General features: G+C 36.3%; 7 protein-coding genes across 7 annotated transcripts; 6 read left to right on the top strand and 1 right to left on the bottom strand.

Annotated features, from left to right (window-relative positions):
- The first annotated feature begins 1,054 nt into the window (after nucleotides 1–1,054).
- LOC141722291 (G-type lectin S-receptor-like serine/threonine-protein kinase At4g27290) lies at nucleotides 1,055–4,433 on the top strand. The gene is made up of 7 exons (XM_074525036.1): nucleotides 1,055–2,276; nucleotides 2,363–2,476; nucleotides 2,616–2,833; nucleotides 3,100–3,310; nucleotides 3,421–3,658; nucleotides 3,764–3,911; nucleotides 4,027–4,433. Exons 1-7 carry the CDS (start codon nucleotides 1,070–1,072, stop codon nucleotides 4,321–4,323), a joined length of 2,433 nt encoding a protein of 810 aa, XP_074381137.1. The 5' UTR covers nucleotides 1,055–1,069; the 3' UTR covers nucleotides 4,324–4,433.
- A 516-nt stretch (nucleotides 4,434–4,949) lies between these two features.
- Nucleotides 4,950–8,400, top strand: LOC141671911 (G-type lectin S-receptor-like serine/threonine-protein kinase At4g27290). The gene is made up of 6 exons (XM_074478354.1): nucleotides 4,950–6,401; nucleotides 6,586–6,803; nucleotides 7,052–7,262; nucleotides 7,381–7,618; nucleotides 7,716–7,863; nucleotides 7,986–8,400. The coding sequence occupies exons 1-6, from the start codon at nucleotides 5,021–5,023 to the stop codon at nucleotides 8,280–8,282; spliced, it is 2,493 nt and encodes an 830-aa protein (XP_074334455.1). The 5' UTR covers nucleotides 4,950–5,020; the 3' UTR covers nucleotides 8,283–8,400.
- A 3,089-nt stretch (nucleotides 8,401–11,489) lies between these two features.
- Nucleotides 11,490–15,043, top strand: LOC141671904 (G-type lectin S-receptor-like serine/threonine-protein kinase At4g27290). Its single transcript, XM_074478344.1, has 7 exons — nucleotides 11,490–12,875; nucleotides 12,957–13,073; nucleotides 13,211–13,428; nucleotides 13,633–13,843; nucleotides 13,963–14,200; nucleotides 14,313–14,460; nucleotides 14,557–15,043. The coding sequence occupies exons 1-7, from the start codon at nucleotides 11,603–11,605 to the stop codon at nucleotides 14,851–14,853; spliced, it is 2,502 nt and encodes an 833-aa protein (XP_074334445.1). The 5' UTR covers nucleotides 11,490–11,602; the 3' UTR covers nucleotides 14,854–15,043.
- Nucleotides 15,044–30,570: 15,527 nt separating this feature from the next.
- On the top strand, nucleotides 30,571–31,566 carry LOC141711956 (uncharacterized). Its single transcript, XM_074514694.1, has one exon. The coding sequence runs from the start codon at nucleotides 30,571–30,573 to the stop codon at nucleotides 31,564–31,566; it is 996 nt and encodes a 331-aa protein (XP_074370795.1).
- A 760-nt stretch (nucleotides 31,567–32,326) lies between these two features.
- LOC141711948 (uncharacterized) lies at nucleotides 32,327–32,707 on the top strand. Its single transcript, XM_074514684.1, has one exon. The coding sequence runs from the start codon at nucleotides 32,327–32,329 to the stop codon at nucleotides 32,705–32,707; it is 381 nt and encodes a 126-aa protein (XP_074370785.1).
- Nucleotides 32,708–39,925: 7,218 nt separating this feature from the next.
- LOC141671898 (uncharacterized) lies at nucleotides 39,926–43,330 on the top strand. The gene is made up of 4 exons (XM_074478332.1): nucleotides 39,926–41,779; nucleotides 42,115–42,226; nucleotides 42,799–42,906; nucleotides 43,001–43,330. The coding sequence occupies exons 1-2, from the start codon at nucleotides 40,186–40,188 to the stop codon at nucleotides 42,117–42,119; spliced, it is 1,599 nt and encodes a 532-aa protein (XP_074334433.1). The 5' UTR covers nucleotides 39,926–40,185; the 3' UTR covers nucleotides 42,120–42,226; nucleotides 42,799–42,906; nucleotides 43,001–43,330.
- A 1,869-nt stretch (nucleotides 43,331–45,199) lies between these two features.
- Nucleotides 45,200–50,467, bottom strand: LOC141671890 (uncharacterized). Its single transcript, XM_074478322.1, has 5 exons — nucleotides 48,739–50,467; nucleotides 48,578–48,654; nucleotides 48,137–48,248; nucleotides 47,829–47,945; nucleotides 45,200–45,663 (listed from the first exon to the last, which is right to left on the bottom strand). The coding sequence occupies exons 1-5, from the start codon at nucleotides 50,182–50,184 to the stop codon at nucleotides 45,319–45,321; spliced, it is 2,097 nt and encodes a 698-aa protein (XP_074334423.1). The 5' UTR covers nucleotides 50,185–50,467; the 3' UTR covers nucleotides 45,200–45,318.
- Nucleotides 50,468–60,948: the final 10,481 nt, after the last annotated feature.

Here is a 60,948-nt window from a genome sequence, read left to right as displayed (position 1 = left end):
AATAATACTCATAATTATTATTATTATAATATAATACAAGCGTAATTCCTCGGTCGTTACAGGGCCGCTTCAAAGGAGAATTGCGAGACACAATTCTTTAGAAACTTCTGCAGAACCAGGACGATGTTCCATGGCCAAAATGGACATACTCATGAGAGCTGAACGAGTCAGAAACGATATAGTGATAAGTATATCATCGTTTACATAAACGGTCGAACAGTTCAAGGACAAGCACGTCTACTGTCTACCAGTAAAGTCGGTATGCTTACTCGAGCGAAGGTTCAAGGAGCATTCTCTACCTATCGTATGCTATATCTGATCGAAGAAACTATCACCAAGTCAAACTCCATGTCTGTCTGTCTGTCTGGTGTGTGCTACTAAGATCACCAATCTCACCCATGTGGGGGATTGTTGGAAAATATGGGTATAAGTCCCATATTGGTAAGTCATATTTTTGAGTATTATGACTAAAAGATGTGTGAGATATGATGATATTCTCTTAATAATGGAAATTATTATTTTCCATTATAATTTGGCTCAAATATTATGGCATAAATTAATTTGATTTTGTTTCAGATTAATTGATATGGTGTATGTCTTGATATATTTAATCTGATTTTGTTTCAGATTATTTATGGAATAGAGTAGCTTGCAAGTATTACACCGATTCCATAATTAATGATATTTAATTATGGAAAAGAGTAGCGCACAAGTCTATCTACACCTATATAAACACCTCTAAGGCGTTAGGGTTAGACACACCAAAAACATATTCGCCTCTAAACACAAATATCTCTTTCTCGGTGATAGTTTCGTGCCCGTTCAAGCTCGCTGAAGGTGCTCGTTATCCGTAACGCCGCCGCTACCTCGTTTTATCCTGGGAGGCTATCGACTCGCACATACGGTGAGAGGCGAAATAGCTTTAAGGAGACAGTTTCAACTAGACTCGAGGATCTCTCTTCTGTTTATATCTTTTCTTCCTCCGTTTGATTTCGTTTACTCATGCACACACTTGTTTGATTATTTGTATTAATCGCAGATTGTTTTTTTTCAGCTGTGGATAATTGTTATGTTTCTTTATGTTTTCAGCAATCTAAAGGCTACAGTTGGATTGGACACCTTATATTCAAATCAACCTCTCAGTCAAGACGCTGAAGAAACTTTAATCTCTAATGAAAGCAAATTTGAACTAGGATTTTTCTCCCTAGGCGATTCAACTAATTCTTATGTTGGTATATGGTACTACGGCATCCCAGGTGATAAAACAATAGTTTGGGTTGCCAACAGAAGACCCATCCCACAATTTCATAGATCCTATATATCCATAGAAGCTGGCATTTTGTGTGTGCATTCCTACGATCGGAGGAATCCGGAGAGCGATTTTTTTATCTGGACTGCAAATAGTACTTATGCTAATGCCACTAAAGCGGTACTTCACGACAATGGAAATTTGGTTTTAAGTGATGGATTGAGTGTCATATGGCAAAGCTTTGACTATCCAACAGATACTTGGCTACCTGGTGCAAAACTTGGAAATATTAGGAGCTCGATCCTCACTTGTTGGAAGAGTCCTGGTGACCCAGCTCCTGGAATCTATTCTTTTGGGATGGAGATGGATCCAAGAGGCAGTCCTGAACTTTTTATCTGGAAGAATTCAATACAAATACTTTGGAGGAGTGGCGTTTGGAATGGCTCCGACTTTTTTTCTCTTTCAAATGGTCAGAGGAATTTCAGTTACGTTAAAAATGAACAAGCTAAATATTTTACTTATCATATTTCTACATCCCTCACTAGCAGATATGTCATGACTAACAAGGGACGGATCAATCAGTTTGTAAGAACAAAAAATCAAAACTGGAAATTAATTGGCTTCATACCTGCAGACAGTTGTTATAGTTTTGGTTTCTGCGGTCCAAATGGAGTTTGCAACATGCATTCAATCCCTCCTTGCCGTTGTTTGGACGGTTTTATCACCCGTTCACCACAACAGTGGCAGTCTGCTAATTTTTCTGGTGGATGTATCAGGAATCATCCTTTGCCGTGTCCCAAAAATGATTTTTTAAATACCTCTATACTTTCGATGCCTGCAAGTTCACAACCTTTAGATACGGAGACTGATCAAATCTGTCGGTTTAATTGTCTGAGCAACTGCTCATGCAATGCTTATGCTTTCAATGCTGGCAAATGTTCATTATGGAAAGGTGATCTACTGGATTTACACGAAATAGTAGGTGGCCGGAAGTCTCAAGGAAATCTATATATCAGAATTTCTCCACGTAAGAGTAAAAGTAAACTGTAAAGTGATTCAGTACCTTTTTTTTTCTAACAACTTACCTATCGGTTCTTCTCTTGTAATCTGAAGATAAAAAGCTGTCAAATGTTCTGCTGGCGGTGTTCATTACCATTCCACTTCTCATCTGCATTTTATTGGCTTATATATTGTGGCGTGTCTGGAGAAGAAAACATAATAAAAAAGGTAAACGTTAGACTTGTTTTTGAATTCTAAGTCTCAGGCTTGTCTTTTACTAAACTGAAATTAGTATTATCCATATTTTTCTACTTTCTACTTACATGCTTTTACTCACTAGTATTTCTGTACTGCTCAAATATTCCAGAGGCGGGGGAAACAGGTGAGAATCTATTGCATCTTAATTTGGAAATCAGCAGCAGACAGAACAGAGACAGTGATAGCATCACCACTAGTAGTCCACTAGGAGGAGAGAATAAAGTTTCTAACTTGCCACATTTCAGCTTTTCAAGCATATCTGCCGCTACAGATAATTTTTCTTGTGCAAACAAGCTCGGAGAGGGTGGCTTTGGACCTGTTTATAAGGTAAATCCTGAAGTTTTAAAAACTAGAGTCTATACAAAGAGGTTTCAGTAAGCACTTTCCATAAAAAGAGAAATGGGGGAGAAAGAAAAGAAAAGATCATGCCTTGAAACCATAATCGAATTAAAACAATTCATGAATTTTGAGTTATCAGGGGAAGTCAAGGGTTTCATTCATCAAAATCTATCTTACATATATTTCCAGTAAGTACTACTTTAGTGGCATTTGCGGCTGTTGACATGCACTAAATGGTAAACGCGGTCTTCCAGGGTAACTTATTTGGAGGGAAATCAGTAGCAGTTAAACGACTTTCTGAAAGGTCTGGACAAGGGCTGGAAGAGTTGAGGAATGAAATAGTTCTAATTGCTAGACTCCAACACAGAAATCTTGTTAGACTCTTGGGATGTTGTATTGATCAAGACGAGAAGATTCTAATTTACGAGTACATGTCCAACAAAAGTTTGGATCATTTTATTTTTGGTTAGTGGTCAGCATATTCTGTGGTTACATTTCCAGTTTATATAACCTTCAGTCAGATATGAACTTTTACATTCTGTTTTATTATTTGACATATATATGAATGATGAAAGATCCTAGTAAACAAGGTCTGCTTGACTGGAGAAGACGTGTTCACATAATTGATGGCATCACACAAGGACTTCTTTATCTTCATCAACATTCAAGATTACGAATAGTTCATAGAGACCTCAAGGCTGGTAACATTTTGTTGGATGATGAACTGAATCCTAAGATATCTGATTTCGGAATGGCAAGAATATTTGGGGGGAATGAACTGCAAGCAAACACCAGCCGGATTGTGGGAACTTAGTATGTAAAAAGTTGCACATCTACACTATTTGACACCTACCTTATTATATTCCAAATGTACCTAGTACTTTGAGTAATGTTTTTCTTTAATGGTATCAAATCCAGCGGTTATATGTCCCCCGAGTATGCCATGGAGGGATCCTTTTCGATAAAGTCTGATGTATTTGCCTTTGGTGTCTTGCTACTGGAGATCATAAGTGGGAAAAAGAACACTGGTTTCCGTGACTCTGGCTGCGTTAGTCTTCTTGGATATGTAGGTTTGCTCTTATTTCTATGGTTATGTCCAAAACAAGGCATCATTTTGTATGAGTGCGTGTGTATTATTAATATGTAGCTTTTAAGCAGTCTTACTATGGTACAATGTACAGGCATGGGAGTTGTGGAAAGCAGACAGGATTCTCGAGTTGGTGGATTCAAATCTCAGCATTCCTTCTCCCTTTGTGCCAGTTAGATTCATTCATGTCGGCTTCTTGTGTGTTCAAGAAAGTCCTGGAGACAGACCAACCATGTCTGATGTTTTAAATATGTTCAGCAATGAGCACATTCAGTTGGTTTCTCCTAAACCCCCTGCTTTTACATCTGGTGGTAGCTTAGGCTCCGAGATAGACAAAGCCAGCAGTTTTTCAGTGAATTATTTAACAGCTTCAATGATGGATGGTCGCTGATGTTCCCTGTATGTGATTCATAAACCATAATTTCTGATTCCTTTTTAATTAGAACGTCGATGGTACATCAATTCGTGGAAAAATCCTAGTATGTTCAACAGTTTTTTAGTTTATGGTCTACACCACGCTTCCGAAATTTAAAAATAGGAGGAAAATAGATTAATGACAAAGTAAAACAACTACAATTTTACTCAGTTTCACACTGCCAAGTTTTTTCAAGGCAAAAACAGAGACAAGAGGAGCACATTTGTCAAATTATACCCAATTAACATTATCTAAAGGAACCTGCTCAAGTGCTCATGTTAACATGAACTTTTACAAGATCTATCATAGCTCCAATCGGTAAAGTGCTTAAGATTATTCGGATTCCCGGCTAGACGTACTTGAAATATTCCCCGAATCCTAATCATGTTAAAAAATTTCAACATGAATGAATTGTTAGAACTACAGTCAGAGTAACGTTCGAACTTGTACTAAATGGTTGACTGCAGATCAGGACTTGGCCTTGTCCACGCCAAAATTTTCCAACATTTGAATATCATGAACCCCACATAAATCAATTACTAGTACTAACTTGTTGAACTTTCAAAGATGTGGAATTTTCATGCATTCAAGTAATGCCTTGTTTTGAGTGGAAAAACTTGTACTTTGCTCACTGATTTAAGTTCAACAAATTTATTAAACATCAAAAACAATTATGACTCAACTTTTTAAAAAGATAGTTTCGGCTATCAAACCAGATTCATTTCAGCTGCTAATCATTGTTGTGTTATTTTATAGTTTCAACAATTTAAAGATTAGCACTGGGCTAGACACCTTATCACCAGGTCAACCTCTCTATGGGAACCAGACGTTAATCTCCCAGGGACGTAATTTTGAATTGGGATTTTTCTCCCCAGGTAATTCAACTAATTCTTATGTTGGTATATGGTACTATGGCAGTCCAGATGATAAAACAGTAGTTTGGGTTGCGAACAGAGAGTCGCCTATTCGACAAATTTCTAACAACTCCAGATTAGTACTTTCTGAAGATGGCAGTTTGATACTATACAGTGGTTTCGATCTACTCTGGACTACAAATAGTTCTGTTGCCAATAAGGGCCTACTACTCGACGAAGGAAATTTCATTTTAAGTGACGGATTGAGTGTTGTATGGCAAAGCTTTGACTATCCAACAGATACTTGGCTACCTGGTGCAAAACTTGGAAATAATAAGAGTTTGATCCTCACTTCTTGGAAGACTAGCGATGACCCAGCACCGGGAATCTTTTCTTTTGGAATGAATTCAAGTGGTAATCCCGAATTTTTTATCTGGAAAAATTCACAAAAAATACTTTGGAGGAGTGGAGTTTGGAACGGCTTAGAGTTTGATTCTTTTCCAACTGATCAGACGAATTTCAGGTACACCGGAAATGATCAAGAAAAATATTTTACTTATAATGTTTCTATATTCCTTACTAGCAGATATGTCATGACTTATGATGGAAGGATCAATCAGTGGGTGAGAACGGAAAATCAAAACTGGAGAATATATTCGTCCCAACCTGCAGATTATTGTGAAATATTTGGTCAATGTGGTCCAAATGGAGTTTGCAACATAAATATGGCCCCTGCTTGCGGTTGTTTGAATGGTTTTCTCCCTCGTTTGCTAGATCATTGGCTGGCTGCTAACTGGTCTGGTGGATGTATCAGGTCTAAGCCCCTGCAGTGTTCTAGTATCGAATTTTCTAATACATCTGGAGTTTCAATGCCTGCCAATTCAGTATCTTCGAATTTAGAGAGTGATCAAATTTGTCGGTATGCATGTCTGGCCAACTGCAAATGCAATGCTTATGCTTATAATGATGGCAAATGTTCAATATGGATTGGTGATCTACTGGATACACGAGAAACAGTTGGTGACCGAAATTCTCAAACAAATCTATATATAAGATCTTCTGAGGTTCTTCTCTTACAATCTAAAGATAAAAAGCAGGCAAACGTTCTGGTGGCAGTGTTCATTATCATTCCACTTTTCATCTGCATATCATTGACTTATATATTGTGGCGTGTCTGGAGAAGAAAACATAATAAAAAAGGTAAACGTTATAGTTGTTTTTGAATATTAAGGGGGTGTTTATAGCTGATTATCTTACAGAAATAAGAACAGGCCCTAACTCTTGTGCTTGTTTTTCAGATCACTGAATTTTATTGTACTTCCAAATGACATGCTTGCCTTTCCTTAAAAATTTACTGACTAGTATTTCCGCACTGCTAATACAGAGCCAGGGGAAAGAAGTGAGAATCTATTATATCTTAATTTGGAAATTAGCAGCAAGCAGAATGCAGATAGCGATAGCATCACCACTAGCAGTCCACCTGGAAGTGAGAGGAAAGTTTTCAACTTGCCACAGTTCAGCTTTTCAAGCATATCAGCCGCCACAAACAACTTCTCCCCTGTAAACAAGCTCGGAGAGGGTGGGTTTGGACCTGTTTACAAGGTAATTCCTACATTTTAGAAAACGAGAATCTATACAAAGAGGTTTCAGTAAGCTGTTTCCACAAAAGATCATGTCTTGAAACCGCAATCTTATTTCAACAATTTATTAACTCGACTTTATCAGGGGAGTTAAGGTTCAAATGTTTAAAATCTGTCTTTCATATATCTTGAATATTATTGTAATAGCATCTATGCCTGTAGACATACATGAAGTTTATCGTCCACTAACAGCTAAACACGGTCTTTTAGGGTAACTTGTTGGGAGGGAAATCAGTAGCAGTCAAACGACTTTCTAAAAGGTCTGGACAAGGGCTGGAAGAGTTGAGAAATGAAACAGTTCTAATTGCTAAACTCCAACACAGGAATCTTGTTAGGCTCTTGGGATGTTGTATTGATCAAGACGAGAAGATTCTAATTTACGAGTACATGTCCAACAAAAGTTTGGATCATTTTATTTTTGGTTAGTGATTAGCGAATTCTTTGGTTCTATTTCCAGTATATTTATTTTATCTTCAATTTGATGTGAACTTTATATTCAATTCCTGGTTTTTTATCTGATTATAAAAGCATTATGGCAGATCCTAGTAAACAAAGTCTACTTGACTGGAGAAGACGTGTTCACATAATAGATGGCATCACTCAAGGACTTCTTTATCTTCATCAACATTCAAGATTACGCATAATTCATAGGGACTTGAAGGCTAGTAACATTTTGTTGGATGATGAACTAAATCCTAAGATATCTGATTTCGGAATGGCAAGAATATTTGGGGGGGATGAACTGCAAGCAAATACGAACCGGATTGTGGGAACTTAGTAAGTAAAAAGTTGCACATCTATTCTATATAAGACCTACATCACTATTCCTACTAGTTCAACTAACATTTTTCCTTAATGGACGTATCAAATCCAGCGGTTATATGTCCCCAGAGTATGCCATGGAAGGATTATTTTCGATAAAGTCTGATGTCTTTGCCTTTGGGGTCTTGCTACTGGAGATCATAAGTGGAAGAAAGAACACTGGTTTCCGTAACTCTGATTGCCTTAGTCTTCTTGGATATGTAGGTTTACACGTATTCCTTTTGTTTTGTCTGAAACAATAGATCAACAAGAGATCATTATGTGTTTGAGCATTATTATTAAGTAAATTTTAAGTAGTCTTACTATTTAACATACTCTTTAGGCGTGGGAGTTATGGAAAGCGGACAAGGTTCTTGAGTTGGTGGACTCAAATCTCGATATCCCGTCTTCCTTTTTGCCACTGAGATTCATTCAAGTCGGTCTCTTATGTGTTCAAGAAAGTCCTGCAGACAGACCAACCATGTCTGATGTTTTACTCATGTTCAGCAGTGAGCACATTCAGCTGGTTTCTCCTAAACGCCCTGCTTTTACATCTGGTGGTAGCTTAGGCTCTGGAATAGACAAAGGTGCCAATTTTACAATGAATAATTTAACAGCTTCAGTGATAGATGGTCGCTGATGTTCCCTGTATGTATTTATAAACCATAATTTCTATTTTTCTGATACATCAATTCGTGGGAAAAGTCCTAGTTTGTACAGCAGTTTTTAAGATTATGATCTACACCTGGCTTCCGAAATTTAAATAGGAGAAAAGTAGATGAAGAAAAGGTACATTAACTAAGTTAACTACAATTTACTCATCAGTTTTATATTGTCAAGTCTTTTCAAGACAAAAACAGAGAAGAGGAGCACATTTGTCGAATTATACGTTTGACAGTAGGCAAAAAGTTTTCTTCGGCATACGAACTTTACTTCCTTTTTTTTATAGCCTGTGAACTTTTAAAAACTAAGCAACAACCCTAAACTTGATTGTCATTGTACCTATATCTATCTATGTTAAGAATAAATCATGTAACGAAGGGGACTCCTATTTGTACAAATGATACCTCGAAATTTGAACTAGCATGAAAAAAATAACGATCTTTTTTTTATCTTTTGAGTTTCGCTGGATCGGTTGCTCGAGATCTTTAATCTTTACCCGACCTGATGAAAAAAATGGGATCACTTTTTATGCACTCGTTGAGAATGATTTGATCTAGTTCTTGATCTATTATAAGTAAAAGGCCCTCTGGTGGGATTCTAGCGAACATAAAAAGATTACATTCAGTTCGATAATAATTGAGTGACATTGCTTTTTCGGTCCGAACCAAGAAATCCTTAAATATGATGCAAAACGGATCTTGTTCTATGCTTGATCGGAGATCTCTCGGGAAAGGGGTTTAAAAGGTACCTAGTTGACGGAAGTGTAACGGGTCCAAACATAAATATATTTAGCTAGGTGTAATTCGGGCCGCTCGAATCGAGTTTCGAGCCGGGCGTAATTCGAGCCGAGATTAATTGAGTCAAGCCTGGTTGAGCCAGCTCGTTTAATTAATGAAGTATAAACCTCTACCCGAACTCGACTCGTTTAATTTTACGAGTCAAGTCGAGCCGCCTCCTTTAATTTTACACTTTATTTAACTTAAACCTCTAACCGAAATTAGCTCATTTAATTTCACGAATCAAACCGACTCATTTAATTAAATAAGCCGGAATCTTTGCCGGAAGGCACAGAAACCGGGTCGAGTTCACTTATCGTGACTCAAATTACAGCCCTAAGCCTATGACATAGACCGATACATGGACAGATTGGTATATGCCGCAACTCTTTCCAAACAAAATTAGATCTTTTTTGCCATATATCAATAGAACCAAACTCTAATTCAACTAAAAACATACAGAACTACAGTCTCTGTCAAGTAGAGCTGGCCAAATGGGCGGGTTTGAACCGCTCATTCGGGACCGGCTCGTACGGAAACCGTAAAATATTCGGCCCGATTCGGGCCGGTTCAAACCCGCACAACCCGCCAAATGAAACGAACCGAATACGAATTTAGTTCTAAAAAACCGGGACCGACACTAACCCGCACAGGAGCTGCATGCACTATGCAGACCGCACAGCCCGCACAGGCCCGCGGGTTAGTGCCTATAAGCTGGAAAATCAGGTACTACAAAAACATGTGCAAACATGATTCATGCAATATAAAATGACAAGTAAAAATTGGAAGACCATACACAAACTGGATGCAAAATTACCCAAATGTAATTTTATTTAAAGTTTTAATATTATTTGATTTGTAATTTTTTAATGTTTGATGTGGTTTATTCCGTTTTTTTAGAGATAAGTCCTCTCATATCATTTGTAATTTTTTTAAATTAATAAAATTTATAAGAGGTACCGTCCTCTTTTTAACCAAAAAGTTAAAATAATAAAATTAACTGATTACAATTATAATATTTCGAATAAATTATGTGACATAATAGAAAATAATGTTACATTTTATTAATTATTTTTTAATAAACATTAAATTTCGAATTTTATATAGTAAAAAATATTTATTATACAATTTCAATACATGAATTTAAATTAGAATACAATTCGAATATTAGCATTGAAAATTAAAATACAATAGCACCATTTTAAACAAACAGAGTCTGACACAACATGACACAACTCCACTCAAATTATGCAACACTGAACCGCGTGCCAGCCCGGCCCGTGAACCGCCTGACACGCACACAAACTCAGTGCCGAATCCGGGTTACCTTCTGACAGCTCAAACCAGCCCGGCCCGATTCGTTCGCCTTCTAGTGCCGGTTCAGTGTTGATATTTCTCGGTCCCAGCCCGCTACAAATCCGGCCCGGCACGCACGACCCGCACGGATGGCCACCTCTACTGTCAAGGTTAGTTTCTTATCCACTATGAGTTGCATGGTTCCATATCCTAGATTAAAGTGTTTCGACTGTAGACTGTAGTATCACTTTTTCTTTGTTTATGTTGTTGGGGTTTCTATATAAGTTATATATTATTTTTTTGTATTGTTTGTTTCAAAAAATGGTGGAACTTTTTATATTTTTCTTGTTTACTAGTACAATGTTCCACTTTCAAGTTTTGAAAACTCTATGATTTCATTTATGTTACGGTTGGTTATTTGATTTTAGGATTTATTCTGCAGGGTGGGTGACAAATTTTGTGAAATTAGTTATTTATCATGGAGAGAAGTTGATTATATGGAATGGCAACAAAGAAAAATCCCGGTTATGGGGATAATCATTTTGACTTGGATCATTTGTCATCGATAAATGTCAAATCTTATACAAAAGATTTGAGTTACATAAACGTGGACAAGGTTTGGACAAATAATATACTTTCAGGAGTTGTCAATTGTTATTTTGATTGATCTTTCTTTTTTCAGCTGAGTTGTTTTAAGTCTATTTATCCCTTAAATGTGTTGTATATACTAAATCGAAAACTATGGTGGAACTTTTTACTTCCACAGATTCTTAGAGTACTAATAACAATTCTGGGCACATCCAGTGATGCAAGTTCATTTCTTGTTGCTTACCATTGTATGTTGGATTCTAGGATGTTCAGGTGCATGTATGCACAGAGAAGAGTCACATTTTCCACGTCAGATATCTCTGTCCAGGTGTCGCTCTATGTAGTTATTTTAAAATAATTGAAATTTTAGGTGAATAGGATAATATTCGAACTTGTACTAGCAAATGGTTGACTGACTCCTTGCCCTTCTCCAAAATGCATATCAGGACTTGGCCTTGTCCATGCCAAAATTTTCCAAATTATGAATATTAAGAACCCTACATAAATAATTGCTAGTACTCCTACATTGTTGAACTTTCAAAGATGTGGAATCCTCATGCATTCAAATAATGCCTTGTTGTGGAAAAACTTGTATTCTGCTTTCTGTTTCAAGTTCATCAAAAAAAATTAATTAGTTATGCCTCGACTATTTAAGAAGATGGTTCCTGGTACCAAACCAGATTTGTTTCATTTGCGGATAATTGTTATGTTTCTTTATTTATTCAGCAATTTAAAGGTTATCACTGGATTGGACACCTTGTCACCAGGTCAACCTCTCTATGCAAACCAGACTTTAATCTCCCAGGGACGCAAGTTTGAACTGGGATTCTTCTCCCCAGGTAATTCAACTAGTTCTTATGTTGGTATATGGTACTATGGCATTCCAGGTGATAAAACAGTAGTTTGGGTTGCGAACAGAGAGTACCCTGTTCGACAAATTTCTGACAACTCCAGATTAGTACTAGCTGTAGATGGCAGTTTGACAGTATACAGTGGTTCCAATGAAAGAATCTGGGTTAGCAATAGGTTTTCTGGCGATCAAGGTGCAGTTTATAAAGGTGTACTTCTTGATAATGGAAATTTCATTTTAAATGATGGATTGAGTGTTAAATGGCAAAGCTTTGACTATCCAACAGATACTTGGCTACCTGGTGGGAAACTTGGAAAAGATAAGAGCTTGATCCTCACTTCTTGGAAGAATCCCAGTGACCCAGCTCCGGGGATCTATTCTTTTATGATGGATCCAAGAGGCAATCTTGAACTTAATATTTGGGAAAATTCATTACAGATACTTTGGAGGAGTGGAGTTTGGAATGGCTACGACTTTAATTCTTTTCGAACTGGCAAGACCAATTTTAGCTACATGACGGATGATCAAGCTCCATATTTTACTTACTATCGTTCTATAGTCCCAACTAGCAGATTTGTCATGACTTATGGGGGGCAGATGAATCATTGGGGGACAGTGAACAATCAAAACTGGACATTATATTCATCCCAACCTGCAGATAGTTGTAATAGGTTCGGTGTTTGTGGTCCGAATGGAGTTTGCAACATGCTTTCAATTCCTCCTTGCAATTGTTTAAACGGTTTTATCCCTGTTTCGCCAGGAAAGTGGCAGTCAGCTGATTGGTCAGATGGATGTACAAGGATTAAGCCCCTGAAGTGTTCCAATATGTTTTTAAATACCTCTGGAATGTCGAGGCCTGCAAATCCACTGTCTTCGAATGTGAAGAATGATCAAGTTTGTCGGTTTGCATGTCTAGCCAACTGCTCATGCAATGCTTATGCTTACAATGATGGCATATGTCTATTATGGACCGGTGATCTACTAAATACACAAGTAATAGGGAGTAACCAAATTTCTCAAGGAATTCTGTATGTCAAATCTTCTGAGGTTCTCTCAACAAGTAAGAGTAACTGTAAATTGTATAGTAAATTCAGTATCGTTCTATTTTAAGAACTTACTTATTGGTTCTTCTTATAATCAGGGGATAAAAAGCAGTCAAATGTTCCGGTAGCAGTATTCATCACCATTCCACTTGTCATCTGCATCTCATTGACTTGTATATTGTGGCGTGTCTGGAGAAAAAAACATAATAAAAAAGGTAAACGTTAAAGTTATTTTTGAATTCTATATCTAATTGCATGTCTTTCATTTTACTGACTATAAAAATATTTCTACTTCCAAATTACATGCTTGCCTACCAATTTACTGACTCTCTCTACTGCTGAAATATTACAGAGGCGGGGGAGACAAGCGAGAATCTATTATATCTTAACTTGGAAATTAGCAGCAAGCAAAATGCAGATAGCGATGGTATCACTACTAGTAGCACAGAAGGAAGTGAGCAGAAAGTTTTTAACTTGCCACACTTCAGCTTTTCAAGCATATCTGCTGCCACAAACAGCTTCTCCTCTGCAAACAAGCTTGGAGAGGGTGGATTCGGACCTGTTTACAAGGTAATTCCTAAATTTTTAAATAACAAGTAAAGAGGTTTAAGTCAGCAGTTTCCACAAAAGATTATTTCTTACAGCCGCGGTCTTATTTTAACAATTCATAACTTGAGTTTATCGGGGAGAGTCAAGGGTGTCAATGATCAGGATACTATATTTAAAGAATTTATGCCTCTAATTGTGCATTTAAAGCTAAATGCCGTCTGACAGGGTAACTTGTTGGGAGGGAAATCAGTTGCCGTTAAAAGACTGTCTAAAAGGTCTGGACAAGGGCTGCAGGAGTTGAGAAATGAAACAGTTTTAATTGCTAAACTCCAACACAGGAATCTTGTTAGACTCTTGGGATGTTGTATTGAACAAGACGAGAAGATTCTAGTTTACGAGTACATGTCCAACAAAAGTTTGGATCATTTTATTTTTGGTTAGTGGTCAGCATATTCTCTGGTTATATATCCAGTATATTTATTCTTCAATTTGATATGAACTTTTCTATTCTATTCCTTTTTCTCTATTTGACATATATATATGCATTATGGCAAGATCCTAGTAAACAAGGTCTGCTGGACTGGAGAAGACGTATTCACATAATAGATGGCATTGCGCAAGGACTTCTTTATCTTCATCAACATTCAAGATTACGCATAATTCATAGAGACCTGAAGGCTAGTAACATTTTGTTGGATGATGAACTGAATTCTAAGATATCTGACTTTGGAATGGCAAGAATATTTGGGGGGGATGAACTGCAAGCAAATACCAACCGCATTGTTGGAACTTAGTATGTAAAATGTTGCATATCTATCTATATAACACCTGCATTACTATTTTTTGACTAAACCTACTACTCTATTCTCTAAGTAATGTGTTTTCCTTGATGGCATCAAATTCAGCGGTTATATGTCCCCAGAGTACGCCATGGAAGGACTATTTTCGATAAAGTCTGATGTCTTTGCCTTTGGTGTCTTGCTACTAGAGATCATTAGCGGGAAAAAGAACACTGGTTTCCGTAACTCTGATTGCCTTAGTCTTCTTGGATATGTAGGTTTGCTCTTAATTCTATGTTTATGTATGGGTTAGTGCATTATTAACTCGTAACTTTGAAGTAGTAGTTTTACTATTTAACATACTCTTTAGGCGTGGGAGTTGTGGAAAGCGGACAGGGTTCTGGAGTTGGTGGACTCAAATCTCGACATCCCTTCTTCCTTTTTGCCACAGAGATTCATTTATGTCGGCCTCTTGTGTGTTCAAGAAAGTCCTGCAGACAGACCAACCATGTCTGATGTTTTAAATATGTTCAGCAATGAGCACATTCAGCTGGTTTCTCCTAAACGCCCTGCTTTTACATCTGGTGGTAGCTTAGGCTCTGGGATAGACAGAGGTGGCAATTTTACAATGAATAATCTAACAGCTTCAGTGATGGATGGTCGCTGATGTTCCCTGTATGTCATTCATAAACCATAATTTCTGATTCCTTTTTAATTATAATGTCGATGGTACATCAATTCGTGCAAAAATCCTAGTCTGTACAACTGTTCTTAGATTATGATCTACAAGCCATGCTTCTAAAAATTTAGAATAGGAGGAAAGTAGATGAAGAAAAAGTAAATAAACTACAACGTTACTCAATTTTAGATTGTCAAGATTTTTCTAGACAAAATGAGCAATTTTTTTAAATTCCAAAATTGGGAAGCAAGTGGATGAAATCGTGGAAGGAACTTTGGCATGTCAAAGAAAACTCATGGTTTATAGGAGTAGCATTATTGAGTCTCTTCACCTTCTCTTGTTTAGTGTCTACCTGAAATCTCTTTTCAGATGTTTATTTAGATTCTTGAATTATCATCATGTCATGAACTATGATACATTGATACTTGAAAAAACTACCCACAACATTAGGCTAATACGACTCATTTGTGATAGATTCTTCTCCCAAACAAAATTCATTTCTGTAATATAGAAGAAAATTAAGTAAAATCTCTATCAGAGTTTGATGTCATCTGTTCTTTCTAATCGCAATTTTTTTTTCTTTCAATACATATGAATGGGACATGAAACCATTTTTGTCAAACAAACAAAATCCTCCGTCTAAAAACATCTCTATGTTCTTTGATTTTGCTTGCTTATCAAACTTGATGATACTGCATATTCATCATCAAATACACGGTATTGTCAAAAGCTCTTGTTCTTGAAATGAGGATGGAAAACGATACTTCATGCCAGGCTCTGTCTCTAATTAAAGTACAGTTGCTTCTTTTGGAATATATATGGTCTGAATAAGCTAAAAGAGAAAACTGTTGGATAAATTAATGTAAAAGAAAGGACACTTACATTTTTGCAGAGAACTTATATCGGGTCTGTTTGCCTGCCGGCCAACTTATAAGTGGCGTATGAGTTCGTAACAATTTATCAAGGAGTGTTTGTCGACCCAACTTATAAGTTGAATTTATAACTTATAAGCCGATAAGTTGAATGTTAGTAATGACGTATTTTTTCCCCACTTATTTTAATTTTTCGCTTATTTATTAACCTCAGTTTTAAATTATATATTTTTAAATATTAACCAAACTTAAAATTCAAGAATTAAAATATATGGTTTTGTACCCATAAACCCCTCGAACTCTGCGAGCGTACCCTTTTACCCTCAAGATATGTATTTTCATACATTTTAGCATTTTTTACCGTAACAATAAAAAGTCAAATGGGTAAAAAAGACATTTGAACTCCGAGTTATACCGTTATAAGGGTTAAAAAGTATATTTTTCATACCTTGAAGGTGAAAATGTACACTGTACTATATTTTAAGGGTTAACTGTTATAGCAGAAAAATCAAGTTCAATTCAATGGCACGACAAGTTTCGATGCATCTTCTTCATATCCGAGTTGTTTTGGTTTGCTGACAAGCTCATTTCCTTGATGGTTTTAATCTGTAGATTTAAGTCAAGGTTATGAATGATCACTCAATGTTATTGCGTGTTAACCAACAAAATTTTAGTTTTGCTTTGCTCTGTGACTAAAAACAACATTCTTGTTTGGACATCCTTTTTTATTATAACCTTTTTATATTTTGGGATCCAAATTTAGGACGAGTAATGTGAAGATTAAGAGTAAATGTTTGTACGGTGTACCTTTTGAAAGAACATCAGATCTTCCCCTTTTATAGGTCAGACATGCATGCATCAGAAAGTTACCAGAAGTTGTGGCATCCTTCAGATGCTTAATGTCCAAAATGTCACTTGAAGCTCCTTTTGCATGCTTTATGATGTCATGGCGACCTATCTGCTCATAATCCCAACTACCATATTGGTATCCCTCACTGAGGAACAGTTCTATATGCCTCACATCCACAATCTGCACCGTGAAGATGTGATATGTAAATCAAAATCAGGACCATTGTAAGTCTTGTGTTTTGGCATGTGACCGTAAATAATCACAATGATAGAAATAAATATCCACTAAAATCATACTCAATCAACATACATCATTAAGTAAGCAAACGACTAGTTATGTCATATAAAGAATTGTAAGCGATTGCAATTATATTGATCTCTTGACTACTTTGTTCCAGATATCAATCGAGCACATGATATTCAAGCGCATGTTTCTAATCTTACACTGGGTCATCGGCCTTACCAATTCTAAGGAGTTCATTTCTTATAAAATTTATGTACACATATATACTTTCTTACCATCACACGTATTCTGGTCGCAAACAGGACATCGAACAAGCTGCAAATCGGAGAACGATTTACAGACTTTAAGTTACATATGTCGTCATTTGAGTAACATATGGTGTGTGTGCACGTGTGTCTGTTACTACACAACAGCAGAAATATTTCAAACTACCAAAAAAAGGGATAATTCAGTTAAAGCATACCGGCTATCCAGATTCCATTCTTAATATTGCTCAATACACAAGAACCCCGTGACTGCAACATTTTCTCTAGTTTCTCATTTCTTGTAAGTCTTGAGGGACATAATAGTTTCTCAGTCAGAAATGCCTCTGACGAGTCAAAGAATCAAAGAAGAATGCTCCAATTCTCATCCGGTCTAAGTTGTTCACTCAGACAAAACAAGGCAAATAGAATGTCAGGTTGTGCATTAACAAAACAAGTTGTATAAAATCAATCAGCCATATAACAAAGGATACACGGTGCATGTATATACTTTTATTGATCTTGTAAAAAATTCGGTACTTCAACTTTTAAAAAACCTTACTCTGATATTTGCTTTTTACTGTATCATGGAAACAAAGAGGGGAAGATCGGATGTTCTTATTATATCCTTTCTTATTATGACTTTTTTCTGCTGTAACAGTTTGCCCCTAAATTATAGTACGTTCGTATCTTTTCACCCTCAAGGTAAGAGAAATGTATTTTTTAACCCTTATAACAGTACACCTCGGAGGTTAAATATCATTTTTGCCCCTCCGATTATTAACTGTCACGGTAAAAAGGGTTAAAGGGTATGAAAATACATATCTTGGGGTCAAAGGGTATACTCGCAGAGTTCAGGGGTTTATGGGTATAAACATATTAATAACCTTTATTAATAAGCGAAACCACTTTTTAAATGGTACTATTAATTTTGGTTTCACCAAATTTTTGGTACCACCAACTTTTGGTTTCATTTATTTATTCATATCTATCTTATAATTCTATTTTTGTATGTCTTTTAATTCTACTAAACTTTTGATTACACTATTTATTCATGTTATACTTCTACATGTATTATAATTCTATTAATTTTGATTTTATTTTTGTTATTTTATACTTCTACATATCATATGATTCTATTAATTTTGGTTTTAATTTTGTTTCCTTATACTTCTACCTATTAAGTTTGGTTTTATTTTTATTTCACCCTTTTGGGTTTTTTAATTCCCTTATTGCTAATTTAATATATTATACATGTTTGATTTCATCAACGTTTGATTTCACCCTTTTTGAATTTCATTATAACTCTAAATGTATAATTTTTATTTTTCTTTTACTTCGATATATGACTAATAATATATATATATATTATTTCACCCGATTTTTAATTGCAATTCTTATATTAATTTTAACTTAGTAATCTTATTTGCTAGGGGTGTACAAAAAAACCGCTCAACCGTATCGAACCGCTTATCCGCTCGCAATCGAACCGCATTTTACGGATAATCGTGAAACACAGGGTTGGTTGCAGATTTAAATTTTAATAATCACTTATTCAGTGTAAAAGAAGTTTCAAAATTCTCTCTGTAGCTGTTTGTTTTATATACTAGCTTTAACACCTCTCTTATTACTTTATTTAATTTTATTATGTTTCTGGGTAAAAAATGTTCATGTACCACTCTCACCTGGATATCTCTTCAACCAAAAATCAAAGTTCATTAGAAATAACTCACCAAGGGTTATTAGTTATGTTTCATCTGTTAGAGTGTGTTGAATTTTATCAGCTAAGTAAATATTTTTTATTGTCATTAGTGGAATAGTTTGTATTTAATTTTTGAATGTAAACTTATCAATAAACTTAAATTTAAATATTTTAATATTCTGAATTTATTTTTTTGCAAATTATTAATTGTTTTATAACAAGTGGTTGAACCGCAAACCGATCCGCAAAAATTACAAAATCACAACTGCAAATAACGTGGTTAACAGCAACCGCCAATGCGATTGCGGATGACAATTTTCTAACACTGCTCTTCGCGATTTGATCTGACTTTTAACCCAAAACCGATCCGATCCGATCCGAATTGCGTACACCCCTAATATTTGCCATATGACTCAATAGTATATTTTATTGAAATAATAAATATTTTGAAATCGTATAATAATTATAATCATTTTATTATAATCATAACACAAATATCTTACTCAATAGTTTGAGTTGATTTTTTTGAGTAAAAATTAGAAATTTTAGCAAGACACTTATATAATTATGATTTTTAAAAATTATGTAAATAAATTAACTCAACCCGTGCTTCGCACGGATTATCAACTAATATATTTTAAGGGCCAAAAGGTTAATAAGCCTAAGCTAAACGAGAAAACTGTTGGATAAATTAATGTAAAAGAAAAGACACCTATATTTTTGCAGAGAACTTATATTTTTTTCACTTCTATAAATCTCAAGTAAACTAGCCATTATATAGGTTTTAAAACATATTAAAATCAACCACCACTAAAACTAACCACTAATAAGTAATTACATATCCATAATTTACTTCACAACTCCACTATCCCACTATTAAATAATTCTGAAATAATACTTTTTTCTAATAGTTAATATATTACTAAATATTTAAAACATCTAATACTTTAAATACAATTAATTAAACAATATTTGAAAAATAAATCTCACAAAAATAACATAAGTTAAAAAAAGACTAAAAGCACAAGCACTTTTATAACAAGATTTTATGGATTTGATTTGTGTTTATGCACCTGCTCTTCAACAGTAATGTCAAGAAAAATGACTCAGCATCCTGTCCACTGTGTTCAAAGCTTCCGAGAATACCAGATTTAATACATAAACTAGCATAATAGTTTGAGGCACGAGCCTAGGTATATATCGAAATTCGACGTATAGAGTTTTAAATTTTTTTTAAGATTAATAAATAAAATATAATCCCTAATAATTTAATTAAAATGTACCGTTCGGCAATGAACTAACGGGAGTTTCTCCTTTAAGTGGATTTGTTAATGAACCGTTTGTATTTGGTCATACGACTATAAAAGAAGCTGAGACAAAGGTGCGTAAACATGACGAAGCATGCAAAAATAATCATGCCTTTTAGTTTTGACATATTTGGAATATTGACTTCTGATTCTGTTGAGTTTCTTAGGAGAGTGCAGAAGATCATGGATAAAAATTTTATGACTGCAGGCTCGGCTGAATATGGTTTCCGTATGATATATTTTGCAATTCAACGAGATATTGCGGCGCAGTTTGTTACTCGCTTAACTCATACGCTTACTTTTTTTATTCCATTTATTTATTTCAATAAAAAAATTCAAAAAATAGCATTATAGATAGTTTATGTTCAATGAATATTTAGACTCTAAATTGATTATTTAATATGTTACAACTTTTTTTTGTAGGCTTCATGATTCCAATGATAACAAATATCTCGATTTTACATGATCTTTAAGTCAAATAAGTTGTTGTTTTTATTCAAATTTGCGTAGTTCATATATATGAGTGTAATGTGATTTTGCATTTGATGTAGAAGATGTCTCAGCATAATCATAATATATTGTTAAATTATTTACGACGGTGTTTACTTAACAAATATATGCATTAATAACCTTTATTAATAAGCTAAACATCTTTTTAAGTGGTACTTTGGTTTCACTTATTTTTTGTTCCACCACCTTTTGATTTCACTTTTTATGATTCATGTTATAACTCTAAATGTATTATTTTTGTCCTTTTTGATTCCTATATGACTTATAATTACCACCTTTTGTTTTCACTTTTTATGGTTCACGTTATAACTCTTAGTGTATTATTTTTACCCATTTTGATTCATATATGACTTATAATTCCATATATATTATTTTTCCCCGTTATTTTATAAATAAACTTTTAAGTGATACTTTGCTTTTACTTATTTTTTGGTTTTACCACCTTTTGTTTTCACATTTTATGATTCATGTTATAACACTGAGTGTATTATTTTTATAACTCTAAGCGTATTATTTTTATCCTTTTTGATTCCTATATGACTTATAATTTTATATGTATTATTTTTACCCATTTTTAAATTTTATAGTCCATGCTTTATAATTATTTTTTATTGGTTTGAATCATATTTTTAATTATGCTTTAAAATAAATAAGTTCGTAAAATGGCCCAAATAAATACTTTCTGAAAAATATAAATCACGACCAAGTAAATAGGTCATGTGTTTAAATTGTAATGTTTTAATCTGTTGGTAGAATTCCTGTTTAATAAAATGATATGAATATTATAAAAACTGTATTTTGGTTTCACCCCTAGAAAATAATTAAATTGTTCAGACCATAATATGATTACAATTCTATTTTCGTAGAACTCTAAATTATTTCTTGATAGGGTACTTGATTTCATCTTAGTACGGTTACGCCGTATTTTGGTTTCACCCCTATATTTCTCTTTCAGGTAGATTTCTATGTTGTTTTTTAACAAAATATAGATTGGAATCATATTATAATTACGATATTTTTATTTTTCATAGATTTTTTTTTATTTTTTATTAAAATTATAAAATGGTATCCTTTATATATAGTTATTAATAATTAATAAGGAAACCATCTTTTAAGGGTTACTTTGGTTTCACCCCTTTTCGGTTTTACGAACTTTTGATTTCACCCCTTTTTAAATCTTATCATAACTCTAAATATACCATTTTTATTCTTTTTTTGATTCCTCCATGACTTATAATTCTATATGTAATATTTTACCCGTTTTTTGATTCTTATATACCACATATTTATATTATTTTTATATAAATGAAATCGTATATATATTTTAATTTCTAGATTCATACCCACATAATTCTATTTTAGCACCAATTGCAAATTTATACATACATAAAGAATATTTTTATTAGAAAAAAATATGCCACAAACTATATAAAAACACAAATTCAGCTAATAATAAGAAATCTAATATGCAATTACTTAGTAATGTTGATTTAATGTTTTGTTAAATTATCCGTCATCCGTGTCGCTCATTGCTTTGCTAAAGTTTCGATGTAAAATGTTAGTTATGTCTTTTTGAACAAAAGATACATAATAACGTTAATAACGTTGAGTTTGTTGTTCTAATAAGATCTGAGTTAATGAAAACTACATATAATTTAAAAAGAAAAATTACAATAATCGTACAATTTTATTTATTATATATTTTTAATAATAATTTAAAATATCATTATTTAATATTGATATTTTGATCTCGGCCCGTGCTTCGCACAGGTTATCAACTAGTATCTACTAATATCTCTATATGAGATATATATTTTAGAATATGTTATTGTGTGTGATAGGGTTGGTGTTATACTACATATTATTTCTACTATAAAGACTAATGTAGCAATATTTTAGTCATTGTCATTTTTTTGGGTATGATTTCAACCCTTTTTCATATACATATTCAGTAATCGTATATATTGGCTTGATGTGCCAAACTATTATAAATCAATAAAATATTCATAAATATTAGTGCGTATACAAGTTTCATTCATATATTATAATTTCAAATATGAAAATATAAATTAGAATATCAAATTTGCTCTTTAATAATTTGTCTGTATTAAAAAATTACATACATATAGTTTAAATTATAATATTATTATATATTTTGTTTTAACAAAGTAAAAATAGAAAAAAAAATTGGTCGAGTACAACTCCCATAATTTACCTGATCGTGCGATAATCGGGTCAATTCCACGATAAATCACCATAAATCAATCTTAAAATTTTGATATATTATTTATTAACCTCGTCTTATAAAGGTCTCAAATACATTAATACATGTGGATGTAAATTGATACAAACCTCTTATTTCGTTGATATAATTTTCTCATCAATCAAATAAACAAACAATCTAAATATGCTAATTGAAAATGGTTTAAATATCAAAGTGGTCACTTAACTGAAGACAATATATCAGTTCTCGAGCACATATTTTGAGGTATCTGTTTCATATTTATTACGATTTTAGTGATTCATATGATAATTTTGATGATTAAACTGATATATGGCCTTCAGTTGAGTGACTACTTTGATATTTAACCCATTAAATGTACTTCAATTCGACCGAGATTTGATATATTTGTGAAAAAGAGTCCAAATTTTGTGTTTTTTTAAGATCGAGTAGATTTCGATACTATGTTCGAATTAAGCCAAAATACACCGTCTAAATCAAAAATCGAATTAATTTTTGAATTATGTATATATCTAATACTACGTCACTTATCTCATAATTGTTAAATTATTTAACTTTTACTGTCAATTTGGTTAAATTACTAAAACTTTTAACATTCTGTTTTTTCTAAAAAATATATAACATATACTTTCTAACCATATAAATTTTATTAAATAAACACGCATCAAAAAATTATTTATTTTTCTTTTCACTGTGAACATGAATATTTGACATTGTTAATTAATTTCTATATATACTATCGTAGATTTTAATAAGATATTTATTTTAAAAAATTACATTATTTACTGAATATATTATATCTTAATTTATTTATATTTTTTCGTATAATGACTATATTTATATATTAAATATTGATCAAAGTTATTATCTTAATTACAATTTTAATTATTTAGAAATATATAACTAACTTAATCAATATATATCTGTAATGAAAAACATGACTAAAAATGTTATTTCATGAATTACAATAGAAAACTAAAATTTAAGTCTCTAGCAACACACACATATTAAGTGCTTAATCAAAAATATAAAAGGCATAGTAGCATATTGGAATTGTAGTTTGAGAATTAATGGATAGACCGGGGTTCGATTCTCGCCAACAACATTTTTTTATTATATTTTTATTATAATAGATACAAGGACAAATCAGTCATTTCACTGAGATTAAAAAGTCTCACAATATTATCCCCTTGTTCTCTTATTATATATAGAAGAGATTTTTTGTGCTCAAGAACATCACACTAAAGATATGAAACAATTACACAAGTTTAAAACAACAATCTATCTTCAGCTTTCCGAGAATAATACATCGAGTTTCCGTTAATATTTAAAATTTTTAGTTATCTCGTCATATTATAATTTTAGAATATTTATATAAATAAATAATAATTATAAATTTATAATAAAAATAATAGAATAACTTGTGTGGTCGTATTTTAGTAGGATAAGTAGATTATGTATAGTAATTTAAACGATTTAGTAGTTTAGCAGATATATAATACTATTTATTTATTTTTTAATAATATGATAAGCTGTGGTCGGTTTAGTAGGACAAGTAAACAATGTCTAGTAGTTTAGCGGATATATAACACTATTTATTTATTTATTTAATAACCAATGTTATGCACATTTTCGGTCATAGGCCCTACACAGGTCCCTGTGGGTGCATTGGAGAATTGGGCTCATACATGTGAGCTAGAATTATGCGAGCTGGTCTCTCATATGCGAGCTGGGCTCGCGATATGTGAACTGGGCTCTCACATGTGAGCCGGGCTCGTGACGTGCGAGCTGGGCTAAGGTGCCCATATGCGAGCTGGGTCCGTGAGCCCACATCTTGTGGAAAATAAAATAAGCATCATATTTATTGATTAATAGGAAAAACGGTGCAGGCCGAGGCGACCAGGCCGACCCGCGTTTGATAATTTTGTGTGTAACATGGAAAGTGACTCATAGATGCCGAGTTGCTCGTAAATTTTGGGGCCGACGCGGGGTATTCCTACAATCACGGGAATAAATGCGGAGATGCTGCAAGATTGTAGGAAACCTGTGGAGCCGGTCGAGATTTATGTGACTAATTGGCTGAAGGCCTGACTTATCATGGGCTTGGGCTGCACGGGTCGAAGAACCCTAACCTTAGTCTATGTGACTTGTTCTTCAAGAACTACATGAGGCTTGATCCCTATAAATAGGGTACGTAGGCACTTGTATGAGACATGAGTCAACACTTGATAGAGAATAACAAAACCTTATTCTTTCTTAAGGAGTCAACATACAAGCTCAGCCACCACCATACACAACCTTCCTCCGCCCTCAAACACCACCCTTGATCTTTATTCCGACCAATAACCTCCAAAATACTGTTATACGAAATTCTCCCTATAACATTTGGCGCTAGAAGGAGGAGCCTCGCTTTCATATTAGGGAGAAAAGATGACCAAAGAGAGAAAATTAGTGGTGACACCAAGAAGCGGGGGCAAGAAGAAGGACCAAAACGAGGTCGAGCACACGACCCCAGAGAACCAGGCACCTCCGCCACCAATCGCAACCGTGCACGGGCAGGCGGTCATGACGTATCTCGAAGGGTTGGCCGATCAGATGAACGAGATCAATGCCCGAATTTATAGGGTAGAGAAAAGCTCGGTCTGGAATGCCAAGCGCAAGGTTCGCCGCCTCAAGGACTCTCAGCATAGCTGGAAGGGCGAGGGTCCTAAAAAAAGGCTGATCCATGAGTTTGATGATGTGGTAACCGAGACCAAGCAGAAGAAAGAGGCATCACTAGAAGATGAAGAGATACCCCAGGATCAGGTTAAGCGGGGCAGCCAAATCTCTAAGAGATCGGGGCAGAAGCCAGCTTCGTCCGAGGCAAGGTCGACTAGTGTGCTAGACCGCGTGGACAAGAAGCTAAGTGAACATGACCCCAAGCTTAAATTGGATAATAGCAAGAAAGAGAAAAAAGAGAAGGAGCCTGAAGATCAGAGAACCCTAAAAATAGGGCGTGTAGTGACTCCTCCAGAAAGACGACAACGCACCCCGCCCAGAAGGGAGGGACGATGTAGGCGCATAGACAATCATGTAGAGGAGTCACATGTGCGAGCTGGAAGAAGGGGTCACCATGAGCGACCTCAGGACTCTCACCACTCGAGTAATACAAATGGTGACAAAGAAAGAGAAGTCGTTAGAGTGGGTGACCTAAGGAGGATCCCAGATCGGATGAAGCAAGAGAAGAGGGGACCCCTGCCTTCGACGGCCCCTTCTCTGTTCACGGCTACTATTCGATCATCTCCCTTGCCTCGGGTATTCAGGCACAACCCCGATCTTCTGTTCAACGACGAAGCCGACCCGGCAGAATATCTTATACAATTTAACAGAGATGGAGGTCTATCAGGTGCAAGAGCCAACCCACTGCAGACTCTTTGCAGCATCACTCCGAGGGAGTGCCCAACAATGGTTCTCCAAGTTAGGGCTGGCTAGCATAAGGACATGGCGATAGTTGTAAGACCTGTTCATCCGGAAATTTCAATCCACCCTTCACTACTCACCTCCTGTGGCCACGCTAGCCAACATCAAGCAGAGGGAGGGGGAGCCTCTGGCGGAATACTTTCGCCGGTTCAATAATGAATTTCCCAAGGTGAGAGGTGCTAGCGGCGAGACCATCAAGACTTTCTGATATCGGGGTTGAAAGAGGGGTCAAAATTTTGGAAAAGCCTCCAGGATAGCGAGCCAAGGACCTTAGCAAAATTCATTGAGCAAGCTGTACCCTTTAAGATGGTGGAGAAGTCGATGAGGGAGCTAAAAATCAACAAGAACTATCGAGATAAGAGAGACCGGTCCTCGAGCCCTGATGAGAGTAGGAAGATGTATCAGCGTAGTTCAGGCCCCAAGAAGTATGTCAGGGGCAAAGAGACAAACAAAGATTCGGGGAGGCCATATACAAGTAAATGGCAGACACACACCCCTCTGGTAGCCTCTATCGACCACATATATGCTACATATGCTGGGAAAGGGGTGTTCAGGAAGGCAGCCCCTCTCACAGACTACAACAAGAGGGATACTTCGAAGTATTGTGCATACCACGAGGCCATGGGGCATGATACAAATGATTGCAGACAATTGAAGGATGAAATTGAGACGTTGATAAGACAAGGGAAGCATACAGAGTGAATTGTCAAGGAGGCTCGGAAGCACAAGGCTGATTATCATACCGTCCCTCCTCCACCCCCGGAAGACAAAAAGAGGGTACCTCGGGCCGGCATCATTCATATTATTCTAGGCGGGTCTCATATTGGTGGAGACAGCCGGAAGGAGATGGATAGATATGCCCGTGAAGCAAAGGAGAAGCCCCTCACCAACGTCAACCATCTGAGCCAAAGACCCCCTGAGCTCTTCGAAAGGGAGGCTGATGACATTGTGTTGAAGGAGAATGATGTAAAATGGGTGTAGTACCCCTATACTGATGCCCTGGTCATGAAAATGAAAATTGGGACAATAAATGTTCATCGAGCATTGGTGGATACCGGGAGCTCAACAGACGTTCTAACCTATGATGCCTACAAGAAACTAGGGCTACTGGATAGAGAACTAACCTCGATAGGTGGGCACTTGTACGAGTTCACGGGAAACTCAATCGGAGTAAAAGGGACGATTCGGCTCCCGGTGACCTTGGGAGAAGAGCCTTATGTGGCCACCCAGATCGCCATATTTACAGTTGTAGATCATCCTTGTGCATACTATGTTATGGTGGGTAGGCCCCTTTTGAAGGCAATGAGGATGGTGACCTCGATCCATCACATGACAGTAAAATTCTCAACTCCCACGAGGTTAGGCTTCTTGAAGAGCTTACAATACGAATCGAGAGTCTGCTACAACCAGGCACTCAGGGCAGTAGAGTTAGGGAACGCATCCTCAGGGCAACAACCCCTCTCACAGACTACAACAAGAGGGATACTTCGAAGTATTGTGCATGCCACGAGGCCACGGGGCATGATACAGCTGATTGCAGATAATTGAAGGATGAAATCGAGATGCTGATAAGACAAGGGAAGCTTACAGAGTGGGTTGTTAAGGAGGTTCGGAAGCACATGACTGCTTATCATACCGTCCCTCCTCCACCCCCGAAAAACAAAGAGAGGGTACCTCGGGCCGGCAACATTCATATTATTCTAGGTGGGTCTCACATTGGTGGAGACAGCCGGAAGGCGATGGACAGATATGCCTGCGAAGCAAAGGACAAGTCCCTTACCAACGTCAACCATCTGAGCCAAAGGCCCCCAGAGCTCTTCAAAAGGGAGGCTGACGACATTGTGTTTACGGAGAACGATGTAAAATGGGTGCATTACCGCCATACTGATGCCCTGGTCATAAAAATGAAAATTGGGACAGTAAATATTCATTGAGCATTGGTGGATACCGGGAGCTCAGCAGACGTTCGAACCTATGATGCCTACAAGAAACTAGGGTTATTGGATAGAGAACTAACCTCGACAGGTAGGCACTTGTACGGGTTCACGGGAAACTCAATCGGAGTAAAAGGGACGATTCGGCTCCCGATGACCTTGGGAGAAGAGCCTTATGTGGCCACCCAGATCGCCATGTTTATAGTTGTAGATCAACCTTGTGAAACAATGTTATAGTGGGTAGGCCCCTTATGAGGGCAATGAGGATGGTGACCTCGATCCATCACATGACAGTAAAATTCTCAACCCCCACGGGGGTAGGCTTCTTGAAGAGCTGTCAATACGAATCAAGAGTCTGCTACAACCAGGCGCTCAGGGCAGCAGAGCTAGGGAACACATCCTCAGGGCAACAGCTCCTCTCACAGACTACAATAGGAGGTATACTTTGAAGTATTGTGCATACCACGAGGCCACGGGGCATGATACAGCTGATTGCAGATAATTGAAGGATGAAATCGAGACGCTGATAAGACAAGGGAAGCTTACAAAGTTGGTTGTCAAGAATGTTCGGAATGACAGGATTGATTATCATACCGTCCCTCCTCCAACCCCGGAAGACAAAGAGAGGGTACCTCGGGCCGACATCATTCATATTATTCTAGGAGGGTCTCACATTGGTGGAGACAGCCGGAAGGCGATGGACAGATTTTCCCGCGAAGCAAAGGACAAGCCCCTTGCCAATGTCAACCATCTGAGCCAAAGGCAGCCTGAGCTCTTCAAAAGGGAGGCTGACGATATTGTGTTTAAGGAGAACGATATAAAATGGGTGCATTACCCCCATACTGATGCCCTGGTCATAAAAATGAAAATTGGAACAGTAAATATTTATCGAGCATTGGTGGATGCCGAGAGCTCAACAGACGTTCTAACCTATGATGCCTACAAAAAACTAGGGCTACTGGATAGAGAACTAACCTCGACAGATGGGCACTTGTACGGGTTTACGAGAAACTCAATCGGAGTAAAAGGGACGATTCGGCTCCCGGTGACCTTGGGAGAAGAGCCTTATGGGGACACCCATATCACCATGTTTACAGTTGTAGATCAACCTTGTGCATACAATGTTATAGTGGGTAGGCCCCTTATGAAGTCAATGAGGATGGTGACCTCGATCCATCACATGACAGTAAAATTCCCAACCCCCACGGGGGTAGGCTTCTTGAAGAGCTGTCAATATGAATCGAGAGTCTGCTACAACCAGGCGCTCAGGGAAGCAGAGCTAGGGAACGCATCAAAGGAGATGGTCAATCCGAGAGAAAATGATGTCCTCATGGAAGAGACAAAAGGTAGGAAAAGAGTACGTCTTGAGAGATACGAGACTTGCAACATGATTTCAATCGAGGAATTATCGAAGGACTATTTCGAGCACATGGGGATTCTAGTAGAACCGCGCCCAGGAGCCCTGCTAATGGAGGCCTCTCAGCCCATCATGTTGGTACATGAGGGGATTGTAGAAGAGGCAAGTGATGAAGAAGAGAGCCCTGAACAAGTCGCTGTAAGACTCAAGAAAGGGAAGTGGGCACGCGAAGAAATAACAACAACAACCTAGATCTTCCCAACGAAATCTCCTGCACGGTCACCATGACCTCCGAACACTTGGTAAATCCGGTTCGAGCTCACCGGCCCGAGCTCGAGGACACAATAGGTGTGATAATCACGGAAGGGGGAGAAACTAGTGAGGTTCGGGCATACTTGGACCCAAGAATGCCCCCAATGGTTGAAAGGGCTGCGGCCGCAGAGGACACAATACCAATCTTGGTAGACCCGAATGATCCTTCCAAGGTACTCAGAATAGGCTCTAACTTAAGTCTCAACCTGAGAGAATACATGGCCCAATTCTTGAGGAGAAATTTGGATGTCTTTGCATGGTCACAATCTGATATGATAGGGATTAACCTGAATGTCATGTGCCACCGGCTCAACTTAGACCCAAAAAAGAAGGGGGTCAGACAAAACAAACGACTGGTTAGTGGAGAAAGGGCAGAAACCCTCAGAAAAGAAGTGGATAGACTGATGGAGGCATGGCTTATAAGAGAAGCCTTTTACCCCATGTGGCTGGCCAATCCAGTGCTTGCCAAGAAACCAAATGGCAAATAGAGGACATGTGTGGACTTCACTGACCTAAACACAGCTTGCCCTAAGGATAATTTTCCTCTCCCCGAATCGACCAACTGGTTGATTCCACAGCTGGGCACGCGTTACTTAGCTTTATGGATGCTTATTCGGGATATAACCAAATTCCAATGCATGGGCCAGATCAGGAACACACCTCAGCAGTCCTCCAATGTTGTCCAACCCAAATGCAGACGAGACTCTAGTCCTGTACTTGGTCGTCTCTAACTTTGCGATCAGTGGTGTATTGGTCCGAGAGGAAGATGGTGTCCAGCTCCCAATATACTATGTAAGTAAGAGGCTAGCCGATGCAGAGACTCGATACACAAGTCTCGAGAAATTAGCATACGCTTTAATCCTGGCCTCTCGAAAGCTCAGACCCTATTTTCAAGCGCACAAGATAGAAGCACGAACTTCCTATCCCCTCAGGCAGGTAATGCATAAGCCGGAGACTTCTGGTCGAATGTTGAAATGGACGGTTGAGCTCGGCCAATTCGAGGTGGATTATCGGCCAAAGACCGCAATCAAAGGCCAAGCCCTGACCGATTTTGTCCTGGAATTTCCTCCACATCAAGAAGTGGAGCAGGGAGCCCTTGTTGTCATGCCTAGTACAGAAAAGGTCGGGCTGGAAAGCCAAAATAGTGTCCCATGGTGGAGCCTATTTGTGGATGAAGCCTTTAATGGAGATGGGACAGGAGCTGGAATTGAGATAATCATCCCAGAGGCCCATAAGATCAGAAGTGCGACCCATCTGGCCTTCCATGCAACCAACAATGATGCTGAGTATGAGGCCTTGATCAATGGTCTCAAGCTAGCTCTGGAAATGAAGGTGGAGAATTTGAATGTGTTCAGCGACTCCATGATCGTGGTCTATCAGATCAACGGGGGGTACCAAGCTAAGAGGCCAAGAACGGAGCTTTACTTAAAGTGTGCGCAAAGAATAATCTCGAGGTTCAACGAGGTGAGGCTGGAACTGATTTTGCGTGGGCAGAATAAAGGCGCGGATGAGCTGGCTAAGCTTGGATCGCGCCGTGAGGCCACTCTGTTAGGGGTCGTGCCCCTTGATATACAGAGGCAGCCTAGTGTGCCCGAACACGAGGTGGGCGGTATTGGGAGTGATCTCGGCCCCACATGGATGACACCTATCTTAGCTTACATAAAGGAATAATCACTTTCGGATGAAAAGAATGAGGCAAGAAGAATAAAGTACAAGGCATCCCGCTCTGTGATATATGATGGGGTCCTATATAGAAGAGGTTTCAGTGTGCCCCTCCTCAAGTGCATAGATGGGGATGAATGACATTACATTCTAAGGGAGGTGCATGAGGGAATTTGTGGCAATCACTCGGGGGGTAGCTCTCTAGCTCAGAAAATCCTCCGTTAGGGTTACTATTGGCCAACGTTGAAAAAAGATGCCTTTGAATTCTCTCGAGCTTGTGATAAGTGTCAGCGATATGCCAATTATTACAACAGCCCCGTGGCTCCTCTCACATCCCTTATGAGCCCTTGGCCCTTTGCTATGTGGGGAATTGATCTGATTGGAGAACTCTCGAAGGCCAAGGAGGTGTCAAGTATGCGGTTGTTGCAGTGGATTACTTCACTAATGGGTAGAGGCCGAGCCTTTAGCCACCATCACGACAAAAAAGCTCAAGGAATTTGTGTACAGAACCATTGTATGCCGCTATGGCATCCCTTACAAGTTGGTATCTGATAACGAGAAGCAGTTCGATAGCAAGGAGATGCGGGAGTTTTGTGAGCAACTGAGAATTCATAAGAGTTTTAGTGTAGTTTGACACCCCCAAAGTAATGGGCAGACGGATTCTGTTAATAAAATTATTAAGCACACCTAGAAGGCAAAGCTTGAGGGGAGAAAAAGAACATGGCCCGAGGAACTCACACATGTCATGTAGTCTTACAACACGACCCCTATGACTACAACTGGAGAGACCCCTTTCTCTTTGATATATGAGTGTGAAGCCTTGGTGCCAGTTGAAGTAGGGGCAGGATCTTTTCGAAGGGATAATTATTATTCAGAGGCGAATGAGGTCAACCATCGACTCTACTTGGACATGATTGAAGAGACTTGGGAAGATGCTCAGATCAGGATAACAGCATATCAACAGAGGACAACAAGGCACTACAACAGCAAGGTTCGAGCCCGGGCTTTTAAGGTGGGAGATTTGGTTCTAGCCCGGGTCATGCCAAACACCAAGGTGGTGAGCCACGAAGTCTTTGGGGCAAACTGGGAAAGCCCCTACAAGATAAAATCAGTACTTTGGGAGGGAACCTACCACCTCAATGATATGTAGGACAAGTTGATCCCGAGAGCCTGGAATGTGGATCATCTCCGCAAGTATTATCAGTAATATTATTTTTTTCAGACTGAGTATTATCTTAAAATATTCCTAAGTCTCGGGGGTTAATGCCATATAGGTTCCTCCCTGAGACCACAAGCATGTATTTTTTTCACTTTCCATTATCTATGAATGAATGATTGATATTTGTGCCTTGATATTTTGACATCTGTTAATAGAATAAAATACTAGCAGGGGAGCCCAACTTTGGGAGCCCATGCGAGGACAAAACAATTGCTTCATTAACATGTTAAAATCATAAGTCAAGCCGGGCCTCGGCCCCCTTTACAACAAGGTCTATAAACCGAGCTGGGCATCAACCCGCTTGAAAATAGTGAGCACAAAATAGATTGTTAAAGATGAGAAAAAAACTATGAAAGTAAAAAGAGGTGCCCACAAGCTCACCTAGAGGCATGTCATGTGAGTTTAAAACTGACTTAAAGTTTAAGGATAGCCACGATGCGAGCCTATATCCTTGACTCACGTTCCCTTTGTCAAAGCTTATGGTCCCAGCCCGCTTCTAGGGAAACAAACCTGCCATACGTGGCTAGATAACAATAATAGGCCAGTAGGAATGCAAGTTTTTTTCGTAGGTTTATTATGAGTATACTTTACTTATTTTAAATTTAAAGAGGCAACACGAGCTCAAGGATGCGAGCCGAGGAGCTCGGCCCTCTATCAAATAAACAAATTTGCCATACGCGGCCAGGGTTGTGATAACTCTAGAGCAGTAGTGGCAAAAGTTCCTCACATTAAAAGTAATTTTTGACAAAGGAAGAAGAAGAGCGAGTCGGGTTGGAGGATGAACGAGACGACCTATAGGAGCGAGCTGAAGACGCACTCAACATCTGTAAAAGATGGTGAATATTCGTGTAAAATAAGTAAAAACAAGTATGAGGTCGCACCTAAGTGTCCTCACATCATACACGGGGTCGCACCTAAATATCTATGCGGGCAAACGGGCTCGCATCGAAGTTTGTGATTGTGTGTGGGCTCGCATCGAACATGTGGTGTGTGCTCGCATGATGCATATGAACAAACAAGAATGAAGATGAATGATTGTGGATCAAATGGGTACCTGTGGATGATTCGTAAGATGATCCTGATGAATCTGTTCCCGGAGAATATCGTTGCCGGTAGACGGTTCTTGTGGTGATGATTATTTTGGCCGTGGTAGATCCTTAGGCAAAATGGGCAGCAATTTGTTAGTTTTCTTGGCAAAGTGAAGAAATGAAGTTGAAATCTCACATATTTATAGGGGATAGGAGAAAGAAAGAGGAAGCGACACATGTCATCATCTCAGAAGATGACACGAATCCCTACGCCAGTTGTCCTACAACTGTCATGGGTTCAAAACACATGATTGTTGGAAGGTATGTGAGCCGGCCAGGTACGACCTCGTGGGCTCACACTCGCGGGGTCATAAAAGCTAATGGTAAAAAATTCGAAGCCTCAAGATGCGACCAGGAATTTTGGGGGTAGTTGTTATGCCCGTTTTCGGTCATGGGCCATAAACATGTCTCTATGGGTGCATTAGAGAATTGGGCTAATACATGTGAGCTAGAATTGTGGATTCATGTGAGCTGAGCTCTCATATGCAATCTGGGTTCTCATATGCGAGCTGATCTCTCACATGGAAGCTGGGCTTACGACATGTGAACTGGGCTCTCACATGCGAGCTGGTCTCGTGACGTGCGAGCTAGGCTCAGGTGCCCATATGCGAGTTGGGCCCGTGAGCCCACATCTTGTGGAAAATAAAAGAAGCATCATATTTATTGATTAAGAGGAAAGACGGTGCGGGCCGAGGCGACCAGCCGGCCCGCGTTTGATGATTTTGTGTGTAACATGGAAAGTGACTCATAGATGACTGAGTTGCTCGTAAATTTCGGGGCCGACACGGGGTATTCCTACAATCACGGGAAGAAATGCGGAGATGCCGCGAGATTGTAGGAAACGTGTGGAGCCGGTCGAGATTTATGTGGCTAATTGGCTGAAGGCTTGACTTTATCATGGGTTTGGGCTGCACGGGTCGAAAAACCCTAACCCTAGTCTATGTGACTTGTTGTCCAAGAACTACGTGGGGTTTGATCACTATAAATAGGGTACGTAGGCACTTGTATGAGACATGAGTCGACACTTGATAGAGAATAACAAAACCTTATTTTTTCTTAAGGAGTCAACATACAAGCTCAGCCGCCACCATACACAACCTTCCTCCGCCCTCAAACACCACCCTTGATCTTTATTCCGGCCAATAACCTCCAAAGTACTGTTATACGAAATTTTTCCTATAACAACCAAAATTAGGGAATAACTGTTAAATCAAATTATATCCCATTCTAATTATAATAGTATAGTATAGATTATAAAAAATTAAAAACAAATATTATTAAAATATTGGAGCAAATTAAAAATTGTTGAACCATATTTTACTTACGCTACTCTACTTTTAGATTTGGCAGTACTAGAAAATGTTATAAAGCACAAAGAAAATAATGCTATAGCACATAAAAGATTTTAATGAGCTAAAATTTGAGTATTTAAGTATTAACGTGCTAATAAAATTGAGTTATAACAGATTTATCTTCTCTATGCCATAAACGAAAACTATTGCACCTATTTCTATAGGCTTCCTTTGTTTTCATTTTTTTTACTATTCCACCTGTTTATAATTTAAATTTTCGGCCTCATTTATTTTCATTTACTATTACTTTCTTACATCAATAATTTGTATAAAATCAAACTAACTGGCCATGCATAATATCTAGAAAGCACAAATGTTACATTAAATTCATGGAAAATATAATTTATTCACCATCGTAAATTATGCAATATACCTTAGAATGAGGTTAATGGCGCAATGTATTACTATTTTACTAAACAAGATATACTCCGTGTTTGTTTCTCTAAATGTAAGTGCTGAATATGATTTAGTAATGAAAATTTATACTGGATTATATTTATGGTCGATAGTTCAAACGCGTTGGGATTGTGAAGAAACAGATACATGTAAATATATCTTTTTCAACATATCGCTCGATAGTCTCAGCACGAAGACGTGCATGAAGACCGGTGATTTGATCCATTTTATATTTATTCGACTCGATCATTTATATAGATGCCGTATGACTTTTTATTATTGAATTAGATCTATTGTTCTTAAAAAAAGATATACTCTTGCACCGTCTCATATCAAATGAAGCATCTTTTTTATGAATATATCATGAGAAACACAGATTTCATCATTATTTATAGTAGTAGAACCTGGACTTTGCAGGCATATCATGATCCATAATTAGTTACCCTTACACCTCTTGCTGCCTCTGCATTCTACCACTGATTCGGAGGATAAAGATATTTGAAATTTTTAATCCAAGTTATCTCACTAATTCATGTGATCATTCACCGTATGGTAGTCAAATCCAATTTAAATTGTTTTATATACTATTCATTAGCTCACTTATAAATACACACAATCCCACGAAGTAAGCTAAACTCAGAAAGATGTCTCTGTGCCATTTTTTTTGGCAGCTCGATACTTTTCGAATAATAATTTATCAATATGTATCTCAATTACCGATGGTTAATTTTCTTCCTTTGAAATGAGGAGTAAACTCAAGTAATTAGGAAAATTTCTCCAAAAAATATCACAAATTCAATTAAATTTAGTTGAAATAAACTAATTTCAAATACATCGTCAAATCTCAAAATTTAAACCAAATTACTACGAAACTTAGTGGTATTGTTTTTTTTAAAAAAAATATGACTTATAGCTTAATAAATTAATGAATATATATATTCTCATAAATTATCTATACTTATCGAGAATGCATACTTATCGAGAATGCAATATAAGACAGATGATAAATTTTTAACTACCGTCCAAATCAGGCATTTTGGGCTACGCCAAATCCCTCACAAACCCTAACTATATCCATTCAGCGTAGTTTAACTATTTTAATAATTGTAAATCATGCACATCAAATTTCTTCATTAACAAAAACATATATGAAAATAATATACAATTATAAATTCATTGATATGATCAAATATACATATATCTCACCATATATATAAAACAATCTAGGATATTTTGTAGGTAGCGTATAGCGAAAATTGTCTCACTATACTATAGTCCATACTATACCATTTTAAGAGAAATTTTAGTTCAACAAATAAAGTTAACCATATATAAGTTATTAATACTTTTTTGTTAGGGAAAATTGTGCATCAGAGTGCAACAAATTTTATATATTAGCTGCAACAAAATTTTTGCAACAAATATTTTAGCTAAACGTTTCAGTACCATTAATTAAAGATGCTCTTAGTTACAGGATTAGGATTTGAGGGGGAAATTGTTTAAGTTCCACATAGTAGGTGAACGGAAGACTAGTCATGAGTTTGGAACTTGTAAATTTAGTCGTTCCCATGAAAAGAAAATAACGAATCAAAGAACAGAAGTATTTTTGCAACCTAAACTTACGTTTTTTTTATTATTTGACGGGACTAAACTTACGTTCAATTCATGAAAATGACAACTGAACCTGCCAAACATGATCCTCCTCGCCTTGTCATCATTTGGAGATTATTTCTTGTCTCTGAAAACTAGCGAGCTACGAGTAATATATACCGTGTACTTCATAAACAAACCCTATTTGAATTTGAGCATTTAATTAAAATATGACTATAAAGAATTATTTGACCTAGTTAGACATTTAGGACAGTTTTTTCATTGGTCAGAACCTTGCAAGACCCGTTAATAAGTGCGAAACTTTCCAACGTGATCTATTTTATTTCTGTATAAATATTTGGAACATGCAACCAAAATTTAATAACTTAGCAGCTACTTAATTACGATTAAAAAGGAATTATGACTTCAGCCTTGGTGAGAATTATGTGTTTCGTTCTAGTGATCATCTTCTTCATGCAGTTGGTTTTAGCTCACCCAGGTATGTTTTCTTCATGCGGTTGGTTCTATTAAGATCTGCATCTCCAATCTCCATGCATGTACTTCCTCTGCAGTACTGTTTATCCTATGAATATGTAATCTCTAGCAAAAATATATATCTCCAAAATATATATATATTTATATATGATAGTTCAGTTTATCCTATTTATAGAAATTGTTTAAGGGGGCATTTTGTGCAATATCTGCAGATCAAAACAGGAAATTGTTACAATCTAGTGAACCACCATTGGAATCCGATCTTCCTCCTCCTCCACCTCCAGTTAACAGATTGGGACGCAGGAGGGAACCCACTCCTCCCCCGCCACCTCCAGATGTCGGCCCCACCAGTGGCAACTAAAACTGCAATGTCATATGTAGCTGATGCCAATTCTGTTTCTACTGCAAACACTGCATTGCCTACATATGTATTCTATGGATTCTCTGTAATAAAACCAGGACTTTGGATACTACCTCCTAACCGTGCAATATTAATATTACACCCATGCCATATTTAGTTTGTATTTAATTTAATTTTAATCCGGTTGAATATTAATTTATTGTAACTCAGATGAATTATATATTTTATTTTATTTTAATCTCAGTTATTATACATACCAAAAAATTAATTTTTGATTTTAGTTTTATTTTAATCTGATTTAATAATATAATTTTTTTTCTCGAATCAATAATATTAATTATTTTATTGTAGTCTGAAACTCATTATATACATTGACAAAATTTAACTAACTAATTATACTTAGTTTGCTTTTACTTTTATTTTAACTCAGACCAATAGGAAAAATATGTTTTAACCCTGATAAATATTGTCATTTTGTTTATTCTGAGATAATTTATACCGACGAAAGAATTAACTATAATTTGAGTTTGAAAATGTATTATGAATAATATATATACATAAGTCATGCTGTAATTATATAAATCCAAGTATTGTACCGACTGATCTATTATTAAATTTTATTTTTAATGTATCGACGTGTTTTTTTAATTTGAAATATTTAAAGTAAAAATAATCGCTTAGCAAAAAAAAAGTAAAAACAATCAAATTAAAGCTCAAATAAATAAAAAAATTAGCAAGTTTCGTTTAATTTAATTTGTTCTCTATGTTGAATTCTAAAAAAAAGATTTTGAATATTCTTTAAAATCGTCAAAATCGGTTATATTTGTTTTCTGAAATAATGTTCATGATTTGGTGCCCTATTTCTAAACAGATCGAACATTTTTATAAATATAATATAACTTAAAGGGTTTGTCTATTTTCAAGTAAATTGAGGGGCTTCCACTGGTTTTCTCCGGTGGAAAGTCCCAACCCCTTCATTGTCTGTTATTCTCGTTTATTTTCTTTCAATAAAACCCATTTTTTGGGTGTTTGTGTGTCTCTCCTCTTGGAGTGTGTGTTTTGTCTCTTATTTTGGAGTGTTTGTTATGTTTTTATTTAGTCATGCTTGGGTTTATCTGGTGATGGATCTGTTGAGGACGAATTTATTGATATTTTTGGTGATCTGCAAAGCCTACATCGGATCTGGAACGGTGGTGATTATTGCAAGAGCTCACCTTTCACAACTAAAGATTGTTCATCTTTCATGGATTTATACTTTCGGCATGTCTATAGCTGGTATCCGGCATGTAGATAGCTGGGGTGCCTTCGGCATATATATAGCTGGTGTACGGCATGTAGATAACTGGGGTGCCGCTTCTCCAATCTCATTTTATGCAATTGGTGTTTCTGAACACTGGGCTAACCATAGTTTTTATGTGATATGGTCAATTGCGATATTGCTATTTTCAGAGATGCTGCTGCAATTTAGATCGCTTGGGATGTCTTTGATTTCGTTTTTAATTTCAAGAATTTTTAAATTCTATGTGTTAAACGATCAGGAAACAAATCATCTAATTTTTTTTAGTATGTTATTTATTTTATCACCTGGTTGTATCGACAGTTGGGGATTTGTCTCGACTGTACTATATTCAATTTAATGAGAATTTTCTGCATTTGTCAAAAAAAAACTACCAAATAATGTTGATATATGTTATAACTAAAAAATGCTAGGTCCTGATTCATTTCCCACACATTCCGAAATTTGTTAAAACACATTTTTATTTTAAAAATATATAACTCTAATTATTACTATTATTTTAGAAAAAGGAAGAAGCTGCAAATGACAATTTTATGATGTAGTAGCCCATAGTTTCGAAGTGCTTTGTTTTTAAAATTGGGCCTAAAAACTAATAAGACCCCATTAAACCAAACATTTGAAACATCACCGGGCCGCCAAAAGTCCATCAACCTCGTTTCTTCATCGTCTCCTACACCGCCGAAAACCAGGTTTCTATGTCTCAATTTCATTCTTAACTTCATCATCACATTAACTAGGGTTTTAATTTTATACCCCTTTTAATTTCACATTCTTATAATTTTGTTTATTTCATTTTGTGAGCTTCATTTCACTCTGAAGCTCACAAATTGATGATATGTATTCTATATATAGACCACCAATCTGATATGTATAAAGCTCTTGGATGGAAGCGTATTTCGTATCGTTTTAAGATTGCCCATTTTGTTAAAACTGGTTTAATTGATAAAGCACTCCAACTGTTTGATGAAATGTCTCAATCAGATTGTAGAGTTTTTAGCATTGATTATAATAGGATTATTGGTGTTTTAGTTAAGCATTCTCAGTTTGAGTTAGCTGGGGAGTATTATGACAGGATGGGTCCGAAAGGGTTTTCGTTGAATTCGTTTACGTATTCGAGGTTTATTAGTGGGTTGTGTAAAGTTAGTAATTTTGAGGTTATTCAGAGACTTTTGCAAGATATGGATAAAGTGGGGGCGGTTCCTGATATGTGGGCGTGTAATTTGTATTTGAATCTTTTGTGTTCGGAGAGTTTGGTTGATGTTGCGTTAGAGGTTTTGAGGGTTATGGGTGAGAAAGGGAGGGAACCGGATGTAGTGAGTTATACTATTGTTATAAGTGGATTGTGTAGGGTGAAAAGAATTGATGATGCTGTTAAGTTGTGGTATACGATGATTGAGAAAGGTATTGTTCCAGATGATAAGGCTTGTAGGGCACTTGTTCTTGGTTTGTGTGATGGTGGCAAGGTTGATTTAGCTTATGAACTTACGTTGGGTAACTTAAAAGGAAGTGTAAAATTTAGTACGGGAATTTACAATGTACTTATTAGTGGGTTTTGTCAAGCTGGTAGGATTGATAAAGCACAGGCGATTAAAACGTTTATGAGAAGAAATGGGTGTAAAGCGGACTTGGTTACTTACAATGTGCTTTTGAATTATTGTTGTGATGAGCTTATGTTGGATGAGGCTGAGAAGTTGATAGATAAGATGGAGAGAGGTGGGTTGAATCCTGATAGCTATAGCTACAACGAACTTCTTAAGGGCCTCTGCAAAGCTCACCGGATTGATAGGGCTTACAAGCTGATGGTGAACAAAATGAGAGTAAAGGGTTTGGTAGATGTTGTATCATATAACACAATAATTAGAGCACTCTGCAGAGCTTCTCGTACAGAACAAGCTTATAAGATATTGGAGGAGATGGGCCCGAATGGGATTTCTCCCGATGTTGTTACATTTTCAATTCTTATTAAAGCCTTCCTTAGAGAAGGCAGACCCAATTTAGCTAAAAAGCTTCTTGACCAGATGAGAATTTTGGGCTTGTCACTTGATCGCGTGATGTATACAATTATTGTTGATTATTTGTGTAAGACTGGCAGAATTGGGATGGCTCACAGCACATTCTGTGATATGATAGAGCAGGGAATAACCCCCGATGTTGTGTCGTACAATGCACTTATTAATGGGTTTTGCAGGGCGTCTAAAGTTTCTGATGTGATGGTTTTATATGAGGAGATGCAGACCAAAGGAGTGCATCCAGATGAACTTACTTTTAAGTTGGTTATTCGAGGCCTTATACAGGAAAAGAAGCTTTCAATTGCTTGCACAGTCTGGGACCAGATGATGGAGAAGGGCTTTACACTTGATAGAGATGTTTCTGAGACTCTTATCACTGCTATATCTCAGGATGCGCCCTGCAGCAAGAAGAATGGTTTGTCTAATAGTACCTCTTAATTTGGAACTGTCTTGCATGCACAATTTATTGTAATCTGCACTACCTCTAGATATAGCTATGTAGTGTAAGCTCTTTTTCTTGATTTTTAAACACTTGCATTGTCTCTCCGGTTGGTTTTGATAGGAATGTGGGAATTGTTATCTATTGCATATTTAAATGGGTTTAGAGACACCGAGGGTGCTGCACAAAATTAGTTCATGTCTCAGGAAACTACCAAGATGTTATATTCATTCTAAATCATGTAATTGGCATATTGAGATTTCAGTTTATATGGATTCCGGTTATTACTGAAATTGGTGTAACATTTTCAGGGTGATTCAGTAATTTTTTACACACTGCTGAAAGTCTCAAAGTTGCTTGCATGCACCGTGGAAAGTGACTGCATTTCCTGCAATATCAACGGATGCAGAAGGCAGAAATAAGGTTCAATTTATTTTCTTTCAAGCATTAGATAATACTCCCTTTCTAGTTACTATCTTCTAGGTGTTCACTGTTCAATATGACAGGGCTTTAATTTTCTTTTTACCTTGACCTAGAGCTATTTTGTTTTTCACTGAATAGTAATTAAAGCTTCTCAAAATCTTACGTGATGTTGCCTTGTTTAATTTTTGTCCAAAAAATGTAAAATGACCTGCATAATATACCCAAGTTGCGAAAGTAGTTACTCTTTATATTCCCCTGGCCGTAAGTTCAGGTTGAAATTAAAATTCCAATACTGGCCTTTTAAATTTATCATTGTTCTAATGAAAATTATAGCACTTCATTGTGATTTAGACCTCTTATATGTGCTCAGTCTGACCTCTTAATATGGAGTATGGACTAATATATTTACATAAATCTATGTCCTATATATACTTGCTTGTTTAGTTTGATCTTAACTTTTCTTTACAAATCCTATAGTCCTGTTGGTATATGTTAGTATGTTACCATCTCTCTTATACACACAGATTTCTTAAAGTAACCGTTTTAACTAATATTTGTTTTTGTACGGTTAGGTTGCAATAAGTTTGCAGGAGCTTAGTCTACTGGGTACTTTTGTTCATGCCCGGAAAAGTAGTACCAAGTTCTGTAAAGGTTCCTTAGATGAATGGCGTTGTACATAGGTGAATATCTCTAGTGCATGTTCGTAATCCACCATCTCCCATTTTTTAGGATCATCTGAGGAAATGTGCATAATATATATTCGCATATTTCCAGGTTAAGTGAATATTGAGATAAGAACTTTTAACAATGGATCTATCTCCGAGAGCTGCGTGCATCAACCTTAAAAAGTTGCTGAAGTGGACATAAAGATCCATCTAACTCAAGCTAGCCATGGCAATCGCTGTTGCTGGAAATTTGTTTATTTATTTGGTCATAGCTGATGTAACATTACATATACAATGATCATGTTGAATTCATGATGTACAATCTGTTATAGGTATTTTCAGATTAACATTTTGTATTTTTTTGTGAGATTATATATTTCTTGTGAATTAATGTGATACACTACGGACTGTCTAGTAAAATTTACAATTAGTACTTGTAGCCATAGCTGTAGCTGTTTGTAAAATTTGTTTTCTTTACAGTATAGTGATAATGGTACCCTGTCAACTGAAACCAAATAAAAATAGCACTTTAAATTCCGAAGAGGGTGAATTCAGCTTAGATATCAAATTGTACAAGAAAAAACACAAAATTTGCAAAAGGGATTCCTGAAGCTTTACTTGCACTCTGGTCTTTACTATATCCTGATTCTTTGCCTGTTTATTGAGTCATACTTAAGGTTTTCTCTAAGCAATTCTCCACATCTGGAAATCCATAACTTGCCATATTAGCTACACTGTCTTCTACAACTTGCTTCTTGTCATCCCTAAACGTGTGACCACAATGCATCGCACACGTGAAACCAATCCGCATTTTCTTTCATTGCAACCAGTAAACCAGCCTCAGCCACCGGAGTCTGTCACCAACCCAAACTTTCTCCCCTCGCAGCGACGACAGAACCAGCATCAACCACCCCGGTCACAACCCAACCCCGGCCTCGAGTTGCCTGCACAGCCACAAGCAAGGCCACTGCCCGATCCCAGCATTGAGTTGCCTACTCAACCAGAACCACGGCTACAACGCCAAAGCAAACGAAGGGGGCGACATGGTGCTGGCCTCCTTTCTGATTTTACACACTCACAACTCGGTGCTGGTCATATGTCGGATCCCACACAGTCACAATTCGGTGCCGGCCACATGTCGGATCCCACACATTCACAGCTCGGTCCTGGCCACAACTCCCCCACACACTCACAACCACGTTTCCATAAGCAACCTCGTGATCCTGAACTTCTTCTTGCAGTTTCACCAAAACAACCACACCAACTGCCAGTGCATTCAGATCATCCAGCAGCCCACCAACAACCGCAATCCTCAGTTCAGAGAATTCCACCGTCCAGCGAAACTAAGCCATTTGTGTGGTGTATTGCCATCTTCTGTGCAATCTTCTGGATTTTAATCATTTTAACAGGCATTATAGTTCTCACACTTTATCTTGTCAACCATCCGAAAAGTCCAAAGTTCGATGTGGCAGGAGCAAGCCTGAATGCAGCATATCTTGATATGAATTATATCCTCAATGCAGACCTTACTATCCTGGCCAATTTCACGAACCCAAGCAGGAAAGTAAATGTGAACTTCAAGCACGTTGTCATCAATCTTTATTTTAACGGAGTTCTTATTGCCACAGAGTACATAGATCATTTCCATTTAGGAAAAGCACAATATCTGCTTGCAAATGTCCATATGTTGACAAGCCAAGTTCAGCTCTCTCAGGTTCATAGCCAAAAGCTCGGGAACCAGATCGAAAGCGGCAGAGTCAGTTTTGATATTAAGAGTTTCTTCAGAGCAAAATCTAAATTGGGAAACGTACTCAAGTATTCGGATTCGTTTGTTGGTCATTGTAGCATTGTTATGACACCTCCACCGAGTGGAGTTTTAATAGCAAAAACTTGTGGAACGAAAAGCTGAATAACATGGGAGGACTCCTTTCTCCTGTTGCATCATCTAGCATCCATGATTATGATATTATCCCACATTTTTGTTTTTCAAAGCTAAAAATTTGAATCTTTCGTACCTTCAAATTTATAGTTGTATAGCTGGACATTTTGTGGTCTCATTACCAAAATATACGAATTATGTACTTGCTTTCCATGAAACAGAATACACTGAACCTATCAGATACCAGTTTCAACTCTTTAACGACAGACCAATGATGCAATTCCAATCAAAGTTAAAAAAGACTCTTTAAAAATTGGGTGTTTAGGAGGCCAGTAAGCACCGAAACAAGTGTTACTTTCCCTCCTAGTTATACATTTAGATGGCACTCATCTTCTATAAGATTGAAAAAGAAACCTTACAAAATGGATATTGTACAAACTAATTATTTTTCTATTTCTAACAGCCGCTTTCATGTCGAGAGATACACAGATACTGAGGAAGTAGAGAGGAATCTGTAAAACAATGCACAATGTACGATGTATGTATAGCTATATAAGAGGTTCGGACAGTTCCATTTCATTGGAACTTTCTTGTTGCGTAAGCGGCTGGCTGGAACCTACAAAGTTCAGGCCAAGCCATTCCCATGGCCAACAAGCATATCTCGGCCGACTTAAAACAGATCTTGAGGTCTCCTGTGTTTCAAGCTGGCGAGTAAGCTCCTCCACCTTGTCTCTAAGCCTAGAAGACCTCAAATCAGCCAACCTTAATGATTTCTCAGCTGCATCTCTTGCTGCCATGGCAGCATCTGCTGTCTCTTCTTTAAATTTAAGTTTCTTCTCGGACTCTATAACAGCTTGCTTCGCCTCTTCAAGTTCCTGGCGAACAACTGATAACTGCAAGAATGACAAACGGTAACAGGTCAATTCTGGTGCAGAAGACTGGCAATTATACATCAAAAGAAAACAGGAGTGAAGAAAATGATAGTCTCTCATTATTCAACCAAGATAATACATATTTCTCCTAAAATTGTTCCGAGCAGGTTAACTATTTTTATATAAGTAAAACACCATTTTAAGTAGTATGTCTCAGTCAGATAATGGCACTCTTTGCTCTAACTTATGTCAGAAGACATTATTACAAGCTATTTCATATTCACAACAAGTTGTAGATTTTGTTAATGTGAATCTTTGCTGACTTGGTAAAACCATTTGAGACTTGGCAATTACATGCATAGTGCAACAAATTTAGGCACAGAGAGTGTTATTAAACGCGAGATTTGCGCTTCCTGGAGCATAAGCGCAACACGAGAAGCGCGCTTTTTATAAAAAATGCAATGGTTTGAAAAAAATGTATAACAATAAATTTAACATGTAATCAACAAATTAGATTGTCATAAAATGTTAATAATAACCAGATTCGAATTTAAGTCCAAAATATAAAGTCTTTGTAACAAAATAATATAGAGGATCAACTAAATACTCCACCAGATGTTTCTTTTCCACAGAAATTACAAGTTCAACTGAACTACCCTCTATCACTTCCCGCGCATATTTCCAAGCCACGTCTTTTTTATCAGCCATCTATTAGTCGTAAATATACAAATTAGTTATAATTTGTACAAATATGTCCTAATGTGTATCAGTTTAACAAATATGTGTATAACAAAAATATGCACCAAGTAATATTTGTGTCAAGATTGTGTCTATATGTGTGTGTGTGTGTACAAGAATCAGTACCAAAATGATCAGAAATCAGGACTCAATCTGTGTATATGTGTGTACATACAAGAATCAGTATATATATATAAGAAAGAAGAATCAGTATAAAATTTAAAAGCGCGCTTTTTTGCACTTCTTGCATCTCGTTTAAGCGCACCAAAAAGCGCGCTTCATCAAACTTGCATCGCATAATTGAATCGAGGCGCTTCAGCCTTGCATCACATCGCTTCTCGCTTAAGCAAGCGCTTAAGCATGCTTTTAACAACACTAATTTACTGTGTATTGGTCCTGTTTGAAATAGTATCTGTTCCACGTGATGGCTGGTGAGATATCTTCTATTTTGGCCACCTACTGACTAGAACCTAAAAAAGTAAACCGGGATAGCAGCTAGTGGAGTACTGGTGAGGGTACTCCCAAAATTTAGATTGGAAGGGAAAGTTGCCCTCCTGCCCTTGCAAACATAAAAACACCTTTGATGCAAGCCTTTAAACCAACTCAGCCAGATCAAACACTTGTAAGTATGGTACATCTAATATAATATACTCCCTCCGTCCCTTCCAATTGTTATCGTTTCTGGGAGAGTATCCGGCACACATTTTTAGATGAATAAAAAGTATAGTTCTATAACTTTTTTAAAAAATTTCTTTTTCTGAATAAAAATAGAATGTTTAAACTTTTATTCAGAAAAATAAAATTTTTAAAAAAAGTTAAAGAACTATATTTTCTCTTCATCTTAAAATGCGTGCCGGACACTCTCCCAGAAACGATAACAATTGGGAGGGACGAAGGGAGTATAATATTAGGGTACTCCAAATAAAACGTTGAGAGCAGGAATCAAACACCCAACTGAAACTATGCCAGCTGATCAATCTAAACTTTCATAAGATATGATATATATTCCCTATATAATCTAGAGATCTGAGGGTACCCCGGTTCTCTTTGCCTCTGCCGTTGATAGCACACATGAAATAGAGTGGTAATAATAAGAATAATGCCACAAATTATTAGGTGGAGGAAATAAATTCACATATAACTTGACATTTCATTTCAATGTAAAACGTTTCTTGAAAGGAAAAATTTAGATGGCATGATAATTTCCTTATTAGGTCAAGTTGGCCATGAAGAGTATCAAAAAAAAAAGCTGTTGCCATACTATTGCATTAAATTGTGTATTAGACAATGACTTGTATCATGTTGTTAAGAGTACTATACCATCATTCAAGTCTTCATAAAAAAAATTAAGCAGACCGGAACGCGTAAAAATACCAGATATACTTTTTAAACAATCAGATATTCCTTTTATAGAGGTTCTGTAGGCAAAGGCACTTCAGGACACATACCTGCGCCATAAAATCTTGTTCAACTGCTTTACCCGCATCCGCTTCTTGCTGTGCAGCTACTTTCCATCTTGTAATTTCTTCTTCAGCTACAGTAATGTCCATCATAAGCCCTTCGACCTGAGACGATAAAGTAGCGTTGATACAGGACAGGACCGAAGTAATATAACTTCTTACATTAGGTACTCCTCATCACCATAATTTCACATATTATAGTAAGAAAGCAACCCAAAGGGATGGTTACAGCTCAGGCTTCCTTGATTTTCATCACAGTTTTAAAAACATTAACAAGAAATATACAAACAAGTTACATTATCATTTGCGACTCTCTCTTTCTCTTCGAGTTCCTCCAACTTTTGTTTCCTTTGGACGAGTTCCTTGGCCTGAGCTTCTACATGTTGTTTGAGTAGATTTGCCTCTGCCCTAAATTCAGTAAATTAATACACAAAACACAAAAACTGTTATTTGATAAATAGTAAGGACTATAGAAGATATATATACAGGTATCAATTTTAAATCTCATGCTTTAAGAATACTCTATAGATGACAAACTTTAAAACTTCAGGCAATACAAATCCTTTCCAAGAACATGACAAGAAGAAACAGTCTTAAAAGTCTAAAACAGACTCCGAGACTCATTCTCTAAGTTAGCATATTAAATATATAGCATTATTTCTTATGGTTCTGTATTATTCATTTACACAATAGAACCACCACTGATCCTTGAAAATGGAAAAATACAAGGGAAGTACCCGAGTTCATCAACAGTGTGCTTCAGCTCAATTATTTCGAGCTGTGATTGCTTAATAATATTCTCCAGGGCACCAGCCTGCATAAAGGGTATTATTACACCTCAGTCAAAGAAAACATGATCACAACTCACAAGACCCTAAATCTGCTAAGACAGACTTACCAAAGTATAAATTTCATCTTCCTCTGCCACCAAAGCACCCTCCTTGTCATTAGAAGGCAGTCCCTTTCCATCCCCCATATGATTACTAAACTTATAATCGATACCCGCCTCTTTTAATCCATTTTCCGCAACTTTAAAAAGTTCATTAGTTTTTGATGACAAATCCGCTGATACTCTTTTGGATAAAGCACTTCTAAGCAAGGTTCCAATATGCTCTTTTTCCTTGACTAACTGCGAAACCGTATTATTCAACCTCTTAACTTCATTGCTTCTCTCTTCTACCAACTCCCTAGTTTTCTCAACAACGTTTCTACTTAGTTCATATATAGATTCCATTCCGGCCAAAGAAGCCCGAATATTCTCCTCCATATCTGTTTCTTTTGGTAGAAACAAAGACTCAGACAATTCCGATTGATCCAACTTATTACCATCTACTACCTTAATAACATTATCAATCTGATCATGTATTTTCGCCACATACTTCAACTGCTCAACCAACAACGGCCTCTGTGAATCCATCTTCAGTTCCAAATTCTTCAACTTACCTTCACTCTCATCAAACAATTCCCTCAACTTCGCCAACTCATCATTCGCTAAACCCTTCTTCTCCAAAATCTCCTTCTCCAAATCCCGTAACTTCCCGTCCTTCTCCGCCACCAACTTCTCCAACTCCTCCACAACACTCCCCTTCTTCCCAACCTCCTCTTTCAATCCATCAATCGTAGCCTCAAGCTGCGAAACCTCAATAGCAATCTCATAATTCCGTTGCTCCATTTGCTCACGTGCCTCATCCCTCTCCTTCGCAATCAAATCAACCTGCCTAATCATCTCCTCAACAATCTCATTCGTCCGCTTAATCACACCATACGCCACAGCCGGCAATCCAGTATACTTCTGCGATCTCGGCAATCCACCTACACTAAAATCCTTAAATCCACTAACTTTCCCCGAAATCTTCTCAATTCCATTCATCAACATTCTCGCTCCCGTCTCAACCTCACCTCTCAACGTCTCTTTCCCCCTAACCGCCTCATCACATTTCTCTGTAACCTCATCCCTCACTCTAACAACCTCTTCTAATTCTAATTTCAACTTCTCATTCGCTCTCACCGCCTCGTCTCTCTCAATTCTCAACCTCTCACTCACTCTCACCGCCTCGTCTTTCTCTCGTAAAGCCTCATCTTTCACTCGATTCGTCTCGTCTCTCTTCCTAATCGCTTCATGCGCCAACGCTTTCAACCGATTAAACGAAACCTGTAATTCCGATTTCGACACCTCCAACGCCTCTCTCGCTTCTCGCTCTCGCACAAGCTCCGCCGAAACTTCGCGAAACTTCTCGACTGAAAAATCATCCGGCGATGTACTCGAAACCTCGATCGCAACCGGATCGTCGTCTTCTACGTCGCTCAAAACGGCGTCGTTAGAATCATCTGCGTTACTCGACATTATAAAATCAATTCTATTAGTGAAATTATTGAATTTAAAATACTTTCATTGCAAAATTAATAATTGAAACCCTAAAAATTTTAATTTTTAGTGGATTTGAGTAGTGATGATTGAAGTGTGTGTGTGTGTATAGATTTATAGATACAGATATGTAGGATGATGAAGAATGAAGACTAGATTTTAGGCAAGTAATTGAGGGGTTTGAAATCGAAAAGTGGTGATTTGCGAGAAAGATATATACATAACATAATCAATTGCGTCATAAAAATGTCACTAAATTGTATGTAGTGTTTCCGACTTCAGAGTAGGCCTAATTCTTTTTAGTCATTGATGTTTACACAGGCGAATATATTGGCCACCAAAGTTTAAAAACATTTAGTTCATAATATTTGAATCTCCCTTTGTAATTATCACAAATAAATAAATATAAACTAACGTAAAAACCCGTGCCTCGCAATAATAATTTCTCGAATAAATAAATATATATATATAAATTAAGATAATTTTATAATTTGAAAATGGAAAAATATTTTTTAATTTATCGCATATTATAGTAATTTCATAACATCATATATGTTTCTTATGTACCAAATTTATTATTTTGTTACATTTTACTTTATTAAATGTTGAATGAATATTTATCCATAAAAATGCATACAATAATTTTAAATTTGGTAAAAAATATTTTATATTTAAATGAAGTTAAATAAGATTTATTAAATTAAATAAATGAATATGCATATATAATTATTTATACTTGACATGTACGTATGTAAACCCACGTGAGATATAACTATAATATATTTGTAAAATTCAAAATTGATCGCGTATCTCGAGACATATTACAAAATTTCATTATTTTATACAATAGTCATTTCATTAGGGGTGCCTGCGAGCAGTGTTGGAACTCAGCCGATCGGCCGATAAATCGGCCGATATATCGGCAAATTAGCTGCTCACGATCTTGTTTGGCTAGATCGCCGGATAACCCGGTTTAGATAAAATTGGGTTAAAATACGGGCCAACCCCGATAAAATCGATTCATCACTCATACCTTATCTTTCACCCATCAAATTTCGTAGGAGAGAATTGGGAAAAACATTACCCTAAAATGGATTGATGTTCATGAATTTCATCAATTTCTAATGACTGATTGTGGTGTTCTTCCGATTGTTCGCCGGAGAATGACATTGAATTGCCAGAATTATTGAGAGTAGTAACTAGTAAGTGGTGTAACTTAAACTCTATATCTGATTCCCTGTGAAGAATTGTGTGGAATTGTGTGGGGATTTCTGATGTCTACTTTTGTGTGTATGTTATATAGATTAGAGTATATGATAGTGTATATCGACTAAAGTTGAGGTTTGGTAGTTGAACTTGAAAGTAGAATTATATTTTAGTTTTTTTATTGGAGTCGGGCAAAATCCCCGGTTCAACCGATCAATTTACATAAAAATTGATTAAATCTAAAATTTTAAAGATTAATTTTATATAAATAAAAATAATAATTAACATAACTTATATGACTGATTTTATGTGTATAAATAATTTTTATATTAAATTTAATAAAATATATTCGATTTTCACTCCGATTAATTATTTCGATTAATCCTCGATCCTTCTGATTAATCCACGATTAATCCTTATAAGATCATGTGACCGATCTTCCCCGATTACCGATTTCTGTAACACTGCCTGCGAGTTCCTAACCAACCCTACTTTTACCGAGCTGACCCTAACCCAACCTGAAAAAATATAAATCGGACTTTAATCTAAAGATTAATAAAACCGAAATAAATGAGTTGGGTTAGGGTTTTGTATTTAACCCGCTCATTTCAACGCGGCACACACCCTTACTTGTAATAGTATGATTTGGGTTAAATTTTTGTATTCAACCTTTCTAAACACGATTAACATTTAATAATAGTGTGATAAATTAATGTAACTTTCTGCTCGAAAGTCACATCTAAATGTAACCGTACATGACCAAGCTTTTATTTACTTAAGTTGACATATGAACTTACTTTAACTAATAATATAAACACTTTGACGGTATTCATGTTGGGACTTGATCGAAAGGAGTCTCGATTAGTATAATAAGTATTATAGTAAAATCTTGTACTTAAGAAATTCCACCAAGCTTTCTTTTAATTTAACATTAACCTACCCAACCCAACAAATTCTAAACGACCCGACCTGATAAAGTTTAACCTGAACTTTATTGGAGTTAAAAATTATTAAAACTGAATTAATGGGTTGAGTTAGGTTTTGCATTTAATCCGTCCAACATGACCCATGACCCGCATGCATCCCTAGTAGTCATTCTTGGATTTGTCTCACCTTGTTTAACTATATGTAATCATTTGGCTAGTTCTCATGAGTTAATATTTATATAAATTATGAATGACAGTTTGATAAGTATTAATGTATTTTTCTAAATTTACGACTTGTTCTTCGTTTGGTCATGATGAACTCAAGAACATGATTTTATATATTGAGTTCATCGTACATCTGAGTGAAGTATTATATTTTTTTGAAGATCTAAAATTTTCAACTCATCTTAACTCAAATTTACTACATTTTATGTTTTTTTTTCGAAAGTTGTGTATTTTATTTAATTGTGTAATTAATAAATTTATGAACGAAAATAATAATATTTGAATTGACTGTAATATTCATACATACAGACACACACACACTATTTCAATATTAAAAAATTAAGGAAATATAATATATATGTAATATAATTAAAAAAAATGTTCACCGATTGTCCATATATTTAGTATTTTGTTTATAAAATTGATTGATATAACTTTATACTTAAGTTTAATATATCTTATAAAAAATCTTTTATGAAATACACACATTTTTTATTTTAAATTAATATAAAATCTGAATATATGGAATTATATAACAATATAGTCAACACATTGTTTGCTCAAAGTTTAAATAATATAAGAAAATAGGAATGAAGAGAGAATGTGTTTTATGTAATAAGAGTTTTAAAATAAACTCAATGATAATGGTTATGACATTAAGTTACTAATAGGATGTTAGGGGTTCGATTACCAGCATAAACAAATATATTTTTCTTATTTTAGCACAAATTATATAAAGTGTCATTTTTGTAAGTTTTCAATAGATAAGGGTAAAACGGTAACTTCACACATATTTTATTGACTCAATTTTCCCCTAGTTCTCTTTTAATATATAGAAGGAGATTGTATACTTGTAGTTTGGACATTCTGTAAAATTTGTATCTCGAGTTCAAGCTATGAAATAATTGTTAAATTACAATTAACATAGATAAAATGGACATGCTTTCTTATATTTTGCCTGAAGGCAAATCAGATGTCATTAATACCACCAACCTCCCACCGATTCATTTAGTGTATTAATTTTATTTTTATTACTTTTCTTATTCATATACTACTCTTATATATATCTTAATCTATGTAAACCTAATTATCCTTACTATTCTATTATAAGGATGACTTGTTTATTGAGAGATTATGCAGATCATCTTGCATATTTTTTGAATGAATGTTTACCCGGCTATTATTAATGATGATGAAATTTCGGAATTATTAGCTTTACTCGAGCAATGTCGTCTCTTGCTTTTAACCAGGATCGCTCTCACACCTATAGCTTGATAGGAAGCAATTTCAGATTCAACGTGCGTAACAAGAATTGCGCAATTTCCCTCTTGTGTAAAAGCTCTAAATTGGGAATAAAATAACAACTGAAACTTGAATAAGACTCTTTCTTAGGGCTTGGCCTCCTGTAGTGAACAAAAAGATGGACCCTACAGCAGACTCCATATGCAATAGGTTATCATAGTCATGAGTTATTCATCCTTATTCATGAATACATAGTGTCAATTTATTAATATTTTTGCTTGTACATATATGTTAAAATAAGTATATTGGTCGTATATTTGTGTAAATTACAAGAATTTTTCTTAATTGATTCCAAGTTTTGTGATAAAAAATTATAATAATGTTTACTTTATGTGTTTGCCACTACATCCTCGAATAAAACACGACCTAGTAGATCAAAGAGAAAAAAAAAGAAACAAGAAAGTGATGTGGTGCTATGTGACATAACAATGTAACAAATAAAGTGAAAAAGAAAAAAAAACTACTATTATATGCAGTTAGGACATGTCAAGTAAATGTACCATTTTAATCAGTGTTTATAATTAATTTTCTCATATTTAATGTCTTTAATTAACTAAATTTTGATCACAATTTTCAATTTATTTACTCATATTTGGTGTAATCAATTTACTTAATTTAGATAACAATTTAAAATTAAATATATTTAATTTGATACCACTTATTTATAATTGTAGAAATATGATAAAACGGTTGAAGGAGGTTAAGCTTATGACAATGTAGGTGGTTCCAGCACAAAGGATAATACTAAGAAGTAGTCTATGTCAAAGAAGAAATTTATGCTACGAAAAAAGAAGAAATTAATTGAAGGACCTATTGATGTTATTAATGTTCATGGTAGTGTAGGTGGAGTCTTTGTTGTGCTAACTGCAGACACACTAATGTACTTCACTTTTGAAAATATATTAGAAGTTCATTGTTTTGCAATTATATTTCGAATTTGTATTTTATTTTGTATAAAAATATGCTCATATTGCCTTGGAACTTGATAGTGGATGGTTTTGGTCCTTACAACAATGACATGCATTAGTGGGATTTAGTCATCGTTAAAAATTAAAATTTGCAACTTGTTTTGCTTTAAAAAGGACTAGTTACAACCTAAATTCCTTTATATCTATAACTGTTATAATGGTTATAACTTCAACTTTATTTTTGTGCTCAACACCCCAAATTTACATAGACAAATACTAAACACACAAACATAATATTTTGAAGTTTTGACAATTTGGAGCAAATCAGTAGATTACCATTGCAAGATCAATGTGAAAGGCATAGTCAACAAAACTGCAATGAAAACATTTGTAGGTTGTATGTTAAGGGTTATATTGGCGATTGGGTCTGTAGCTATTGGGGATGATAGGCCTTGATGTGCCTTGCATGCACAACTCTGAGAATTTACTATGGCCTTAAGCATGCTCGGGAGCATAACATCACCTCTGTCATTCTTGAGTGTGATTTGCTGAGACTGTTACTCTAGTATCAGAAAATAATTTTAACATCCAAGCCCACAACCGAATGTGTACCGGACCAAACAACCCATCATAGGTCAGCTTGAAAAAGCTAGCGATTTGGTACACATTAGTTGTTGACTTATATCTATAAAGGTCCCAAATGCTCTAATTTTTATCGATATGGGATATTACAAACACCCCCCCCTTATATGATCGATGCCCTCGCCAATCTCACAAACATACATACGGAACCCGGGAAGTGCCTCTGCACTTCCTGCCAGGCAGAACTCTGATATCATTTATAACATCCAAGCCCACAACTGAATGCGTACCAGATCCAACAACCCACCACAGGTCATCCTGAAAAAGCTAGCAATTTGGTACACATTAGTTGTTGACTTGTATCTATAAAGGTCCCAAATACTCTAATTCTTATCGATGTGGGATGTTAGATGAAACACACGTCCTTTGCCCATCTTTTTATCAACTTCCTTTCTTGATGGCGGTTCGCAATGAAAACAAGCACTTGTATTCCAACTAGAGATGCACAAAAAGCCCATTAAGCTGGGTTTTATCCGGGCTATAAAATCCCAATTTTTTTGGAAACGGATCGGGTCGGGCTTCTTTAAAAATCGGATCGGGCCGGGCTTCCTAAGAAATACAGTTAATTGCAAGGAAACGCTTACGACTGGTGGCTCGTGGAGAAGAGGAAGAACGAGACGATAAATCTTGAAGAAAATTCTGAACCCTATACTTGGGCAAAGTTCAAGAACATTTTGGAGGACAAGTACTTTTGAGAACAGTTCTTCTACAGAAAGAGAGGGACTTCATTCGGCTTCAGCAAGGTGAAAGAATACGAAGCAGAATTTGCAAAGCTTGCGAAGTACGCGTTGACCTTAGTAGCAGATGAGAGTAGTCGAGCACGAAGATTTGAAGAATGACTTCGAAGCGACATCAAGAACTTTGTGGCGTCTTTTGAACTTCAGATGTACGAGGTTGTCCTCAACAAGGCGTTAGTGATCGAGAGAGGCTTGGCTGAATCTGAAAAGGCATCTGCAACTGGAATAAGTGGCGGTTCGCTCATAATGGTGGACAATCATTTCAAGGGAGACTACTCAGGAAACCACACGTGTACGATAACATGGGAGGTCAAGGTGATCGAGAGAGGTGTTCGAGGTGCAACAAGAATCATACCGACAAAGTCTGCAGTTGGAATTAGAGATGTTCAAAAAATTCGAAGCTTGAAATCCGATCCGAACCAATCCTGAAAAATCCCGAAAAGTCCAATCCGAAAAAAAGCACGACCGGTTCAGCCCGACCGCGGGCCTTAAATAGGCCTCCTTTTTCTCAAAAATCTGTCCCGGCCTGAAACCCGAAAAATTCGGATAAAAGCCCGGATTTAACAAAGCCCGGATAAAAGCCCAGATCTAAAAAAGCCCGGATCAAAACCCGGTTCGGCCAAGATAAACGTCCAGGCATTTTGAAAAGCCCGATTAAAAAGCCGATTTTTTATATAAAATTTGAAAATATGCATTAATTTTTATAATGTTTAAATTATTATGTTCTAATATTAGAATCAATTAAGGTATATATGATTATTTATAAATTATATTAAAAAATAATTATTTATTTCGGTGTCTAAACTACTCTATCTAATATATCAAGATATTATTTTCTCCGGTATTTAAACTACTCATAGTTGGAGTTATGAAATATAAAAAATAATTTTTATTATATAAATAAAAAGCCCGGATAAAGCCCGGCTCGGCCCGACCCGCAGGCCTAAAACGGGTCTTGTATTTCTTAGGAAACCTGGCCCGACCAGATTTTTAAAAAAGCCCAGCCCGATCCATTTCCAAAAAAACCCGGATTTTTAAAGCCCGGATAAAGCCCGGCTCGATGGGCTTTTTGTGCATCTCTAGTTGAAATACAGGTGCTTGTTTTCATTGCGGAAAAGTAGGACACAAGATTTCGAATTGCCCGCACAACCCTCCGCCACCACCTAGGAAGGAAGTAGATAAAAGATAGGCAAAGGACATGTGTTACAACTCACAGAAAGTGACAACTGTTAGATAATAAATGCTATGAAATATAACACCGGGGGGTGAATGTATTTCTTGGATTTTTCTCTGTTTTAAGCTTTATAGATTATGGTTTGAACAAAGCAGTTGAAAAAATGTAGATATTATGTTTAACAGAATGAACACAAACACAATATATCAAAAACTCACATAAGTGTATTAATCAAGCTTGTCTTGCTATAAATCTGTGTTGTTAAGAAAATAAGAACTCAAATTCTATCTTGAGAGAATATAAGAAAATCTAAATTTGTGTGTTACTTGTGAACTAAGGACCCGCGCATGTTTTATAGACTAGTAGCATAGGTTTATAAAACTTGAGCTAAAATATACTAAACCAATTTTTAAAGCAACGTTGTCTATTTCCTTTTCTGGTGTTAGCAAATCTGTGCAGAATCTTGCAGGTCCGTGACCACCCTTTGTCCAGTTAATCTTGGCCCTTGATCTTGTATTCTTCAAACTGCTTTGTAGACTTTCCAATTCAGTGAATGAACTGTTTGTTGACTGATAATCTTGAATCTTGAACTTGTTTGTATTCTGAATTTGAGATAGTATATCGAGATCTATAATTACTCTATGGAGAAGTGACATATCAATAAGTATAATGACTTATCCATATCTTTGAGTTATCTATAGGTATATTTGACTTATCGAGGTCTCTAGTTCTTTACATGTGAAATGACTTGTCGATATGTCTGAGATCTCTGTATGTAGAAATGACTTGTCAATATCTCTGAGATCTCTATATACACAATTTGACTTATCGATATCTCTGAGATCTCTATGTGAGAAATTGATTTGTCGATATCTACAATTTTTTACATCTTCATTTGACTTGTCGATATCTCTGAGATCTCTACATTCAGAAATGACTTGTCGATATCTCCAGTTCTCTACATCTTCATTTGACTTGTCGATATCTCTGATACTTTTCAAAGCCATTTTGGACTTCTCTACAAGTCATTTTGGACTTCTCGAATGACTTCTCGATATAACTTGATCTGTGACTTATCGATATCTTGACTTAAAGCATTTTACATAGAACAACTTTATTCAACTCCAAGCTTCTACACTTTTCTCTGAGGCATGATCATGACTAGATCTTCTTCCAGAGTTTATTCATTAGCTTGAAACTGTTTACAGAAAAATCCCTCAGTCTAATCTATTAACCATTCTTACAGACTCGAGAAACATAATACATAATACAGATATAGATTATCATACAACTTAATCTTAGGGTTGTTAATGTGACTTAATCTTGTTATTATACAGGCATGTCTTGCACAACAATCTCCCCCAATTTGTGAGAAGATTGCTATCACAAATTCATGCCTGATAATAAGACTATCCCCAAGCTAAAATCAAATAAATAAAAATTGACAGATTGATAAATACAAACTTTTTTACATTGAGTAATTACATCAGTTCAAAAATTACAGTCATCAAGTGAATTTCTCGTAACCAACTTCTTTACTAATGAGGTCTTTAAGATCTACTAGCACTTGAAGTTCTTCAATTATTTATTCTTAAGGCTTCCAGTTTGAGTCATTCATCCAATGAGTAATTGTTGAGATAATTAACCCTGAATTTGGAGAATTTTCCAACCTTTATATTCAGAAAATGTCCCTCCTTTGAGATTTTACTCAACCCCTTTGCCTTGAGCTCATTTGATCTTTGTTCAAACATTTCAATTTCCTTGGCATACTGTCTTTCCCTTTCCTCCCTCTCAGCCTTTATTCTTGCATCCCTTTCAATCCTTTCTCTCAGCCTTTCAAACATCACAGCCTTCCACATTTTTGTACTTGTATCCTTATCCTTCATCAAGCTTATTACCCTCTTCAATTCTGTGGTTGAATATGTTTCCATTACTTCTCTGCTAAGCACAATGAAGGAGCCATCCAAGTAGTAGATTCTGACTTCTGCCAAAGAGACAACCCAAACTTTGACTATTTTTTCAGATAGTTATTGATAATAGTCATCATCTGTTATGCTCCTATTTAGAGGTAGAAAGTCAGCTTGATTAAAGCAGTTCCACATAGCACCAACATTAGTTTGTATTTTCTTTGGTTTTCTCCTAACAGTCTTGAAGTGAGTCTTGATTGGAAGATTGAATGAAGGTAGGTTTAAGATTTTCTTTAAACTGACATGGCTGGATGTAATTGGTATTTTGATTAAAGAGTTTGTAGTTTGTTTGTACAAGAATCTAGGCTTTGAGGTTGGAGGTTGTTGAGTGTTTAAATTTTTAGGTTTATGGGTTTGAGTGATTTGGATTCCTTGGACTTTTTGTTGTTTTATTTCTCCCTCTTCATCTTTTCTCTTCCTCTTACTGTCATCCTTTTCCTTCTTCTCTTCTCTGTTTTTCTTCTTCTCCACCACCTTGCTGGCAGTTGCTTTACTAGAATGACTTGGATTTGATCCATAAGGTTTTTGATCATCTTTCTTCTGCTCATCATCATTAATGTCATCTTTAGTATTGATTTGAGTTTTGGGAAACACAGTTTCATCATTTCTCAGATATTTGCTTAGAATTTTGATAATTTCATCATCTTCAACAGTCTTCATCTTCTTAGTCTTTAGATCAGTTTCCAATGTCGTGATTAATCTTAGATTACCCATCACACAGTATTTTGGAATTATGAATTATTTGTATTTTCTGGTTGAAGAGCATATGTAAACCACCCCTTACTTGGTTGAAGATAAGCTTCAGGAAATGCAACAATTTGTGCATTTTTAAGTTCTCCAAGTAATTGAGTGTCTTCTGGAATCACCCTGTTGACTTTCTCAATGATGACATCCAGCTCAGATGCTCTTTTGGATTGAAGATTTTGGAGAGACACCTGCAGACATCTGTCTACACCACAGTCATTGATATTGGCAACTATTCTCTTTTCTCTGAAATTGCCAACTTTTACTATCACTACTCTCAGAAAGTTTATATTCTTGACCAAAGTCCTTTTGTATGTGATGTAGTTGTTGTTTAGAGAGACTCTCAGTGCTGTGAGCAATTCATTGAACTCTTTGTCAAGGCAAGGTCCTTCTACATCCAAGTGGAGTCTGTCTTTACCAACTTCATGAGCACTTGGAGTGATTTGGCTTTGGCTTGTTAATTTTGGCTTGGTCACCATCTCCCCCTTAGTCTGGTTAGTAGGAAAATTGATTGAAGGTAGAGGGAGTTGGGATCTACTGATTGAGCAGTTTCTGGCAGAGGTACATTTAAGGCTCCCATGATAGCTCCCAAAGAGATTGAGTTTTGCATTTTAAGATGCTTGTGGGAGTCTACCAAGGACTTAATATCATGTTGTTGAGATTGCACCAAAGTAGTGAGAGAACTAACTTGAGCTATAAGAGAATCATTGGAGGCTTGAAGAGAGGAGACTTATGCTTGTAGAGACTTTATTTACAGATTTTTTGAGGTAGACATTGGTTGTTGTGAACTAGATGTTGTCAAAGTACCTACAGAATTTTGCAGAGCCTTCCTGAACTCCCTTATGACCAAGGCTGAAGGTTCAAACCTAGCTTTGTACAGCTGATCCAGCTTGACCTTTGAGTCATTATTCT

This window comes from Apium graveolens, chromosome 1 (assembly GCF_009905375.1).
Source record: "Apium graveolens cultivar Ventura chromosome 1, ASM990537v1, whole genome shotgun sequence".
In the NCBI taxonomy this organism is placed as follows: domain Eukaryota; kingdom Viridiplantae; phylum Streptophyta; class Magnoliopsida; order Apiales; family Apiaceae; genus Apium; species Apium graveolens.
Note: the sequence above shows the minus strand (reverse complement) of the source record. Positions and strands in the feature narration are given on the sequence as shown.

Bases quoted from the DNA above. Each gene is read 5' to 3' on its own strand.
- LOC141722291 (XM_074525036.1), top strand. From the start codon at position 1,070: ATGTTTCTTTATGTTTTCAGCAATCTAAAGGCTACAGTTGGATTGGAC. The intron at 2,477-2,615 runs GTAAACGTTAGA...CAAATATTCCAG, and splicing joins AAGAAAACATAATAAAAAAG to AGGCGGGGGAAACAGGTGAG. The intron at 3,912-4,026 runs GTAGGTTTGCTC...TACAATGTACAG, and splicing joins GCGTTAGTCTTCTTGGATAT to GCATGGGAGTTGTGGAAAGC.
- LOC141671911 (XM_074478354.1), top strand. From the start codon at position 5,021: ATGACTCAACTTTTTAAAAAGATAGTTTCGGCTATCAAACCAGATTCA. The intron at 6,402-6,585 runs GTAAACGTTATA...CTGCTAATACAG, and splicing joins AAGAAAACATAATAAAAAAG to AGCCAGGGGAAAGAAGTGAG. The intron at 7,864-7,985 runs GTAGGTTTACAC...CATACTCTTTAG, and splicing joins GCCTTAGTCTTCTTGGATAT to GCGTGGGAGTTATGGAAAGC.
- LOC141671904 (XM_074478344.1), top strand. From the start codon at position 11,603: ATGCCTCGACTATTTAAGAAGATGGTTCCTGGTACCAAACCAGATTTG. The intron at 14,201-14,312 runs GTATGTAAAATG...CATCAAATTCAG, and splicing joins AACCGCATTGTTGGAACTTA to CGGTTATATGTCCCCAGAGT. The intron at 14,461-14,556 runs GTAGGTTTGCTC...CATACTCTTTAG, and splicing joins GCCTTAGTCTTCTTGGATAT to GCGTGGGAGTTGTGGAAAGC.
- LOC141711956 (XM_074514694.1), top strand. From the start codon at position 30,571: ATGTTGTCCAACCCAAATGCAGACGAGACTCTAGTCCTGTACTTGGTC.
- LOC141711948 (XM_074514684.1), top strand. From the start codon at position 32,327: ATGACTACAACTGGAGAGACCCCTTTCTCTTTGATATATGAGTGTGAA.
- LOC141671898 (XM_074478332.1), top strand. From the start codon at position 40,186: ATGATATGTATTCTATATATAGACCACCAATCTGATATGTATAAAGCT.
- LOC141671890 (XM_074478322.1), bottom strand. From the start codon at position 50,184: ATGTCGAGTAACGCAGATGATTCTAACGACGCCGTTTTGAGCGACGTA. The intron at 48,655-48,738 runs GTAAGTCTGTCT...CCCTTTATGCAG, and splicing joins AAGATGAAATTTATACTTTG to GCTGGTGCCCTGGAGAATAT. The intron at 48,249-48,577 runs GTACTTCCCTTG...TACTGAATTTAG, and splicing joins CACACTGTTGATGAACTCGG to GGCAGAGGCAAATCTACTCA.